We start from the raw sequence: 72,089 nt of genomic DNA on the forward strand, positions 1-72,089 counted from the left end.
CAAAGCAAACCTGTCAACCAAATCCCTTAACATTTATTGATTGATTGGATATGTACACAGTAAACTGTCTTAACTTCTACGTCCTTGTTCCAGGCGTCGTCGTCGTAGCATGCCAATTGAATGTGAACTTATTTCAATACAACCGCCTTAAGCAAAAATACATGCATGTTCAAAAAGTAGACTCGACCCACATTTCCACATGCATCCAGAACAATGGGACAGGACATTATCGATCGGTTGTTTACTTGGAATTCACCTCCTACTAAACCACTTGATTTCCTCAATAAATTAAGTCTAAAGCTTTGCTTCCTGTACAATGTACATAGAGAGGGGTTTAATTCGTCTATAAGGAATACGAGATTGTACCTATTCAACGGTGTCACGTGCTCAAGGATGACATTACATTTCGGAATATTGTGCAAGTATGAAGGCGACACCACTTCCTGTTTCCATTAGCGGCAGCAAGAAACGACTTTAGGGATATAAGATATCTACTCAAATACATGTACCCAACAAAATTTAAAGACGATATATAAACTTAGGTGATGATGAAGAAGACGTCATTGCTTATCCTATTCGCTGGTGATTAATGATTTTGGCTGCTGTGCATATTAAATGCATAACTCTGTTATCCTTTATTCCCTCGTCCTGCAGTTTCCACGGCCACAGCCACACAAACTCTCCAATTTTACTATATATCTTCTTCTTCTTCGAGGAACTCAATTATTTATTTTGTTTCTGTCATGGAAATTTATTGCATGCAATTTTTCATTTCGCAGTACGAGAACAGAAAAGTACCGCGCGCCACCACAACAATTGTAGTTCAGGGGCTATTTGAGTGTCGTTGCAATGTTTTTGCTCATTTAATCCTTATTCTATGTTGGATTAAGTATCTACATGCACAACTACAGGAATACTTTGATGCTACTATGGAGCAAGAAAGCACAATGAAAACTTAGTTTTTGTGGTGTAAATATTTGTGCCATATTTAGGGGAGTCTCGGAGTCAACTCCTCATAGCAGGCAACAGGCTTTTTGAGCGGTAAAATTCAAAATAAAATAAAAAACTGGTTCACGATCTTAAAAAAAATTTGGAATTTCTGAGCACGAAAAGTTTGTGTGTTCTTAGTTGCACTTTCGAAAATTCTGCTCATTTTAATATTTAGGACACTTTACAAAAATTAGCAATTTTAAAAGTGGGTTAATTATGCAATTGTTAAGTATCTAACACTAAAAATCATTATAATAAACTAAACAGATTTAGTTTGGGAGTGAACATTCTTTGCGTTGCTTGTTAGGATCAAAGGCGAAACTGACAAATCCCCCAAAGTAATACGCCCATCGCTGTCAACACTTACGCAGGAGATTTGTAAGTTACTAGGCTCTGGTTCAATATTTATATAGGCAAATAAAAGAAGTATTTGTTCTTATAACAAGTACAGTTGAGTGGCTCAGCAGATGTGTTTGTGTTCGTTCACTCAATTAGATCTTCTAGATGCTTTGATTATTAGGAATGGACCAATTTAACGTCACTACTAAAGGCATAACACTGGTAGTTAGGTTTTATTGTAAAGACCTTTTAAATAATTGTGGGGACTCATTTCGAGTCAACCCACCTGATTTATTTAATATTTAATCATGTACACCCTAAACCTACATTATCATTATCAACCATGTATTCATTCTGTTAATTTATGTATACTAAATGTCATTAAAACTTAAAATGAATTGTTAGATATGGGAAGAATAGCTCAGAATAAAAGTAGACATTAAGACGGTCTCGGCTTTGTACCTACGCAGCTACAATCTGGTGACTCCGTTGGAAATAACTAAAAAAGCAGTTTTATTTGTTTTAATTTAACGTTTTTTATCACATTCATTAGAAGTCGTACCAAAATTAACGAAGTAAAACCAACCACCTAGTAGTCCTCTTCACGCTAAAGGCAACAATAATACAAATTTCGGAGGGGCCATAGCAATGGAAGCCATACATATGGAACAACCGTTGGCAACGAGAACGAAGTATTGCGGTTTTCGACGAAGTTTTCCCCTTTCTCGACTGAAATTCTCGAAATCTGGTTAGCCAGCATGGAGGCTCAAATCGAATCATGTCGAATAACCACAAGTTTTTCTCGATTTAATGCCGTTGTTGGTTCGGTGGACGGAAAAGTTCTTGCAAGTGAGAGACGCTGTGTTATACAACCATCTGCATCTGGAAAATATGAAAATCATAAAAAAACTCTAATAGATTGCTTTTCCGACTCCGAGCATAAAAAGTCAACGAAACTTTTATCAGATGTTGACTAGATGGAAATTCGGTCGGAGAAGAATAAAAAAATAAATAAATAATCATCTACCCATAGAAGTACAAGCCATTTTAGCAGCCTTCAAAAGTGAAAACGGCAGACTCATTTCTTGAAACGACATCGAATGTAAGTCATATATCCAGAATTGACCATCGTGATGGCACTTCTCTTCATGAAGAAAGTCTCATACATAAAATTGAAGCACTCAGCCGCCGAATCGACAAGTTTGAAAACTCATATCATTGCCATCGAAACCGCACACCATCACGCGCACACCATCAAAGATCAAAACCATCACACTACCGAGACTCAACATAATCAAACGGAAAACGTCCCGAAATATATTGGTACCATTTCATATACAAAGACAATGCAATACATTGGAAGCAATAATGCATATATAAAAGTTCAGCCGGTTCAAAAAACTATTAGGGTTGACACCGGTGCTGACGTCTCTGTCTTGCCCCCAAAGGCCCAAGAAACATTAGAAGTCCCTTCATTGCAACACGACACTCTTTTCTGCCAGCGGAACAAAAATATAACCTTCTAAAGCCAACGCTGTCAAGTTAACCTTGGACTACGCAGAGCACAACCCATTATAGGATCCGATTTCTTCTTGTTGATGTCAAGAATAATCGTCTCATTGATGAAACCACCATGTGTGCGACTAGGGAGTCAACCTCAGGTAAATGCAAAATTACAACTTTTGATACTAAACACCCGTTTGCAGATTTGCTCACAAAATTCAAAGAATTCGCTACGCTCAACACCGCTGGAATTCAAAGGAAATCTCTCACGGAACACTGCATTGTCACTGCAATTGGGGCTGTTGTTAACCAAGTAACAAACAACACTTCCCAACCACTAGGATTTTTTTCGAAAAAAACACACTGAATCCCAGAAGACACGTAGAACATACGACCCTGAGCTCTTGGACATGTACGAACTACGAGGGCATGAATCATTTTTGACACATATTGGAAGGAAGATAATTCTCCATCTACACCGACCACAAGCCGCTAATTTATGCGTTACAGCAAAACTTAAGTAAAGCATCACCAAGACGTGTGCGGCAACTCGACTTCATCAGACAGTTCACAACATCGATTTTGCAAGGATAAACGCAGTTTACCTTTCTCATCCAATCGATTTAGATTCGTAAAGAACTGCTTACAATACCAAAAACCAAAAATCAGTCGACACAACAAAGCACCAATCGGCCGATTAAGTTTGACATCCCAGCGTATTCATTCTGTGCATTGTATACCTACTAAATGCCATTAAAACTTAAAATGAATTGTTAGATATAAGAAGAAAAGTAACGGTCTCGGGTTTGTACATACGCATCTACATAATCTTTTATTTTATATTTCCGACTCCATCCAAAAAATACTGCAATGTCCCAAGAATTGTTGGTCATTCGTAAAAGGAATTATTTCTCTTCCTTGGTTCCTATGCTTGTTGTCAAAGATCTTAACATTCATAAATGTGGTGGTTCGGATGACAACGCCGCTATTATCCTAAAGAGGTGTTCTTCCACACAACAAAACCGCTGCGTTAGCTTTTCCATCTATACGTTCCGAGTAGTTGGTAAACAACATTTGTTCAGCCAATCCCAAAAAAAGCTAATATTCTTCTCCCGCAAATTATGGACCGATATAACTAATGAACAGAAGCTCCTTAATGAAGAGCAGTATGGCTTACATAGCAATAGGTTCACTGGTTATCTAATGGTTCATTTCACCGAAGAGTGGAACAAATCTTTACATCATCTTGGAGAAAGTAAGATCAAAAACATTTGCTAAAGTCTGACATCTTGCTGTCTTATCAAAAATGTGGGCTTTTGGTAACGACGAACCCCTTCTTCGTTGGATTAGAAATTCTTTCGAACCGTTCAATATAAGTTGTTGTGGACGGATTCAAGTCTGGAACCCATAATATAAATGCTGTTGCGCCCCAGGGCTCCGTTTTGTCTTCGACCCTTGCAACTTATAATTCAATTAATTGTTTCGCAGACGATAGCATTCTTAGCTTTTTATATTCGTTTCCACACTCACAACCAAAAATACTCCATTTACCAAAATCGGAATCTTTCATACGTTTCACTCTCCCAAACCCTTTCGTTTACATTGTTGTATTTGTAATTTTGACAATTAGTCCATGAATAGATGTGAAAACAAAAAGTAAAAAAACGATGCCGTGGGCTAGCTTTACTTTGCAAAGCAAAAACAAAATGGGTAGGTTAATATGTTTTTTTCAGGTTTTTCTTTTTACTTTTTCGATGAAAAAGTCAGTTTTAACCTTTAATTTTGCAGTCATTTTGTTGATAGCGAACCAATGTACATTTTTGTTTTGAAAAAAGCATGGTCAACATCATTTTATTGTAATTAATTCACTAATTTAGAGTAATCACTACGAAATTCTTTAAATTTCATAATTAACTTCAAATTATTGTATCAAAGATGCGTTCGAAAACCATCAAATTAAGGGTGCGAGCGCAATTTTTTTCTATAGAATTTTAATAAATTTTCGTTAATGAACGGCCCAAATATTTTTTTTGTGAGTAATCAAAATCTCTATTAATTTAACTAATCCAAGTATATTTATAGTTTGTTTTTAATGATTTAAGCTTGCAACTATTCTTCAATTCCATTTTCATTAATAAATATTAAGTTTTAAAAAAGAGTTATAATCGAAAAATACCTTATCCATAACATTCTTGATTGATGGATGCATACATGTGTTTGCTATAAAAAAAAAAAACTTTGCATCAAAGGAACACCAATGTTTTAAAAAGCTAATCAGAACGATTATAGCGAACCTGTTGAATAAATGCAGAACAAATAAAATGAAAAACGTGAAAAAAAACGTTCTTAATTCATGTACAACTCATTTAATAGATCAAATAATCGACATTAATGTTTATTGTGGACGTAAAGAAGTTTTTTTTTAGTGAATTCCCACAGTTTCACGCAAAATATAATTTTCATTAATTCCGTAAAAATGTTTAGTTACCAAAGTTCAAGTTAACTTATTATTGTTTAAAGGGTATGTTTAATAAAAGTGCTGCTAATTATAACAAAATTAATGAGTTACGTATATATTAAAAATGCTTTACACAAAACAACTTATCTTTAAAACATGGTTACCTCAAATTTGTATTTCAAAACCTAACTACAAACGAAATTCTAACTTTAACATAGTCCCTCAAAAAGAAATCATCAGGAATATTCCTGCAACAAACAAAACTATAATTTGGTATTGCAATTATCGAACTGCTTATATGATGAAAATACTACTTTTATTGAGGAATCTAAACTAGCTAAAGTTGGCAATGGATCTTCACAAGTATGCTTCTCATAGCATTGTCTGTTCAGAGAAATATGGAGGTATCCCCCTATTGTTTTCACCTGAACTTCTAACGTCGCCAAAAAAATGCTCTAAGCCAACTACACCTGAAAAAATTGTCTGTTTTGTCGTTTTACAAAGTATTGTGTTACACTTTTATCCATTTCAAATTATACTTAACCAGTTGCAGCTCATATTGCGTTGGCAAATAATAAGCAATAATAAATCATTAAATATGTATTTGGTCAATCTTATTTTATATACATTAACATTTATTTGGAATGAAATTAAAAAGCTATACAAATCTTCCATTTTATAAGACCATGTCAGCACTTCAGATTCTGTTGGTTAGGATTGTTAAGTTTTTGAACGAGGCCATAAAACATTCAAAAAAAAGCATTTAGACGTGCCTGCAGACTATAATGATAATGGAGTATTTTTGCTCACAACCCTCCTGTGGAGCGATTGGACAGTATTCAAAGAGCCAAATCATACCTTGAAAACAGATCCTATGAGTATAAATTTAGAAATTGTCATTCTAAACCTTTTGTTGCTCAAGCTGATGTTCCCCAGTGTTTTATTCATCCTGTCTATTTACGACGTATCGTCATGTCTACGCTCAAGTAAAGTTCTTATTTTTTGCTAATGTAATGAAAATTTTTAAGATATTAAAAGTCCACCCAAGATCGTATCGTTTTACAAGCTGACAATGATAGTTTCACATTTTGGTGTGGCAAAAATAGCCTTACCCTCAACCCATTAAAATACCAGACGATAACTTTTACTAAAAAAAGAATCGTTAGTGTAAAGTGTCTCCACTTTTAAAGATTTAGGTGTTCATTTCAGTTCCAACTCAGAATTTACACATGTCATTAATTTTATTGTTAATAAAGCAAGTTCTATGCTTGGTTTTATAAAATGCTGGGCAAAGGAGTTCGATGATCCCTATGTTACTCTTTCCTTGTACAATTGTCATGTTCGTCCTCATCTTGAATATGCTTCGCAAGTATGGACTCCCTATAACGAAATTCATAAAAAACATTTTGAATCAATTCAATATTATTTTATTCACTTTGCCCTAAAGATCTTCCTTGGGATGATCGTTATGATCTGCCTCCCTATGAAAATCGCATTCAGCTTCTTCAATTGCAATCTCTCCATCAAAGGCGTGTTAATAATGACTTCATTTTTTTCATCAACTCATCAATGGTGAAATTGATTCTCCTTATTTGCTATCTTGTGTACATTTGAATTACCGAGGCAGAACTTATGGACTTCCACTGAACTAACAATGGAAAGAATGAAGCTTTAAGTCGAATGAGCATTTTACATAACTTAAACTGTTCATCGATTGATTTAAATTTATATAAGGTGGGATTAAAATCATTGTTTAGAACCACTGTTCCACTATCGTAAACGTCTTTATTTTATTTTTTGTACTGCAAAAATTCATGTTAAATTTTAATAGTTATTATGTTTTGAATTTTGTGCATGTGTTCGGCTATTACTGTTTTTCTTACTAGCATTTAACAACTAACACATGCACTTATAATGAACCTCTGATCATAGTTTGACGCTTACTATGAGCTAACTACTTTCTGAAAATTCTGAAGTATAAAAAGAAACATTAATCATTATACATTATGGTGGAACTATGTAGTTAAATAGAACTGTTAGAATATGAGTGTAATGCAAAATGACCATCCCCTTCGCAACAGAAATATAATCATAGCATTAATAAGTAGACTCAGGGGATATTCTCATAACCTGAGAATTAACCTACAAAAATTGTTTTTTCCTAAATCCACGAATGGCAGTGGAATGTAATTTTAAGTGTTATAGGCTATTACACAACTTAATTACGCTTAATGTATGTAATTCAATCAATGAAAATATATATTATAATCTTGAAGTTTAATGCATACCTTATAAGAAAAGAAATATTAGTCTTGAAACAAAGATGTTTAAAAAAATACACAAACGATTGTATCGGGTGAGTAAACGAAAGTACCCGCTAGAACTTATTTTGAATTTCAAATATTAAGATGTTTTTCTGTCGAATAAACAATTTGTAACACAAGAGCTTTAAAGTAGCAAGTGTATGTTTTGAAATAGAAAAACCGGGTTTCTGAATAGAAAATGGCATCAGCTATCTATACAACAAAACCTAGGTTAAGGAGGGTTTTGAGCATTTTTCTATATATTCTGAATATATACAAAATCTTAAAAAAAAGTGGCTGAGGTGCGATCCGCACTGATATTTTGTATGAGATAAATAATTTAGAATCTTCAAGATGATTTCCCTCTGCGCTAAATTTTCTTAAGAAATAAGAAATAAAAACTTTTAATAAATGCAGCATTTGTTAAAAATTGGTAACAATTTAGTTTCGACTTAAAATCACGTTAACAAAAATAGATTTTGAAATCAAACTAGTAAGTAAGTAAGTCATTCATTTATTTAGATTAATTTACAAAATTGTATACAATATTTTGAATTAAGGTGCTATGGCTAATATGAATATTTAAATTTATGTATGTTTTGAATTTAATAGAATTCTGTTATTAATAACAATATATACTTGTAAATATCTTTCAAAAATGTACTTAATGTTTTCCAATCATGCTCGTTAAGGATGTTTATAGTCTCTTGTAGGGTAATAGTATTTTTCCCGAAAAAGTAGCGTTTTTTTTTAAATATTTGACAGATACCAATGAAATGTAGACAATCTTCTTTTGATTTTAAGTTGCACAACGTACAGAAACTATAAGAACATCCATTTAAGTTGAGAACTTCACATCTTGCTTTAACGATAAGGGATATCTCTTCATAACTCAGTGAATCCTTGAAATAATTTCTGGAACCAATATTATAGCTGAGCTGACTGTAGATTAATCTACTGAATGAGCCTTGAGCTTCTTCTATCAGTGAATGCCTCATTATGTCCTCATTTTTCTCTATGACGCGGTATACATTATTTCTTTCACATGGTTTACATTGTTGAAATCATCGTCCAATCTCACTCACTCATTGCCAATTGCCATCTTGCAAGCCACCAGTCCTTGTTTCTCAGCTCATATAAATGAAGTTTTTTGGATTTTGTTGTGTTAAAAGAAAGTTCCCATCTGTTACAATATACAGATAACCGATTGATCATCAATTGTAAATCTTTGGGTGATTCTGAAAGTATCCGATGACCTCGTTTGGCGTATAGTAACACATTCACGGTGTAGCTAACTATTCTTAATCCCCCTGGAAGTTCATCTGCAACATCATTTATAAATAACGAGAACAAAAGAGCGCTAAGTGGGCATCCTTGTTTGACTCCTGTTCTGGTGCTAAACCATTCTGAAAAGCTCACTTCATCCCAAACAGCTTTAAAGTCAACTAAAAATGCGAAGACCTTTTTGTTACGTGCTTGAAACGCTATGACTATAGATGATAGTGTAACAATGTGATCGATCGTTGAAAAGTTTTTTCTGAAACCGGCCTGTAGATCAGATAAAATATTGTTCTGTTCGATCAAACTATTTCATCATATGCAAAATATTGATGGTAATTTTTAGTTAATCATAAAAACAAACAAAAAACTGTTAAGAAATGTTTTTCGACTCAAGTATCAGGAGAGCGAAGAGATATTGATTTTTAAATTATTTATGTATATGTACATATATCACACAAAATATTGCTATGAATATTTTGCTAAAATTTTAAGCAAAACAAATCGACAGAAGGGATGGGAAGTTATCAGTGTAGGTCGCATCTCAGTTTCCTTTTTTATTTTTCTATGCCACCTAAGAGTTTGTCAGAAGAAGAACAAGCTGCAACCTTCAAGAAATAGAGAAATAGATAGATTTTTGTTTGGAGCGGTTCTATAATCTTCATTCCAAATCCGCAGGGCATTTTCGAGAATCATTTTTTCATGACAACTACTCCTACATGATTTTTCAATTCCTCACAAGAGATAGAAGGTTAAACACAACCCAATTGCATGACAGCCGTAATCGCAATAACCATGACGACAACACCAAGGCTGTCTATCCATTTAACCTATTTACAAACCCTTATATCTTAATTCTTACACTTGCCAAAAAATTCCTATTTAAAATTGTACCTAATCTTTTATATTAAAACTCAACTCATAACATGTACATACATATGCAATGTACATATGTATACATACATTTTTAATCGTGGATGTAATATTCTTAAATTACTTACATTTATAAGAGTTATTGAAGGCATCCATCTCTTTTTTGAATAAAATCTTATATAAAACTTATTAAAAATGAAACAAAATGTAATGCGATACATTATGCATCTTTTTATTAAATGTGAACAAAACAATATCACATATAGTATACTCACCTACTACAAATCAACAAAAAAGAATCACATTCAAAAGAGACTTAATTCCTGTTTCACATATTTTTTTAATTACAAACACTTTTGTCATTATGAAGACGTGAAGTGTAACCACACACCTTAATTCCTTATGTTTTAACTTGATCTGAAGGTAAATTATTGGTACCACCAACCACGCTAAAACAATCGATTGTGTAAGGATTGTAAGGAGTTTGTTAAAAAATTCCTTTTTTATATACATTAGGAGTGTTTGCATGTGTCCGTAGAGAGGTATCCGAAATTATAAAAAAAAAAGAAGAATTCTGATATTTCTACAGTATTTCATTTCAATTTATACCAAGTAACAATTAACAATTTTTGTATAGCATTACAAAATTTTGTAGCAACTCTGTATCATCTGTGGTAGGTACGACTACCTTTCAGTCTTCAAAAAAAGGTAGAGATAAGACAATTAAAATCTTACTCATTCTGGTTCTCAACGTTGTAAGTATAAAATCGACCTTTAAATTCTCTGCGCATCGTTATATGTGTGTATATAATTAAATCTAAAACTATATTAAATATTATTATGTAACTCTTACCTTCAGTTATTATTTCATTCAATTTCAATTTAAAAAATGAAAAAAAAAATTAAAACTATTTCCTATATTTTTTTAAAATATACCTACTTTTAAAAATTGTACATTTTTTCATTCTGGTTTGAATTTTGATACAGTTTTAAAATTTGTTTGATAAATGTTCAACTTTAAAATATAAATTTTGATTGACAATTTCTCACTTAACTTTACAATGAAAACCCAAATCACAGCTATTTATGCTTAACATTTATTTTGACACAAAAACCAACGGTGGCCACAAAACGAATTATTGTAAACATTGATTTTCACAGAAAGACGATAGTTAGGGTTAGAGTTAAATGTTCGACAATTTCCAATTTAATTTCAGCATGGAAAAGAAAAAAAGCAAAAATAAGTTTTAACTTTGAATAGAATGTTATTTTAATTGGTACGATTTGTCGAATTGAACATTTTTACATTTCTCGACGTTTTAAGGTTTCTAGAATCTAATACGTAACTTACGTAAGCTTTTCGTCGCCCATATCTCAAGAACCAGTAAAGCAATCGACTTCAAATAAATTTTAGTATACAGATAATAATGCAGAAAGATGCACAAAGATGCACAAAGGACTCTCAAAAATACTGAGTATTTGATTTTTTTACCAAAGCAATTAACAAAAAAAAAAACATTTTGAGAATAACGTTTTCAACATCTGATTAACTTTTGGGAAAAATCGAATTGACATTTTTTTACAAAAAATAAAAAACCTAACAAAAACATTTCTAAATTTTTTTAATAAATGATTTCGATTCTAATATCTTTTCAAAAATTTTAGATTCTGGCTTCAAACTTATTTCATCTTATAGAAAATATTGTATTCGACATTTAAAAATTTTGTATCAAAATCCGACACTCATAAGACTAAGATCTACAAAAAAAAGGCAAAATGGATAAATTGATGTTCGTTTCTCGATAACTCGTGAATAAATTAGAGTACCTATTGACTCCAAAATGATTTCGTTTTGCGCTAAGTTTTGTTAATGTCGTAAGTAATTGGTTTTTCACTAAAAATCTCGTTGGTAAAAATAGATTTTGAAATCAAACTATTTTATCATATGCAAAACAATATTGGTAAATTGTAGGTAATGGCTTAGAAAAATTCAAAGGACAACTTTTTAACAAAACACGAAAACCTGCCAACTGCCAACACAACATAAACTGATAAGAAATCGTTTTCGACTCAAGTATTAAGAGTAAAAAGAGAAATATTATGAATAAATTTGGTTGCGCAAAAGTCCGTTGAAAACTAGGGCCTTGTGACTTACGACTCTCAACCATTCTTGTGTGTGATAATGTTGTCATGAATGGAGGGACCTTTACAGTTTAAAGCCGAATCCGAATACCTTATTTGAGAAAACACTTTTCATGAAAAGAATTACATTTGGAGAATTTGTGAATTCCTCGCAAGAAGCAGAACCAGTAGATAAAACTTAAGGTGACAAAGGTAGGGATCGAACCCAAGTACTCTGACATGACAGTCTAATGCAAGGGTACTACAGTTTAGGCACGTTTGGTTACTTTAAATTACTGATAATGAAACTAAGACCCCAGCCTCTATTTTTCGATATTTCATACAAAATATTTTCATTTAGATTTTTTTAAATTTATAAATCACGTTTCTTTTGACACTTGACTTTAGACTTTACAAAAATTCGTTTTCGACATAGGCTCTGCTGTCGAAAAAGATTTCATTTTAAAACATTTCTGTGCAGTAACATAATTCTTCATGTCAACTACAAGAGCAAGTACATGCAACCTTGACCTATATTTTTGTTCACTTCTGAAAGAAAAAATATGAAACCGAGGAACGAATTTTATTACTAACTATACAAAATATAAAATTCAACATGCCTATGTTTAATTAATGTGTTTAAAGATATTAAATTTCACGGTTGTGGTAGCGGAGCGGCGGAGCGGCTTTGATAGCTGATGGCAACACAGACAAGACATGGAGCAGAAAACAAAGGATTTTTAACAAAAACAAAAGCAATTACTTTTTGTCTATTCAAAATATTTCAATGGATTATTAGTGAAACAAAGAAGAATTCCTATAAAGGATAAAAAGACGAAATCTGAACAGAATGGCTGAATGGTGGAAAATTGAAGCCAGTAGCTATTTTTTGTTCATGGAAATAAAGAATATAAGATGCATCTGATGGCAAATCTTTTATGATGATGCGAACCATGTTCTTCTGGAGAATATACAAAGTATAGATAATACTGGAATAAGTTGCATTAAGCTCGAAGGTATAAGTGGAATAAGTGCGGAAACTTGTTAGTAGAATAAAAAAAGATTATCCTTTTTTTGTCACTTTGGATTGTCAATGGCATAATGTTTGTTTTAATTATACCTACATCTTTATAGGAAGTATAGTTTATTATCACTTTCTGTATTCAGAAAAAACAATGAAAATATTTTAAAAATTTTATAAAAACAATTATTTTTGTGTGATATTTTGTAAAAAAAAAGTGTCTATAAAGAAAATGTCTTAAAGGCAACGAACTTCAAACATAGCATGTTAATAAAAAATATTTTTTTTTGAAGTTACATTTCGCAAAACAACTTGTAGTCAATACAATTTTGGCCATACATATCTTTTTAGTGTTCCTAATAACGTTAAAGCTACTTAAAGGGAGTACAATTTTAGCAATGTTCTAAGTCCATTGCTTCCTAGTGCTAGTGCTAAAATGAGCCATGTATTATTAATCTACGACAAATAAGTATCGTAAACTCTTGGCCTGTTAGGCGCTCAAATTTCTTTGAACAAAAGCAAACACTTACACATTTGTAGAAAATATACATGTTCTTTTCCTGTTATTAATATGAATAATATCCTTACTCCTTCTGTTTATAAATTAAGTATACTTGGTATTGTATTTGATTGTAAACTTAGCTTTAAGGATATCATAATATATTTAACATACGAAATAGTTTGACCCATACGAATTCATTGATCAACGTTACAAAAGCCATAATATTATCAAAATTTATTATTGTCTTGTTATATACCTATACTTGGCAAACGTGGCAAATATGGAAAGTCATTCAAACAACCTGTTTAATAATCATATCACGCCGCAATCAGAGCCAGCCTCAAAGCTATTACGACAAGTCCCATACAAAATATCTTAGCTGAGGAAAGTTTTTCGTCGATGGTAGAAATAAAAGAAGTCCTTATATGGAGACTTGTAGGGAAAATACTTGAATCCTATGACTCTCCAATTTTTGTTGGACTCTACGAAAATCAAAAACGCTTTAAGACCCTTACAAAAACTATCAGCTTCCTATATAACTTTAATGTTTGAGAGACAAATCAGCATTGAACCAATATTTAAAAAAAATATCGAGTGTAGCCGTCCTTAGCTATTCCCGAATGAATCCATCAAAACTGCATTCGCTTAATTTAAAAAGGAATCAATTTCGAAAAAAAATATATTTTCAGCATTTTCACGAATTAATTAATCCTTTTACCATTAACTTAAGCCCCCATCGAAAACGCCAAAATCGGTCATCCTACATTGGCAAAATCAGAGATGACGTTGCTAGCGATAAATATGTTGACGATCATCCTGCAACAGACCTGGTGTGGAATCGGGTAAGGTGATTGTTGACCATCGAAATGGATGATTTTGCTCCACTTTTTTGCTATGGTTTGTTAGTGACAGCTATTTAGGAGTCACTTTCATATATTTTGATTATTTTTTTGTAAGAAGATAATTTTTGTGAACTTCAGCTCCACTATAAATTTAACATTTAGTGAAAAAAGTGAAAAGATATACAAATAAAAATGGGTAGGTAAGTGAATAGTAATGTATACTTCAATGCAAATTTTCTATCAGAGCACCAGACCGAGAAATTACTACCAAAAATTTCAATTGATGAGAAACAACTTAAATACACAACATAAAAGAAAACAATAACTTAAAACTACTTCCAAAGTAGTTTTAAAGCTAAGAAGTTTTGTTCAGCTCTAACAGCTTGAAATCGTGGGCGATTCTTGCTCTTTCTAATTTCTAACTCTTTCTTCCTTATTTCAATTTCCTTTTTTTTAAGAAAATGAGATCTTTTCCCGGATATGTGGCAGTTGTATAATAACATCTCGTATTCACCAAGAGTTTTTGGCATGTTCGCCTAGAGCTTGACAAGGCATTGTAGGAGCACGCCAGTTCGGGATGTGCTTCCATGAAAAGGAAATCATTTTTATTTGATGTCGTGTGGCAGTCCTAAGCAAAAACAATTAAATGCATGCTAAATAATATTTTTCAACAACAGCTGATCGAAATGACATTTAATCCTGTTTGGCAGCTTGAAAATTTCACCAAGTTTCTCTATGGGTTTAGATATCATATTATTTAAATTTGCATTAAAATCGCACAAAATTTTATGTGACCGGATATACCAATTATAATATGAAGTGCTTCCAAGCAATCATAAACTTTTAGTGATCACCTTATGCAGTACAAAGAAGAGTTGATAATCAAAATTGACTATCAAAACAGTGACAGTCAACTCACACCTTACGCGATTCCACCCTTGGTTATCTTCACTCATCAGCTACCATAGCTTGCACATCCTTCTTGGTCGCAAGTACCGCTCATCGACTCGCTATGAAAAGGAGTGGGTCTTATGAGCATGCACTTTGAGTTGCTTGTCGTCGGCACCGGCGTACAATCTCGTTGATAGTTTGCTATCATTTTGTTATTGTGGTTGCTCCCAAAAAACATCTGTTGGTCCATGATTTACTTGGTGGCGACCGACGTTGGTATGCGTTGCACCTCGAACAATGGATGACATCGCTACTTTATTGTTTTGGCTGGTTTAACTGCTCATTAGTATCCTAAAGTTTGTGGTCGCATGCTCCTGCACACGACCGTGTTGCTTATTGCCATTAGGCATATCGCTGCCTATGTTTCTCTAACAAATATGTACGTAGGGAGCTGGCAACTATTTGTTCACAAGATTAAATTATTTGTTTAAGTCAACTTTGATTTATTGAATTAAGATACAGTTGCTTGACAATTCGTTTTATATTATTTACTGTAGGTTTTTGCATTTTCTGCAATTGTAGTTTTACCAATTGTCAATACGCAGCTAAATTTATACCTAAATAAAAACACATTCTACATACAGTCAGTCCCAAAAGTAAGTAGGTGCACAGGATCAATCATAAACAAAATTGCTAAAAAAAACTGTTATATTTGATCTCATATTCATAAAAATGTAAACAAACTCCCTTGTAAAGCATTGGTGTAATTTAACAACAAAAAAACTTTAAGTACGTTAAAGCTCGAATTTTGGTGTAAAATTTCACATCTCAAAAGTAAGTAAATGCACAGTCAACGCATGCTAACTGAAATCTTAAAAGAATAACTATTTGTCGCCCATAGTAAGTCTCTTTTTTGTTTAAATAATGTTTTATTAAATGCTTGTGTGTATTTTTCTATAAATTGTATCTTAATATAATTTTTCAATATGGCACCTCGAAGAAAACAACTTCCCGATGATTTCAAAAGTTCATTATAATGAACAAAAAAGTGTGAGAGAGATTGGAAAAATTATTGATAAGAGCCTCTTTATCATCCAAATAATTACAACAAAATATAAAACAACAGAAACTACAGAAAACAAGGCTCGTAGTAGACGTTTAAGAATTTTTATAACAAAAGAAATGCGCCAGATCATCCGAAAAATAAATCCAGATCCAAAACTAATCGCACGTTGAACCTAGAAAAGAATACTTATAACCCCCAAACTATTCGTTGTATCCCATAAAATGCTGGTTATCACGGTCGAGTATTCGAAAAAGCCCCATCGGATAAAACGAATAACATTTGCCAAAGAGCATATAAAAAAGACGCGTCTTTTTGGAATAACGTTATTTTTAGTGATGGAAGCAAATCTCTAACGAACGCGGCAAAGTATTCAGAAAGGCATATAAGGAGCTAGATCTGAAGAACATGGCTGGCACTGTTAAGCATATGGTGGAGGATCGGTAATGGTTGGGGGGTGTATAGCTTCCGGAGTTCGGAACTTAGTATTTTTTGATGAAATTATGGATGGATACGTTTATTTAAACATCTTTAAGAAGAATTCGAATCAGAGTGTAGAAAAGTTGGGCTTAACTGGATCGTTTATCTTCCAGCAAGATAACGATCCCAATCACAGTTCACTCTTGGCCACAGAGTGGTTACTGTATAATATGCCAAAACAGCTTCGAACACCTCCTAGTCTCTGAATTTTAATGCTATTGAGCATCTCTGGGATCATTTTGAGAGGAAAATTAGAAAGAGCCAAAAAAGACAAGCGCTGATCTCAAATGTGTTTTGCAGGAGTGGTCAAGATGTTACATCAAATCTTGTTAAATCAATGGGTTGGTGATAATTTCCCCTAAGTTATAATCTCCGAAGGAAAATCCCCAAATCTATAATCCCCAGCAGCACAATTCCCAAAGAGAGAATATCCAGGGCGAACATCCTCACGTGAATATCCCCAAAGAATTGGTTAAAGTTGGTTTTTGAATTAAAATCGTGTAAACTGAAAAAGATTTTGAAATTAAACTATTGCATCATATGCACAATATTGATGGTAATTTTTTTGGAAAAATTTACTGACAACTTCTTTACCAAAACAGGAAAAACTACATACAAATAAAACAAAAAAACTCATAAGAGATAAGAAATGGTTTTCGACAAGAGTAGTTACTAGGAGACAAAATATCGTTATGAATATATGAGAAGTTATTGTAATCGGTTAGATTTGTCAAATTGAAAAGTTTGACATTTCTCGACGTTTCAAGGTCCCTGCAGTCGAAATAAAACTTTCGGGAAGTTTTTTTCGTCCCATAGCTCAAGAACCAATAGAGATTTCTACTTCAAATAAATTTTGTAATACAGATATTAATGGAGACAGGTGCAGAAAGGACAAAATATATCACTAACCAATAACGCTAGCGAATTGAATTGAATTAAATATTATATAATGTAACGTGTTAGCAATAAGTATATTTTTGGAAAAAAAATTAATTAATTAAATTTTGAAAAAAACAAAAAAAATCTTATTGTCACCTCGAATATTTTACGCACAAAAGATGTACCTATCACCCTCTAAAACAATTTAATGCAACGAAGAAAAACTTTAAATTTTTGAAAAAAAAATCAAATTGACAGATTGATTTATAAAAAATAAAAATCTAAGAAAAACATTACTAAAAGTTGGTAAAAATTGATTTTTGACTCAAATATCTTTACAAAAATTTGAGATATTGACTTAAAACTACTTTTATCTTATAGAAATATTGTTTTAAACATTGGGTAAAACAGAGTAAAAATTTACTTTGCACTCAAATATCTTTTCGAAAAATAAAAATATTGGCTTCAAACTAATTTTACTAATTTTATCTCACAGACAATATTGGTTTTGATATTAAGTACATTTTTAACAAAAAACATAACAGTTTTTTTTTATAAAAACTTAAGGTCTACAAAAAAACAAATTGGTAAAACTTGGTTTTCGACTAAAATTTCATTAACAAAAATATAGGCAAAATATTGTTAGTTACTTTAAATTTGTTTAGATAAATTTAACTGACAACTTTTTTAACAAAACGGAAAAACCTGCAAACGTTTTAAGCAAGACAAATCGGCGGACGGGATGGGATTTGGGATGTTGTCAGTGTGGGTCACCTCCCAGCCCCTTTTCAAAATTTGAATGCATCTCAAAATTATTTGAATGGCAAGCCGTATAAAGTTATGAAATCTCTAAATAAACTTACAGTAAAACTTATTTTACTTATCAAACAAATAGTATACCTATGGCAAAACAAAAAGATTTACTAAATTTTTGTTTTAACTCCACAAAATGCTGACACTTATAACCACTTCAACTCATCCTTTCTAGGCACAAAAAAAGGAATAATTAAAACAAACACGCATCTTTGCCCACTTGTTAAAAAATTGATAACAAGGGTAAACATTCTTTCACAAATTAAAAGACTAGAACGCTATAGAACGATATCCTTAAATACGAGAATCAACACAATCTAACTTCATGACAAGAAAAACACTTAAACATTTTTACCACTTTTATCTTTTATTTCTTTAGCTTTAAGTTGTTGTTTTACTGCTGGAGGTTGTATTCTGTTGATTGTAGTGTATGGTGTTTGAGTTTGTCTCGTGCCATAGTGCCTGTTGTCCTCTCAATCATAATGAGCAAATGAGTGCTTGTTCTTGTAAGTAGTAATATTATGATGCTTTTAAAAGCACGTTGTTTGTGCATAAAGCATAATATTTTTTTTAGATAAACAACAAAGCTACTTGAAACTTTGTAATAGCATTACTAAAGCAGTAGAAAAAGTCGCATAATTTGGCTATCTTTTAATTCGAAAAGTATTGGAACCACAAAAAAAAGTCACATTTCATACTGATCTCATTAATAAAACATGAAAGAAAATTTAAATGAAATTTAGTATACTTATTTAAAAAACTTGAAACTTAAAAATTGCATTTCATATAAAATCGTAAGCTAGGCTTTCTTTTATTTTAACATTCCGATGGCAAGCGGACCCAATACTTGAGGAAAACCGTAATATCTTTTGTTTGTGTTGTTGTTTCTTCCTCTCGATCGATCTGTTCTCTAACTATATTGTACGTAGTTAGTTGCTTGTATTAACTTGTCGAGGTAAGTCATTATTTTTTATATTCACTTTTTAAGTTTTACGTGGAGTTACCAGTAACCCCCTTTTCTTTTTTTCCTACACTTTTTTGGGATAACCAACATGAAATTCAATTTCAAAGGATCGCTGAAATTTCTGGTGATGTTCGTTATTGATATGAAAGTTAGATATTTGACTAGAAGACAATTTATCAGTGCACATAGAAGAGGAAGACATTATTTCCAACAGCCGAAGCATTGACGATGATGATTATGTTCCGTTAGCTAGGGCATGTTTGGTACTCTGTTTCACGAACCTCGAGTCAAACATCATAGAAGATGTTACTATTCCGTCTAGGTGATAATCTGAACATTGAAATTAAAAAGGATGAATTCACATCACTATTCAAGCAAGCCAATAATTGTATTATATACTAATCAAGAAATTAAACGGTGTGCCCTAAATATAAAAAGGTCAATACCACGTTCTTCAGACTGGCAACATAAAACTTGAAGCCTTGATAGGGCTTTTATTTTTTTCGGCTATAAATAAATAAAATCGTAAAAGCATCAAAGATATGTGGTATCCATTTAAAGCAGCTATTATGAATCCCAATCTTTTTCGATTTCTACTTATTTGTCTAAGATTCGATGGTAAGGATAGCAGGAAGACACATTAGCCCCATTGGAGACACATGGATACTATTTATAATGAATTGTAGAAATTTAATTGACATTTTGTGACAATTGAAGAACAAGTTTTGAGTTTCCTATGAAAGTTGCCATTTCGTTATAAATAGCTTCAAAGACATATAAGTATGGACTAAAAATAGTTACCATTTGTGATGCTAAGACATTCTACATTTTTGGTGCTATTCCATATATTTAAAAAATAACTTAGTTCAAAAAATCTGACGATTACGAGAAAAAAATGTTCGAGAGTACCTATCAAAGGTCCCAGGCGCAATGTGCACTTGCTAATGATTTATTAACGGATTATCAACTTAGAAGCATCGGTACACTTCGTAAAAATAAGCAGGAAATTCTTCCATCTTTCTTGTCTAATAAAAAGCAACAATCTCCCATTTCTCAGATTCCTTTATCAGCAAAAGACACTCGTGTCTTTTACACCTTAGAAAAATAAGTCTACTTTGTTATTGTCAACGATGGACTTTATTGTCTAAATAAACCTACAAACCAGCAAACCAGTCATAGTACATGATTATAATTTGACCAAAGGCGGTGTCGACACTTTTGGCAAAATAATGCATTCGTGTAGTTCAGCTAGAGGATGAAGACGTTGGCTAGTTCGTTATTTCTACTTCATGATTGATCATGCTAAAATAAATTCGATAGTGCTTTATGTTGATGCTAAACACTCGAATGCCCCGATGAACAAATTTCGAAGTAATTATTTGAATAATTTGGCCTTACAACTGGCAGAGCCTGATATATAGCGTCAATTAACTACAAATATACACCCTTTACACGATATTCTAAATATGGCATATAGGACCTTCTGAAGATAATCCCCCGGCGAAATTACAGAACTAGGCAAATAAGATTAATTTTTAATAAAAATATTTTTTTTATTTACAATAAAAGGTCGTGGTGTTGCACAACCCCAATTACTGTTCACGTTTAAAAAAAGCCTTGCCTTCTGCAGACAAGCTTCGGCTACAAAGATACAAACCATATTTAGAAAAATAAAAGTAAAATTTAAGAAAATCAACAAATAAAATTATTTGAAAACCAAAAAAAGCTTATATTCTAGGTATTATGAGTCAACGTCATATCCTTGTACTTTATTTCATTGCATAAACCTTAGTAGAAATATGAGCAAAACTAAGCATAAGCTTTAAGGTAAATTAAGTATTGTACTAAAATCACATATCATTATATATAAAATTGAATTTTTTCATTTATTGTATTTAAATGAAAGGATTATGATTTTCTTATCCTTTGTGTCATATTTTAAGAAATATCCATATATAGCTTTAACATTTTAAAACACCCACCCAATAGGTAGGAAGGAAAAGGTTTGTATATTCCGTGTTGGCTTTTATCTTAAAAGACAAAGCCATCCAACTAATCTGTTCATCACATCCCCAAAGAGAATTCAATTTTAATCAAAAGCAATTCGGGTAAGCCCGACAAAACAACGACGATAACAAACTCTGGAAACATCACCCTCTCGTTCTTCTGCACTAATATATGGAGATCAAATAATCCCAATGAAATTGGGTCAACAGCAACGGCAAGAGCAATACTCTCTGTTAGTTTATACCAAAGCTAACACAACATGACTTCAACTATAGGAGAAATGCTGAGCCAATGCTATCCGCCCACTTTGAAGCTTTTAAACTTTTCTCTGTTCTAACGAAATCCTTTATATCTGACAGCTAGCAGCAGAAGCGGTGTTCATAACTTTCCAAGTTTATATTATGTATAAAGAACGAGAAGGAAATCGTCAAAGAAGAAGCCACCCGCCTAATCCCCATTTATAATGAGTGTAACCAATCTAAATATATCAAACCCAACTTAAGTCAATATTTTATTATAACCTGACCTAATGCAACAAAACAAATGTTTTTTGACACTCATAAAGGTGTGATTTTTTCAAACATGCATATTGTATACATGTAACTATAAGCCTACTTAGTATGCATTCTGTATTTCCTCACAAAGAGAATTGGAGTTGAATGCAATAGTAAGGACCAGTTATAGCTATCATTGTTTCATCATTGAAACCAATCATAGATTTTTTTAAAGGTTGTTTATAGTTTGCAATGGATCGAAGGGACATTACTACCAATATTATAGAAATACATAGTATGAGCACTAGGAAAGGGAGAAAGTGGTTAAAAGGAGGTGCATGCCGGTGCACATTGGTTTTGAATTACTGAATATTGCAATGACTGGGAAAGACAGAGTGTGGTAAGGCATTCCACATTCGCGTAGTACGGCTAAAGAACGAATCTCTGTACTTGAAAAATAAATAATCGCTGAATTGGATTGGATACAAAATAAAAATAAGGATTTGCGGTTGGAGTTGATTATTGAAAAGAAAATTGACAGGTGGTAAGACAAAGAAGTGGAGCAATTTCGTTTGAAATTATGAACAAAAAAAATCAGCTATTCATTGAAAACGATTTCATTATTGAATCAAATAATATAGGACTGAATAAATATTAGTATTCGTAACAAATATCTACAGCTCATTAAATATTTTCATTTTTCTACCAAATATATCAAAATTGAATCTCTTAATGTTAAATCTCGTAACAAAAAGTTCAATGATAAAAATCCATGATAGCTCTAACTGGTATCTAAACATTTAAATTTTTTTTGGAAAATATTATATATTGGTCATTTAAGTAAATGTATTAACATCCTATTTTTATATTATTGAAACAAAAAGATCATAATCTTTTTCTTTTTTTAATTAAACATTATCATCATTAAACATCACCTTAAAAGAACATCACAGAACATTCAGGCAATTGTAGCTGTTTGAATTCCGTCTACATTTGGTATTTTATTAAAGATGACATTCAATTTCGAGTAAATCACCATTTTAATCACACTTCAACCCTTTTTCCCATCCCTTGAAATTATATTTCCCGTTTTTAATTTTTACTGAAGACTCTTAAGTGCTATAAGAGCAGAAAAGGTAGAAATGTGCAAAAAAATAGCTTTTGGATAGAAATGTTGTTTTAAACAAGTCTACCTAATTTAATTTATATGATTTTCAATAAATTGTTATACACATTTATGTATGCATGTGTCTAATAAATAATAAGTTTGCTGATAACTAGAAAAATATACTTACAATTTTGTTTCTAGCCTCGGTTATAATATAAAAATTATCGAAATATTAAAGTTCGATTTTGTGGGACAGTGTGAGGCATCTTTAGATGGTGGAAAATTTGTGTGAAACTCTTAAATTTGGAACCATATTTTCCATAGTATAAAATAAGTTTGATTTTAATAGATACCTGTTTTTGTTTTTGTAAGCAACAGTTTGTATAACATGAAATTGGTTTGAAGGTAGTATCATAAATATTTCAGAAGATATTCGAGTCGAAAATCAATTTTTACAAACTTTTATCAATTGGTGGGTTTAATTTTTGTAAAAAAACGTTTTTTTCTTCTTTCTTTCTTTTACTTAGTTTGATATTTAACTACGATGTTTTGAAACTTTGAGGGTAAATGCAATTTCGGATATACAGTGGTGATAGAAAAATTCCGGATTTTTGTTGGTCAAGTTTATTAATCCATATTTTGCTACCCAAGAATGTACACATTTTTTTTTATATTTTATATATTTTCTATAATGTAATTAGATCATACAAAAATTAAAACAAGTTAAAATTATCCACACAATAAATGATGGTAACAAAAAATTAAATACATTCAGAAATTCGTCTGCTAAAAACTAAACGGATTATTGTTACTTAATCTTAAAAATTAATATTTTGTCCAGTAAAATTTATTTTTAATAACTCCAGGCATTGACATTATTAAATTGTCGATTATAGAGGCAGAAATATTCTCCCACTCATTATTCAAAGCTGCAAAAAGAGAGCTAGTTGAAGGGTGCGTTCTTTTTCCAACCCTTCTTTTTTAAACTGCCCACAAGCTCTCGATGGGGTTTAAATCGGGATATCGGGACGGCCACTCTTAGACACAAATATTTTTTGTTGCAAACCACTCTTTTAGCAGCTTTGAAGAATGTTTGGGATCATAATGCTGCTGAAAAACTCCAAAATATCCATAATTCCTGCGATTTAATGTATCGGACCAACGCCTGCACCGGAAAAGCAACCCCAGACCATCACCGAGGCACCACAGTGCTTAACCGTAGGGAGTAAATTTGCTGCCTTTAAACGTGTTCCTTTCGAGCGCTTTACTGCCATTCTGCAATCGGAGTACAATAAGTTGAATGATGATTTTTTGCGAATTCAACCCTGACGCGTACATGATATCGAGTTCGAATTTTTGCACATTGTTAACAACAATTTAAAAAAGATGTGTACCAAAATTCAGCTAGGTGGGTGAAAACCTAATTTGACCAGTCAGTTAGTGTAATGTGGCAGGTATACGTAATTCTGATTCTATTGACTTTGACAATGTGGAAATGTATAAACATTATGAAGCACTAGTCCCAGTCCTTTACGTTTTAAATGTATGGAGATGGTACAAAGTTTGTAATTCTATATAGCTATGGACAACATAATACTTATACTTACCGTTAATAAGTATTCAGTAAAGTGCATTTCGTTTACAGAAATGTACAATTTACCTGGTCTAAGTATTATAATACTTAAAGAAACAAATTACCATAGTCTTGTTTGGTTCAAGTTTTAGTATTGTTTTAAATATTACTACACCCAGGAACATCCCATTAAGTCAGATTTCAAAGCTGACAACCAACATTCAACTATCGAATCAAATAAAGTTGCAAGTCTTTTTTTTTTTGTGTGCTGCTCTAAGGGTCAAGTTTTTCTGATGTTTTATTTTAACCGGATTTCATTGAAGGAATCCTGGAAATTTTTCAACAACTGGAGTCAGAAGCGGGATCTTTGCAAAATGTCTTTCGCAAGAGATCAAAAAAAAATTTTGTAAAATTATTGAACGATTAGAATCGTTTGGGGTAAGTGTGCGCAGCGGGGAAGTGTACGCACAGTTAATTTCTCGAAAATTACAGTAAATATTAAGTATCTGTAAAAGCACAATTCAGTAGATATCTTTCCTTTGCCTGGGTCAGCTGTTGCTGCACTTTAGATTCGTTTGTATTGTGACGGGAAAAAAAGGTTAGTTTTACTAAAATATCTCTCCATTTTAAAAACGTGTTAGTGATCAGTGATTTTATTATAACACATTGATTGCTAATTATTTATTGAATATATTATATATACATTGTATTTGATTGAAAATTTTTGAATTTGTTGTTAATTTGTTCAAAATAAACAAAATATTGAAAAAAGTGCAGTGGGGTTAAGTGTGCGCAAAACTTTTGGGGCAAGTGTGCGCGGGCGTACACGACATTTTCTCTTGATCAAGAAAGAGAAATAGTAGAGTATTGTGAAAAAATGGACAATATATATTATGGAATGACAATTTCAGCAATACGGAAGTTAGTTTTCCAATACGCCACGGTAAACAATATCCCAAATCGCTTCAACAAGGAATTGCAAATGTCTGGAAGTGATTGGGTTGAATCCTTTTTTAAGCGACATAAAACAGTTTGCTTGCGACAATCCATTGCAACAAGTCTTGCCAGGGCAAAAGGGTTCAATAAGGTGCAAGTAGATAGATTCTACGCAACTCGTATTTATAGTATGGATGAAACAGGAATGAGTACTGTGCCAAAAAAAAACTCCAAGAGTAATTTCAACTCGTGGAAAAAAAGTAGTGGGCAAAATTGTGTTCGCAGAAAGAGGTATAACAGTGACTGTAGTATGCTGCATGAATGCCACAGGACATTAATCAAACCGGTTTTCATTTTTTCAAGGAAAAGAATGAAAGACGATTTGCTTGATGGTGGACCTAGTCATTGTATCGGAATGGTATCGGACTCAGGGTTCATTAACAGTGGGCAAGAGATCGAAGAAAAATTTTGTAAAATTATTGAACGATTATTATTATTGAGTCAAATCTTAACCCAGCAGAACGAGTAATTCACTCAATTAGAACTGACCGAGCAGACACGAAAGTCTGAGGAATTGAAGACTTTGTGGGGACAAACTTTTGCTGCAGGCTGCAAGTGTTTTTGATTGTTCAACTTCTGGCAGATAAAACTAATTACACAAAGTTAACTCATGCTGTTTGAGATTTCTTTGACGAAATAGGTATGTGTTGCACACAATGTTGCGAACGAGGCACCACGGCAATAAGGAAGACTTTGGTGCATTTGGCAAAGATCTTTTACGCCTAACACGTATCGTTTTCCATGACTGTCCGGCTGGTGTGCAGGAGCAGTTATGCAGTTAATTGATGGTTCGTGTGAACGAAAAATTAAAAGCGGCCGACCTTTCAAATATGGTTGATGGGGTGAGAAAATCCTTTTCATTTGAGTCCTCCTTATTGCAGCACATGATCAACCATCGATCCAACAACGTCGTAAAAGGCCAAGCGTTGACGGTTCTAAATAGCCCACACGCTTCAAACGTCTGTACAGAGAGCTTACAACGAGGCTTTCTTGTAAGCCTTACGGTGGGACGATGCAGTCCATTCAGATCGCAAACACGACTTTTCAATGATAACAGAATATACCTTTTAAGTAATGACATTATCGAACAGGTGCTCACTATATTTCTTTCTACGACGGAAAAAATTATTATTCGGATGGATTTATTGTGATCGAGGTAATGTTAAATCCAGTACTAGTGAATTTACCGCAAGAAGTGATCATTGGTAACAAATCACCAAATTTGCTTGGTCAAAACGATGCTAAAACAGTTCTCTGAAGTGTTTTTTTTTTCTAGGCCTTAGGATTTGGGTAGAGCAAATGTGACAAAACATCGAATTAACATAGGTAGCGCAAACCCCATCAAACAACCACCACGTCGATTGCTTTTGGAAAAGCAAGCAAAGTCGCAGAAAATCATAATAGACCTTCTTGAACGCGATATCACCGAGCCGTCCGAAAGCCCATGGGCCACACCCATAACCATGGTAAAAAAGCGTGGATTATGACAATTAAAAGTCATTTCAGTTTTTCAGTCAGTCAGTTTTTTTCGATTGGAATACAAATACGAGCTCTAGGTCTGCTAGGAATGTCTCCCTAAGCAAAAACCCCTAGTTTCGCACCTGGCCAAAGTTCAACTAACCGGCCTACAGCAAGTTGTACCTCTGATCGACACAAACCATGAGTTTGATATGACATTGATGCCAACCCCCATCGCTTATAGAAGGAAGCGGTCCTTGAAGCTCTCTCAAAATGGTAAGAAACCCACCCGAGAGCTTAATTTTGACCAACTGCCAACCATCAGCCGAATTGTGCCAACTTTGCCCTTCGTGGCAAGATCTTAAAAAAAATAAATATCTCAAAAACGACAAAAGTGAAATTTTCCTTAAACTAATGGCTAATTAAAAAACAAAATGAACGTTTCATATCTATTAATTTAATAAACTTTTGAATCTCCAGAGAACTGAATTGAAATGAGATTCTGCAACGTGTTATTTGTAAGTGCCACTTTAAAGTTTCTTCCCAACTTATCGGCTTTTTTTATTTAAATTTAAACTCCAATCTGTACGAGTAAGGAGACTTTTTGAGAATGATAGTATATAACAAATGCCAACAGGAAAATAACATATTATTTTTGGGAAAAAGCTTCGTTTCAATACAATTTCTATCTGCATGTAATGCTCCAAAAACCCTTTAAACTATTGTATTTTATCTCTTAAACATACCATATTTAGAAAACTGTCGGAATCTTGAAATTCTTTCATATGCAGGGATTTGTCTAAATTATATAGTTAAACCATATCTTGCGAGGCAACAGTGTTCTAAAATAATCTAATAACTAAAGTTGTCACTTTACCCCTTGAAATATGTAAATGTTGGGTTAAGATGAACATTATGTTATTTAGAACATTAAAGAACATTTTTAAGCGATGCTCGAAAACTCATCTTTATGTCAAGGGTGTGACTCCTCACCCAGTCTGGATCCGCCCTTGGGTCCTGTATCGTGAATAGCAAACGATTATCAGAGTATCTTTTTACTTAACAAAATAAATAGCGAATTGATGAATCCAAAAATATCAAGTTTTTATGTCCATTCCTAAAATTTGGTTTGGAAAATATTATGAAATATTATAAACTTGAATATGTAAGTGCTAGCGGATTTTCAACTTACTCTTTAGGTTCTTTACTAATATTTACATAATCCTTAGGATATATTCTGTGCACATAATATCGGTGGAATGAGGACTTCACAATATAAAACCTTTCCTTTTGTCCTTTTTGCAATTCGATTGTAGATTTTTGTGTGAATTATTGTAGGGTTAAAGCTAACTACGATATTTATCTTTTCTAAGGAATAAAATTATTTGTTTGGTGAAATAAAAATGTGTGATAGACGTAAATTATACATAAATACACTAATTGGAGTTAGTTAGGTATGCATAATAAGCAAATTACCTTTAATATTGGGATGTGAAATATCATTTCGGCATCGTTGTCTTTGGTAACACGCATCTTGTTAAGCAACATCTTGGTTTAATAGTGTTCGTATATTTGAGTGTTATTAGTATCAGTGGAAGGCAGGACATGGCAAATAGATTGAAGATGTATTCATTTAAATGCCAACCGGATTTGTTGAATAGTGATGCTGGGATCGTTTGTTGTTTCAAAAAAAATATATTTATATGTATTTATGCATACATTTGTACACAGTTATGTAGGAACAAAAGATAACAAGTGTATCACCACGCCAATCTTAATTGAACAACATGTTCCAAAATAACCTTATTAGTTAGAAAATAAAAATAATAGAATTTCATGACAAAGCAATGTTTGGAACGAATTCGGAATAAATTTGATCTGGAGTTTGAATAGGTTTTTGATAATAGTTGCAGCTTCTAAAGCTTTTCATTGCTTTTTAAGATAAAGTCAGTCATGGAATGGTTTGTAGTACTAAAAATATTTTACCCATTTATTCTTTGGGTATATTTAAGGTTGATGTGTTTACAATTTAAGCTTCTAGCAGACGGCATATAAAAGCTCCAAACCTTTGCCGTTTTTGAGCTCCACTTAAAAATGCTCTTTAAAATTCGCTAGAGGAGGCTGACAAAATTACAGCAACATAATGTTTATACATCTTAACTTTATATTTACTATTTAAAGGCTAAAGTCAAAATTTGAATTATTAGATTTATTGAGAACACTGCTGTTCATCAAGGTATGGTAGTTCCTTATTAAGACGACTGTCTACATATGCTCCAACTCATCTGCAAAATATAGTCGGAAGAAAGCATGTCCGATGAGTAGAATCTCAGCATAGTATGACCGATACATAAGAAAGGAATATCCTCTAAATTCATCCAACTACAGAGGCATCAGTCTCCTTAACATTGCGTATAAGATCCTCTCTGCCATATTATGTGAACGTCTGAAGCCGTTCGTCAACAACCTGATTGGCCCTTATCAGTGTGGCTTCAGACCAGGAACGTCCACTATCGACCAAATATGCACACTACGGCAGATCTTGGAAAAAACCCAGGAACTTCAAATCGATACCCACCACCTCTTTATCGATTTTAAAGCCTCGTATGACAGCATCTATAGGGAAGAGCTCTCCAGTACAATGTCTAGTTTTGGCATCCCTGTCAAACTTATCCGTTTGTGCAGAATAACGATGGAGAATGCACGCTGCTCTATCAAGGTCGGAAAAGATCTCACCGATGCATTTGATGTCAAAAAAGGTTTCAGACAAGGCGATGCACTGTCATGCGACTTCTTCAACATCGTTCTGGAATTAATTGTGCAAAACTCAACCGTCAACAGTAGAGGCACAATCTTCCAAAGGTCAGCTATTAACACAAACAACGACACCAGCGCTGAAATCAAACGAAGAATAACTCTTGCAAATCGCTGCTTCTTTGGACTTAGATGGTAATTGAGAAGTAAAGTCCTCTCTCGAGCATCTAAAATCACCATCTATAAGACACTCATCATCCGGGTTCTCATTTATGGCGCTGAGGCCTGGACCTTGTCAAAGAAAGATGAGAGCGTCTTAGGATGCTTCGAGAGAAAAATTCTTCGGGTGATTTTCGATATTTTGATATAACGACGAACTGTACGGGTTGTACAGCGACACTGACCTAGTTCATATAGAGCGGATGCACATCAACGCTCCAGCCCGGAAGGTCTTCGAATCCAATTCCGAGGGACGGCGCAGTAGAGGAAGACCGCTACTCAAATGGCGCACCCAGGTAGGAGAGGACCTCAACCAACTTGGCGTGCGAAACTGGAGACAGCTGGCTGGACACGCATGTTGGTTGAGACCCAGGTCCGCCCCGGACTGTAGCGCCACCTTAAGTAAGTAAGAGCAGCCGAAGCAAATTCACCTAAAAAAACTAGAATTTTTTTTAATTTTTCAAGACCATTAAAACTTTAATCTTTCATAGAAAATTAATTTAAAAAAAAAAAAAACAAATTTAAAAAACTTTTTATGTGCGTCAAAAAAAAATTGCACGCTTGGTTCGTGCAAAAAATGCTCATTGTATCCAAAGTTTCTGTTTCAAAATAATTCCTATATTTTAAGATTTAAAATTGTAAACAAATTTGTTTTTTTTTTATTTAAACGCCACTTGATTTCTCAAAATATCCCTTAATTTTTCAAAATGTTTATTTGCAAATCTTTAGAGCGCTTTTTTATATAAATTTTGTATATATGTATAAAATTTTCAAAAATAGTTTGAAAGTGTTTTGATATGCAGTTATTTAGAACTTATTAATAAACGTTTTACTTTTCAAAAATTTAATATCTTTTTAAAAAAATCTAAAATAAAGACCATAATATTTTTGATTATCAAAAAAAATAAGAGCTTGTGCAGAAAAAAATATTGAAATCGGTTCAATAGTTATTGAGAAAACGTAAACACAAGATAACGGTTCTATACGAACCCCTCTGGACCAATACACAAATATTTGTTTTAATTCTGAAAGAGGGCAAAATTAGGAAAATAGATTATAGCGAAAATTTAAACAAATCGATCGGTTTGTTTCTGAGAAAATTCGAATCTTCTATTTTTTAACAAAAAGAAACTGTTGTTTTTAGTTTTAACAAAAATAACTTACGCCAATCGGCTAAAAACGTTAAACAAAATTTGAAGTCGATCGATGCAATCGATCCACTTTTTCGACTTTTCTAATATCGTAATTTCATGTTCGATTAAAATCTCAAAGTTCAACAAACGCAAAGCTTGCCATATAGTTGCTATAGGTCGCAAGTAATAAGATAGCATTGAAGACAAGTTTCAGGAATTCAAAGGCAACTTTATATCAAACTGGAGATCTATTATTCAAGGTTTCTTATTAAATACTTAAATATTTGCTCTTTCTCTCAAAAAAAAATTTATGAAAATAATTTAAAGCAAAGCTAAAGTTTTTCCGAATTCTAAAAATAGTAAATCGCTTTTTGGTGAATATCGTTAAACTACTAGCAAATGCTTAGATCAAATGTTTACTTATACAACGCAGCAGTATAAGCTTTACCAGATACTGCCCTTAACCAGGAAAATTTGCTAACTATCAAGCACAGTTTGCTGTTAATTCAACGCTATCGGAAAGTGTCATGAGTCTTTCTGTTCTTGAGAGCGTAAATGATTCAATGGGACGAATTTTCTTTCACACTCGTGCAGGTGCAAGAATACTGAAAGACCTTGACATACACAAATCCGCTGGCCCGGATAGTATCTCCCCAATTGTTACGGTGGCAAAACCCCTGCGAAAACTTTTCCATCTTTCCTACTCAAAGGTCTCTTTCCGAGCGTATGGAAAACGGCATTTGTCTAGCCTGTCCCTAAAAGGACAAATTCTCCTCTCCCTCTAACTATCGTCCAATAGCATTCGCGTCCCTTCTTTCCAAGGTCATGGAAACGCTGATTAATTATCAGGTCAAGAAATATCTTGAAGAACGGAAGCTTCTTAATGACCGACAGTATGGCTTTCGTAGCAATAGTCCCTCTGGTGATCTCATGGTTTATCTCACCGAACAGTGGAACAAATCTTTACATCGTTTTGGAGAAAGAAAGATTATTGCACTGGATATTACAAAAGCATTTGATAAAGTTTGGCACCAAGCTCTCTTATCGTAAATGCGTGCTTTTGGTATTGATAAATCTCTTCTTTGTTGGATTAGAAATTACCTTTTTTACCGTTCAATACAAGTTGTATTGGATGGTTTCAATTCTGAAATTCATAAAATAAATGCGAAAACTCAATGCTGTCTCCTGTATATAAAGCGTAACTCACCCCCGATGCCACTATCTATTTGTGGCACTTGCATCTAGGAAACTAATCAGTACTCGGTATGTGTATCATATAATAAACTTTTATGGAATGGTCACATATTTAATATTGCCAAAAATGCTGCCAGGTGCTTAGGATTTCTCCGACGGTGCAAGAAATTTTTCATCCCATCTGATCTGTCTGTAATTTACAAAGCCTTCATCCGTCCTTTGCTTGAATATAATTCGCATATCTGGGCAGGTTCCCCTAAAACAAGTTTAACTTTAAGATAGGATCCAAAACAGAATTTTGAAAATGTAGGCGATAGTACTATTACAGAAACATTTACATCACTCGTACACCGCCGCAATGTTTCTTGCCTTTCGTTGTTTTAGAGATATGTTTACAAACGATGTTCTGTCGAAAGAGCCAGTTTCATTCCACCTTTTAAACGAATCAGCCGTAATACCCGCACTTCCAGGAAACTCATCACTTTCGGACGTATTGTCAAGTAAAAAGATTCTTTCTTTTCCTAATTAAGAATAAACTTAATAAAAGTGTGGAGAAATTTTGTCTCGCTGAGAAATCCTATTTTCAGCAAGACAATAATCCGAAACATTCTGCTCAAGTAGTCAATGAATTGATCCTCTAGAATACTCCTCATATACCAATAGTTTCCTGACATTAATCTCATGAAACATCTTTGGAATGTGTTAGATAAAAGAATCAGAAAATACGATATTACCAGCAAATACTATTTAAAAACAGTGCTTTCGGATGAATGGTCCAAAATTGGTCAGGAAACAACATAAAAAAAAACTCATTAATATTGATATGCTCGTAAAAGGGTAATATGCTGATTTTTCTGCATGACGTGTGGCAACGTCACACATTACCTGAAAAATGAGCGCACTCATTTGAGAGTAAATCGCAAACAAATGTACGGATTTTAGGACAGATCCCGCTCCGCACATCGTCTGAAAGAGTTTGCTTGCAGTGATTTATGTGCATTTGCTCTGCTTTTTAATAATTGCACGTGACGTCAGAACCGCAAACTTTGGAATAGCCCATTTATTCAAAATAAAAGAAGCACTCAAACTTTATAAAAAAATAGTTTTTATTCAAAAGTACTGATAATATGATATAAAAATATTATATTTTTTTTGTTATTATTAATTTCCACTTAACTAAAAAACATTTAATTTCAAATACATTTTCAACAAAAAATGTGTAATATCGAATTTCAAAACAATATTAAGTAAGAGCTAAGGATTATGTACAATTATGAATTTAATAGAATCAAAACATCAGGCACCCAAAAGTTTTTTTGGTAGTTTTTCCGTTCCGGTTCGTTTCATGACTTCTCGAAGAGCATCACTTGATTGCATGCCCCATACATCAAGGAATGACCGATTAAATAATCCAACTCTTTAAAAGAAAAACATATAAAAACGGGTAACAAAAAATAAAAAATAGCTTACCGTCCTCCAGATAGTGAATGCAGAAATTTATAATAACTGGGACGCAGATTTAGAGGCTCAATAATTGCGGCATGGAAAAGTGTTGCTGTACAGAAACAGTAGAGGAATACCAAGAATCCTTGGACTTTTGGTAACATTTTTTTGCTTTCGCCATAGTTGTAGACAATTTGCAGAGTTTTCCACATTACATATAAGGCAACAGTGATATCAGGATACTGCGTAAATGCAATGCTTCCAATCATCCCAGCTGGAATAGCGTATCGGGGATCATCTTTGCCCGTAGTATTTCGAAGAGTACATGATACACCCTAAATCAGAAAAAACTTATTAACATTCATTTAAGTTTTAAATGCATTTTTTACCTTGTATAAGAATGAAAAGCTTCCTAAAAACATTCCCAAAGCTAGGGTTTTTGGATCTAATATATCCTTCTGAAAATTCATTCTGCCAGTGAGAATTTTTCTAATATTCAAGACAATCTTCAGGACAACTTGCAGTCCAACGCCACCAACAAATGGCTTCAATCCTCCCATTAACGCATACTGCAAGCATCCTTCGCTATGTGGACAACAGTCATGTTTACCTTTTATCCATCGAATACATCTGGAATAAGCCTGAAATGCTCCATTAATTTCAGGTTGCACAGAAGAAGAAGGCACCACTGGACGCTCTATTCTACTCATACATTCCTCATTCTTTCCTACAAATATGCGTAAAATATCAAATATCGAATCTTTACAAGGGTCACTTTTATGGAGGCCTAAACGATAGATATACAACAAAGCTGATACACTAACGCCAAAAATAAGGGCTTGGCCTTTTGGAATAGATTTTACATAGCCACGCGATTCAGCCATGCGCCATAAGGTTTCTGTTGCAACATTTGCCACATAGAGTGCAAGCAGTGGCCTTCGAACAGGTCGTTCGATGTATATAGCAGTCAGGCTAGCCATATATGCTGGCAAGAATGTATTTGACAAGAAGTAAAATTTTCCAAGGACGTTTCGCAGCAGACAAACGTAAAGAACAAATGTAAAGCTATTAGTGGAGAGAAATGCGGTGGATTGTATGATGCCGATCAGTGTACGTTTGAGGTCGAGCAGTGTAGGTATTCGATGTCGCATTATAAGGGAAAGCTGTGAAAAAGCAGTTGGATTTATTCATGCAGACTATGTAGAATACAAAAAAACTATAACTTACTAGATAAACAACCGCATAAATTCGCATACTTTGTGGAACTGTATTAATAAGAATGTCAGCTATGGAAATGGTGCAACTATCTGTCCAGGGGTGTAAGAACTCCCTGCAAGTGCAAAAGATAGGCGAAAATTTGCTTTGGACGTTTGTCATGACTTTATGTTTTCTGAAATTAAAAAATTATAATTTAAATGTGAGTATGTGTATGCATGTAACATAGTTTGATAAAAATCTTAGATAGTTACAAATAATAATTTCTATTTAAATGATCTTAAGAGAACATGGAACACCTAATTGAAACTGAAAGGATTAAGACAAAATTGTGGTATGAATTCGTTCTGGAAGAAATACTTACATGTACAAAAGATGATAAGATAAGATAAGATAAGATAAGATAAGATAAGATAAGATAAGATAAGATAAGATAAGATAAGATAAGATAAGATAAGATAAGATAAGATAAGATAAGATAAGATAAGATAAGATAAGATAAGATAAGATAAGATAAGATAAGATAAGATAAGATAAGATAAGATAAGATAAGATAAGATAAGATAAGATAAGATAAGATAAGATAAGATAAGATAAGATAAGATAAGATAAGATAAGATAAGATAAGATAAGATAAGATAAGATAAGATAAGATAAGATAAGATAAGATAAGATAAGATAAGATAAGATAAGATAAAGATAAGATAAGATAAGATAAGATAAGATAAGATAAGATAAGATAAGATAAGATAAGATAAGATAAGATAAGATAAGATAAGATAAGATAAGATAAGATAAGATAAGATAAGATAAGATAAGATAAGATAAGATAAGATAAGATAAGATAAGATAAGATAAGATAAGATAAGATAAGATAAGATAAGATAAGATAAGATAAGATAAGATAAGATAAGATAAGATAAGATAAGATAAGATAAGATAAGATAAGATAAGATAAGATAAGATAAGATAAGATAAGATAAGATAAGATAAGATAAGATAAGATAAGATAAGATAAGATAAGATAAGATAAGATAAGATAAGATAAGATAAGATAAGATAAGATAAGATAAGATAAGATAAGATAAGATAAGATAAGATAAGATAAGATAAGATAAGATAAGATAAGATAAGATAAGATAAGATAAGATAAGATAAGATAAGATAAGATAAGATAAGATAAGATAAGATAAGATAAGATAAGATAAGATAAGATAAGATAAGATAAGATAAGATAAGATAAGATAAGATAAGATAAGATAAGATAAGATAAGATAAGATAAGATAAGATAAGATAAGATAAGATAAGATAAGATAAGATAAGATAAGATAAGATAAGATAAGATAAGATAAGATAAGATAAGATAAGATAAGATAAAATAAGATAAGATAAGATAAGATAAGATAAGATAAGATAAGATAAGATAAGATAAGATAAGATAAGATAAGATAAGATAAGATAAGATAAGATAAGATAAGATAAGATAAGATAAGATAAGATAAGATAAGATAAGATAAGATAAGATAAGATAAGATAAGATAAGATAAGATAAGATAAGATAAGATAAGATAAGATAAGATAAGATAAGATAAGATAAGATAAGATAAGATAAGATAAGATAAGATAAGATAAGATAAGATAAGATAAGATAAGATAAGATAAGATAAGATAAGATAAGATAAGATAAGATAAGATAAGATAAGATAAGATAAGATAAGATAAGATAAGATAAGATAAGATAGATAAGATAAGATAAGATAAGATAAGATAAGATAAGATAAGATAAGATAAGATAAGATAAGATAAGATAAGATAAGATAAGATAAGATAAGATAAGATAAGATAAGATAAGGTATTCTTTGATTATGATAATAAAAACTTTTTTTCCGTTTATAATTAATTTACGATTTTTTTATTTTTTCTGATATTTAGAATACAAAAGGCTATAACCTACAAACAATTATAACAGTAAAAACAGAGTTCCCTCTCTCGAACTGAACATAACAATAGGGATATTTACGACCCCACACAACTTAGGTTTTTTCTTTTTTTAACGATTGCTAACAATCTTCAACTATCGTTGTTCCTAAACGCTAAGATTGTTGTTAAAATTTGTAAAACTACGAGCGGACGGCATTTAAAGACCCACACATTTTTTGCGCTTCCAACATCACGTGTACATTTTAAAAGCAACGTATGAGGGATAAATAGATGGATAGATTCATTTATTAAGCAGTTTTTAAATATTTTACATGATCGTCTTTCAAAGACAAGAGATGACAATGGCTAAAATAGCCGTCTGTGATTTAATTCAATTCTGAAGTAATTAGTTTTCGGTAGTGCAAAGCTGCTTCGCAGTATTTATAAATAACGTCCCAATTCGGACCACTAAGTAATTTTTTAAGTTCTTCTAAGGTTAATGTTGGTTTTTCAAAATACTGGATCCTCCAGTTTCTTAATATTTGGCAAATACCTATGAAATGGAACGTGTCCTCTCTAGCATGTTGGTTACAAAGTGAGCAGTAGTTGGTTTCGGCGCTGTTGAAAGATGTTCCATTCATGTTAAGGAGTTCTCCTCTTGATCGAAATAACAAAGATATTTTTTTGCAACTATTTGTATCGGTGAAATAATTATTTTCGTTGAGATTATAGACTAATGTCGGGTATTTTCTTATTCATTTGCTTTTTTTCATATAGTTTTCTCTGCGTTTTATATCTATTTCTCTTATTATTCCATACATTTGATTTTTTAGTTCTAAAGGTCTTTTTTGTGTGACAAGTTTAGATGCAAGAAGTTGTTTCATATTGAAGGATGGAATTACATCTATTCCAAGGTATTTGTAACTTTTGACGACTTCATTATTTTCTCTCCCTTTGTGAACAACTTCCTCTCGTATATCCCGATAGATAACTTTAGATTTAGCTATGTTGATAATAAGATTCCAAAAATTACAATATTCCGTCAACTTATTAATCATCAATATGTAAGCTTTCAGGTGATTCGGCAAGTAGTATCAAATCATCAGCATAAAGAAGAGATTTTATTACTGTACTAGCTATGTTGATTCCGGCAGGTAAATAAGATGTCACAACATCTATGAAAAGGACGAACAACATGGCGCTCAATAAACATAATTGTTTTAATCCAGTTTTAGTTTTAAACCATTCTGATGCTTTTGTTCCATCCCATACTGCTGACTTAGATCCGTTGTAAAGTTCTTTAATTATTCTTAACATTTTTGTCGAAATTAACAGTCGGTTTAATTTAAAGTAAAGAGCTATTCTATCTATAGTATCGAAAGCGGCCTTGAAATCAATGAAGAAAATGTATAATTTGCGTTGACGGAGTCGGAAGTCCTGGATAATTGTATTTATCACGAAGATATTATCTGTTGTCGAGAAACCTGAGCGGAAACCCGATTGGTATTTACTGAGGAGGTTATTTCCGTCTACCCATTTTGTTATACGTGAAAGTAACACTATGTTTGAAAAAGAAATACCTCTATAATTTGTTGGAACATTTAAGTCTCCTTTCTTATGTATGGGAAAAACTAAAGCTTCTTTGAAAGAGTCAGGTACTTGGGCCGTGTTAAAAATAAAGTTAAAACTTTCGCATATTTTTCGAAGAATTGGTTTGTTGCGTTTTTGTAAATTTGTGTTGGGACGCGATCTGGTCCTGCAGCTTTCCCTGTTCTTGCTTGTTGAACTATCTTCATCAAGAATTTGGTTTTCTACAAATGGTTCTGCATATTGTATAGACATATTTAATGTATTTTTTGAAGTGGTATCCCTGTCCTTTTAGGATTTGTAATTGCCTCCAATACTCCTTTCGATTTCTTTCGGTTGCGAGGTTTCGTGTAGTTTGTTGTATATATTCCTTTTTCTTTTTCCTAAACAGTTTTTTTAAACTTGCCTTTGCTTGGCTGTAACTCGAAAGAAGTCTTCCATCACCATTAGCTGAATCCCTTATTTTGTTCAATAAATTGAAAGATGGTTTTCTCGCCTCTCTGCATTTTTTATTGAACCATTTTTGTTTCCCTACTTGTTTAGCGTTTTTGTCAGGGGTCGGATAAGATTTTACGATGCATTTTATAAGTTTTTCCAACGATTTGTGGTCTGTTTGGGTTTCTATCTTAGCAAGGTTTTGGTCAAGTCTGTTCTCAAAACTGCTACTCTCCTTCCATATGGGTTTTCAAGGAAGATGAATTGATTTAGTTTTATTTGTATCTGTTTTTTAAGGGTGTTCAGACGATGTGCTTAATCTCGCTCAAAAGCCGCACAAATGTCTTGCTCATGTTTACACGATATACGAAAAATTGCACATTTGTATGATTGCTGACAAAGCTTAAAACGTACAAACATACATTTAATTAATAAATTGCTAAAATGAATTGAAAATGTCGAAAAGAAAGTGGGCTGCTTTAGTTTTAGCACTGGATTCGATTGAAGAAGATGAAGAACATAAAATTCGCCAAGAATCTGGGAAATTATAGGTGCGTAATGTGTGAACAAAGGACTGGCCTCTGGATTGTCAAAAGAAGGATTTTGCGCTAAGAAGGCGATATTGAATGACAATATTCCCACATTTAAACATAACATATTAAAACCATCAGTCAACGTTGATCAGTTCCACCTCAACTTCTTCGTTCCAATCACATGCTTTGTAATCAGGTACAATCAAAGCATTCCTTATTTCCCCTCTGGTGTGCACATTTGAGTTATCTTGTTTTTGTATCACCGCAAATGAATTAAAGATCGTACATGCTCGAGTATATCTAATAATATATTATATATTATTAGATATACTCTGGTGCACGGAAACTGTCGAAAAAAATGCCAAGGTGTTCAGACGATATGCACAAAATTCGCACACTTATATGCGGTCTCGCCGTCGCATATCGTCGGCAAACCATTTGCGTATGTATGGAGACTGTCCAAAAAAGGTGTTTAGATGATATGCGTCGACAGTCGGAAATGATGACGTAAAAATGACGTCGGAACCGCAAATATTTGCGGCTCTTATATGCCGCATATGTGGTATCACAATGGGCCATTAAACTAGCCTAAGTGCGTCCGTTTCCATCTTGGATAGCCACTTTATCCTAATCTTAACCTTACCTATGCCGTATGCTCATAGCCTAAGACATACAAATTTGGCAAAAGAAGCCTTTTAAACAAATTTGCATCGGTTTTTGTTACTATTAAAATTAAATTTATTAATTTGCAATAATATCAGACATAACAGTAATCACCAATTCAATCAATTTTTTATCAAAATTCTCAAGGAAGTTGAGCACATTCTATTTTTTTCGCTATTAATTTTGCGATTTAAGGCGTTAAAACTATTGTTTTATATTGGTAGTTTGACAGATCAACAATTTTAAACAAATGTCATATCTTAATGATTGAAACAAATTCGTAATACTGACGTCAACAATTTTTTTTTTACATAACAAGAATAGTTAAAATTTGTTCAGAAAAGAACAAACTTCAGATCTACTTTCAAACAAAAATCATCGTGTTATTTAAATGCTTAAATATTCAAATCTGTAAAAATGCACAAGCAGTTTTGAGAAACTAAACACGATTACTGTTATCTACTATTATTATATCCAAGTGTCCGGAATCGGGGAAAACTTAATTGAAATTAAGAAAACCAATTTTAGTGCAAGAACTAGTTAAAAAGGAGTGTTACATATGTATATAATTTTGTTTTCTCCTTGGAGAACCGTAAAATAAAGTCATAATAGCAGGTCGTTGTTATTTTTGCAAATCTTCTATTTGAAGCACCGATCATGCGATCTTTGAGTTGATTTTCAGTGTAATATTTCTTCTTGTTGTTGTTTGCTTTCCTAAAAAAAATTATACAAACAAATTAACACAAGTTCAATAAGTATCACAACCACCACACCAATTAAACTCATTTGAAGCAAGTTGTCTTTAAATTTAATTAAATTATTTTTACTAGCAGCACTAAGACTGAATTCTTAAATGCTTAATTAGCCGTTCATAAATAAAATACACAATAAGTGGAAGCTTACAAAAAAATCAATTCTAAATTTATTCAAATAAAGGTTTAATTTTATTTCTAGCACTAAAACTTAGACTCAATTAAAAGCAGTTGTTTTATTGTTTAAAAAATTCGAACGGTGACGGTTTCAATAAAAGATAATTTTAAAATGCTATAGCTTAAACATCTAAACTGAACCTTTGAAGCATACAATGAGCTGCATTAAATAATATTTTACTTTCGTTTCCATGATATTATGATTCCACTGATTTAATTCTTTGAAATGCACACTTTAGCTTGATTGGTGACTAAATCATAAATAAACTTAACAAACATTTTCTGATATTATGAGCATTTATCAAAATTTATATCACTAATGGTAATTAATGCTAAAACAAATTTTAAATATTAAATTTCATCTTTTTTTAAAATTCTACAAATGTGGCAATGAGCAAACTTATAACAAAACATTTGTTCTACACATAATTTGAAAATAAATTGTAAACAAATATTGTATTTCATACAAGAAGAAAATATCAAGTTTGCTTTTCTTAAAAAAAAAATAAATTAGGCACAAAATAAAAATAAAATTTTATAGGCATTTTAAACAAAAAATTGGTTCGATAACAAATTATATTGACACCTTTATCCACATTCAAACAAGTTCGAAAAAAGAAAACTCCAATATGTTTTTGTTTGGAAAAATAAAAAAAAAACAAAATCAAAATTAAGGATCGGTTAAGATTTGGCAAAGTTAGTGCCAACTTTATAAAGGATTCAAAAAATCATACAAACCTTTTATATTCTTTGGCTTAAAATGCCTTTTGGAACTCATGGCTGTTTTTTTGTGGCAAGCACTGTGGAACAACTTTCATATCGCAAGTAAATTATTTGTAGGTATAAATGGGTATGGCAACAAATTTGTTACCAGTAGTAACAAAATCAAATTTAATCAGTGGAACATACTTAAGTCTTCAATGCCATCGAATGTTTTTTTTTTTTTTGTTGAAAAAATCAAGTTTTCAATTTGACATTTTTTTTGTATTCAAATTATTAAATAGAAGTTGGTATATAAAACCAAATATCCTTCATGTTAATATTACCACTTTAAAATTTATTGAAACTAATAATTGGAATGATTTTCGTGAAAATTGATACTTTAATGCATTTCATTAAAGAACGAACATGATCATTTCATAACCTTTGATGAGTTTAAAATGATTTTTGAGGATAGCTTAATTGATATAATTTGCGTATCTGAGACTTGGTTCAACCCAAATTTAAATAGTAATCTGTTTTCTCTGAAAGGTTTTAAGAAACCATATCGAGCTGACCGAATTCGCCCAATGGGAGGAGGAGTCACTATCTTTGTTAAAAGTTATATTCGATCTTGTCATGTCAAATGTTCAGATGGTACCGACTCATGTGACTATTACTTCATATATATATTTGAGGGTGATAATAAGAGTAGCGTTGGTACTATTTAATTGTTACCACGCATGGTTAGTTCTCGGATGATTACACCGATTGTTGAAGGAATGTGTTCTCGCGTACCAAACCTCTTCATTTGTGGTAATTTAAATATTAATCTTTTTCAACCAATATCAAATTGTTTTAAAACATCAATAAATTCCCTAGGACTCTCCTTTACTGAACAAACTTACTTCTTCCCTAAATGTGCACCATCGTTGAATGATGTTTTCCTTACTAGTGATGAATTTTAACGAATGTATGACGATGGATTTTCATTCAATCTTCACCAAATCTAACGTAAACTAAAAAATTGAATACTTTACATCAGTTACATTAAAGACGTGTCATATAAAATCTCGGAGTTTCCCTTGGCTCTCTACGGATATACTTAATGCTATTAAGGCTAGAGATGTCTTATACCGACGTTAGAGATGTTTTGGTTGTCCGGAAATGCTCCTCGACTTTAAACGGTTACGTAATTCTGTAACGAATCTGATAATTAAATTTGCGAAATACGAATTTTATAACAACAAGTTTAACTCAGATCGGTCGTCAAATGTTTTTTGGAAGGAAGTTATGAATATTGGTTTGAGAAAAGATGTTCAATCTTGTGATGATAATATTGCTTTGGAAGGTTTGAATGTTAAATTCTATAAAACACAAACCCAATTCTGTGAAATGTCTTCTAGACGTGCAGATACTTCTAACGCCTTTTCGGTAAGTGCCGTAGATGATTATCAGGTAGGTAAAGCAATTTTCTCCATAAAATCTAAATGCACCGGACTTGACAATATTCATCCTGACTTTATTTAAAATCCTCCTACTCTTCCTACTTTCCCACATCACGCATATATTCAACACCATTATAATGACATCTACATATCCCATCCTATGAAAGACATCGAAAATTATCCCTATCCTAAAACAAGGAAAGAAGAAGGAATATAGACCGATAGCTGTCCTATCTTTTCTATCTAAAGTTTTTGAAAGTCTGATAAGTAACCAGATAAAATATTATATTAAGGAAAAGAGGCTGCGATGCGACCCACACTGATAACTTCCCATCGCGTCTATCAATTTGTCTTACTTAAAAGTTTGTCTATATGTACCAAATTTGCGTACTATATTTTGTAGATTTTATTTTTTATGAAAAAACAGACGGTTGGATTTTTATATAAAAATTACAGAATATTGAAAACAATATTTTCTGTGAAATAAAATAAGTTGAAGCCAATATTTTTAATTTTTTAAGAGCTGTTTGAGTCGAAAATAAATTTTCACCAAGTTTTAGTATTGTTTTTTTTTTAGAGTTTTATTTTTTGTAAAAAAAAATGTCAATTCGATTTTTCTCAACATTTTTCAGAATGTTGAAAACAATATTTCTTATAAGATAAAATACTTTTAAAGCCTACATTTCAAGTTTTTGAAAAGATATTTGAATCGATATTCAATTTTTACCAACTTTGAGTAATGTTTTTTTTGTAGATTTTTATTTATTATAAAAAAAAATGTCAATTCGATTTTTCTCAAAATTTTATCAGATGTCAAAAACATTATTCTTCGTTGTACAAAATTGTTTTGGAGATGAAATCATATTTTAGTCGTAAAATTTTTGGAGGTGACAAATTTTTTTTTCTGTTTTTTTGATTTATAAAAAAACCGTTTTCACCTTTTTTTCAAACTGCTATGGTAAAAAAAAACCATCCACGCAATTTTTTTGAGAGCCCTTTCTGCATCTTTCTGCTTTATTATCTGTATAACAAAATTTATTTGAAATCGACATCCCTTCTGGTTCTTGAGCTATGGACGACGAAAAAAAACGTCGCGAACATACGGACGTACGAACGTACGTACACACGCACGCACAGACATCTTTCTAAAAATCTTTTATTTCGACTCCAGGGGACTTGAAATCGGACCCATTACAATAACTTCTTATGGGAAGTTAAAAAGCAATTATTGAATCCTTTGCAATCTGGATTTCGGTCTGGACATAGTTGTGTTTCAGCTTTACTCAACGTATCTGATGAAATAAGACAATAAATTTACAGCTGTGATAACCTTTGTTAACTTTTCAAAGGCATTTTACTGTGTAAACCATAATCTTCTCTGTGATAAATTGACGACCCTATTTAGCTTCTCTGACAACAGGAAAACTTATTTACTCATATTTGATCAATCGTATGCAAGTCATGTCTTGTAATGGTAGAATATCTTCGTTCCTCCCTGTTAATAAGGATGTTCCCCAAGGATCAATCCTTGGACCTTTGATGTTTTCATTGTTCATTAATGATCCGCCCCCTGTTTTGTTTTACTGTCAGTTTCATATCTTTGCAGATGATATCAATTATATATTAGTTTTCCTGAGATGATGCTTAAGGATGCAATACCTAAAATGAACATTGATTTACAGGCAATATATGATTGGTCGACACGGAACGGACTTAAACTCAATCCTGAAAAAACGAAAGCCTTCCAATTTCAATAAACAAACCAAACCCAGATAATTTCCATCGCGTTATGTTGAATAATTGCATTATTGAATATTTTGCCCAAGTTAGAAATTTAGTTTTGGTCTTTAACAACAGGTTAACTTGGAATAACCATGTCGATACAGTTGTGTCAAAAATTAATGTTTCACTTAGAGGACTATCTGTTACTAGATCCGTACTACCTACAAATATTAAATTAAAGCTGGTAAAAGCACTTGTCCTACCTATAATAACATACGTATGGTGGCATTTAATGCAATTACTCGATTTGTTTTTAACCTACGTAGTTTCGATCGTGTCTCTTTTCAAGCTCGTCAACATTTAAATTGCGATCTGGTAGCTTTCTTCAAATATCGTTGTTGTATTTTAATCTTCAAATTGATTGTTAAAAAGTTATCTATGCAACAGACTTAATTTTTGTGTTTCTAGCCCTTCCATTTTATTGCGGTCGTCCACCTTTACGTGTTTGACATCGCCCAGGGAATTTTTCGTTCATTCTGTTAAGAGTGTGGAATTACCTTCCCAGTCATATGAGGTCTAGAATCGAAAACAGAAAGTTTCAAGCAATTTGTTTTGAATATTTCTCAGACTTGAACTGAACATACTTTTAAATTAATCATTTTCATTTTGTTTCAATTTTTTCGGATAACATTTTTGTCTTTGATTTTTTTTTTGTTCTGAATTCTTTAATTCTTAATTTTAGTCCATATTTAATGTATAATTAATTTTTCTTAATTTTTTGTGAATTTTGTTCTCACACGTTTGTAAATATTTCTTTTGTTAATTTATTTTGTTGATTGTATCTTAAATCAATGTTTTATATCCTGTACTATTTCTAAGTTTAACTTGATATACAGCTGACATATACAGCTGTGTTCAAAAAATAGGTGGAATATCGAATATCTAAGCAAGTTTGGTTAGCACTGCACCGACGAAAAACGGGATATCATAAAAAAGTTGCGAAATGAAGGAAAAACTTATAAGGATATAAAGTTGATGTTGGGGTGCTCTGACCAAATGATCGCCAATCCTGTTAAATATGAAAAAAAAAGTCGAAAACCGGGGACGGAAACGAGAAACGAGTGAAAATGACGATCGTCTTATTGTTCGCTACAGCCAAAAGGATCATTTTGCGTCCTCTAAGATGATCCAGGAAGATCTAGGACTGGCATTAAGTAGCGTGACAATAAGAAGGCGATTGTTGGAACACAATCATTCCGCTCGCAGTCCACGAAAAGTGCCGATGCTTACAAAAAAACATATAGCCGCTCGTTTGAAATTTGCAAGAAGCCATACTAATTGTCCTGCAGAGAAATGGCGAAACCATTTTGAGGACTGACGAGACCAAAATTGTTTTATTCGGTGGAACTGGCTCTAGGCAATACGTCCGACGTCCAGAAAATTCCGAGTTTAAGCCTCGGTACACCAATAAAGCATGGAGGTGCTAAAGAGATGGCATGGGGCAGTTTCTCATATGCTGGTGTTGGCCTCATCAAATCATTGGCACGATGGACCAGCGCAATTATGTGGATATAATGTCCAGTGTGATGCTGCCTTATGCCAGTTGGAATATGCCGGTTAAATGGGTATTTAAACAAGACAACGACCCGAAACACACCAGTAAGTCTGCCAAGGAATGGTTTCAGGTCCATGAGGTTGAGGTCATGGACTGGTCAGCTCAGTCACTTGACCTCAATCCCATAGAAAATTAATGGGCAGATGTGAATAAGGATGTTTTTCGACGAAGACTTTTGAATTCGAGGCAGTTATGGGACGCAGTCTAGGAAACATGGAACCAAATTCCAGTTGAGCGTTGTCAGGCCCTTGTGAACTCTATGCCCCGCAGATGTGCAGCAATTGTAAAAAACAAAGGATTTCCCACAAAATACTGACAAAAAAATCTTAATATTGAATATTTTTTTTAGTTTTTTAAACTTTATTTTGTTTACTCCTATTATTTTGAACAATTCGTTTTGGCTTTATTTTGATAAAATTCATGTTTTTACTACCTTATTTGTTTTAAACAAAGTAGTCTTTAAGCATAATAATAAAAGACTGGACTACCTATTTTGTACAAAAGAAAAAATAAATTTAAAAAAATTATACAACTTTTGAGTCACAATTTATTCTAAAAAGAACAGGCACTCCTATTTTTTTTAACACAACTGTAAATAAATAAATATCAAATAACTTAATAATGGTCAAATAAGTAGGATAGTTTGGGTTTCCTTGAAAATAGTAAGTTTTGGGAAAGCGACAAAATAAATTACACGTATATCCCATCTTTTTATGACGAGTCACAACAGTTTAATACTTTATGTTTGCCGTTTTGTTGTCAAGTAAGCAGTACCAGGGGTAAATTTTCAAAAAAAAAAGTGCCAAACTTTTTTCTTTCATGACAAAATCACAATACTTAATTCAATTTTAAGTTCTCTAATTCTAAACCAGTCATGCTAACTTGAGGTATAGAAAAAAAATTAATTAAATAGTAACAATAATAAAAATAAATTAAATACATGGAAATTCAGCCTTCAATAGAATGAAACAATATTGTCGGCTGACGTTATAACACAAATAGACTTAAAAACAAATCAGATACGAAGTCCATACCACGATTAAGATATAATTGTAGGTTATTAAAAACTATAAACGAAATTATGTTTTTGTTAAGTGTATCAATTCTAATTAATCGATATGAAAAACTTCTTATATTTAAAGTTTAAACCGAAAGGAACTACATAATTGGTTCCCAACTAAATTTGTTAAACTGTGTACTGGCTTTCAAGAGTTCATTTACATTTTATATAGACGAGCAAATATCAAAAAAGTTGAGGAATTTTAAAGATTATACTATTATATAAGGTGCAGTCAATATTTCCAAAAAAACACAATAATTTCTCAAGTCTCGTCATATCAATAAGTTCTTGTCTGTCCTGATGAGTTGGAAGATTGTAGAAGTTACCCATCCTAACGTCTTCAGCGCAAATAAATAAAAATAAATATGAGCTAGCAGTTCAATTGTGCAATTCAAAAAAGAAAAAAACAATTTAAAATATATCAAATATGACTCTAATTCGAGTGCTGAAAAATAGTTTTAACTGGTCAAAATTAAAACCGTCCGAATGGATGTAAACACCGACTCGAGTTTAAAAAAATTGTCGCAGCGTTTGAGAGAAAAAGATTTATAGAGAATTATTGGTTTCGTTAACTAATAAGGACGATGTATGCAATCGACCCCGATATTTGGTGCACAATAAGCAAACAAAATTAAACTATACAGTATACATACAGGTTACCTACAATTGCCTACTCTAAAGCGCCCAATACACGATACAATTATTGTACCGATTATCGTACAAAAGTTGAATCGCATGCGATGATTGTATTGTGTGTGTAAAACAAAGTATCCGCTGTACTGAAATCGCATAGTCGAATGCTATCGAGCGAAAACGAGAGGTTGCATACGACTGGTTTGATGAGAATCGTACCGTTTGTAACGTATGTGACGACCGTGAAACCGATGTTTTTGTTTTAACTGGCAGCAAGTTAGTAGGAGAATAGAAGATGAAAATGAGGAACTATGTTGACAGTTGATTAAATCGTGAGCTAGTCGTATGTGTGTGTGCTCACTTTCGATATCGCTACCGATATCGGTACAACTCAAGTCGGTACGATAGATTGTATAGTGTATTGGGCGCTTAAAACCAAGTGTTTTCTACTTATGTTTTACAAACTAAAATATAAGTAGTTGAATTAAAGAAAAGGTTTTCAAAGCAGATTAATTAAACATTTAATAAAGTAAAACCTATTGCAAACAATAATTTCCATAGCTTATAAAATTAAAAACGTAATACTTACCTTCACAGATTTAAAAGGGAGAATATAGAGATAATAGGTTTTAGATTATATTTAATAAATTGATAACTTATTTTCTAGATTAGACATCGTTCCTAATATCAAAAACTTACAGAATTTAAAGGCTTATTCGAACTTGATTATCTTTGCACTTGGTTTAAAAATAATATCTATAGTTATTAAGAAATGAACATTTATCTCTTTTCAATGTTCGAAGTCTAACAAAACAAAACAAAACACAGCTTTTTGTTAAGGTCTCAGTTGTTTCACAATCACATGCGGAGTTCTTGATAAAATAATTAATTAATCAATTATTTATTGGTATAATGCACTACATACAATTTATTTCAAAAAAAGCTGTAAACTATGATTAGGTTTTGACAAAACTTCGTATGTTTTTAATTAAATTTTGTTCTGTTGAAATGGTTAGTCTTCAGTGTTTCTGTTTGAGTTTTGACAATTGATATTGACGTACTTGTACTTCAATTGTGTAATCAGCTGTTTCGATTTGTTCATACATGAGCTTCTACAGCTAACTATTGAACACTAGGTGCCGCTGTATGTGCATAACTAAAAGTAGGGTGTTTGATGAATGCTTCTCGTAATTGGTATAAACTTTGTTAGTACTATCATGAAACACAAAATTTTGTTGCAGAAGGCGGACTATGGGGCGCTACCTGTACGAAAATTAAGTTTGGAATCTAATGGCGACTGGAAGTATAAAAGTATTGAAATAAATAAATAAAATAAATTACTCAAATGTAAACAAAAATCAGTCGTTGCCAACGTTACCTGAGACTTTTTTTTATTCATACCTATCAATGTTTGCAATGCATATCAAAATTGTATTCATTTCATTTTAGATTTTCTATTTTTGTGAAATATGAAAATTTAAAAGCAACGTTTTCAAATTTAGGTTTGTAGGTATATTTTTAAATTTGTATTTTGTATTGTAATGTGGGTAGTGGGTGGGTAGATATCTAGAAAAGTAAGTATAAAGGAGGGTAGATTGGTGTGTATTAACTTTGTATATACATACAATATTTGAATAGTACTATCGAACGATAGACCTGACATATTTTTACCACTTCCTAAACAATTCGTTCCACATGTTTTGCATGTGGAATGTATTGAGGTGGGGGCGAAAATGAGCTAGAATTCCAATATAAAATAATAAATTTTCATATTATTAAACAAACAGAAGATAGAGAAGAATGTATACAAATTCAGTGAAAGTTAGAGAGAGTCAATAAAAATACTTTTTGTTATAATTTATTATTTATATTTTGTATAATTTGTTTTTTTTGATTGGTTGATTGGCAATGAAATCATTTAAAACAAACACACAGGACAAAAAATAGAAGAAAAATTAGAATATAAACTTTTTGTGGTTGCCAATTAGAAAAATTAGGGTTTCCCCTATTTTTTTGGAATCATTTTCAAATGAGACAAATATTTTTAAACCATGCTACTTATGGTGCGAACATTTTTAACATTTTTAATAGGAAGTTATTGTAATGGGTCCGATTTGTTAAATTGAAAATGTTGACATTTCTCGACGTTTCAAGGTCCCTAGAGTCGAAATAAAAGAATTTTAGAGAGTTGTCTGTGCTTGCGTGTGTACGTTCGCTACGTTTTTCGTCGTCCATAGCTCAAGAACAAGTAGAAATATGGACTTGAAATACATTTTTTATACAGATAATAATGCAGAAAGATGCACAAAGGGCTCTCAAGAAAATTGTGTGGGTGTTTTTTTTTTTGACAAAGCAATTTGAAAAAAAGGTAAATATTCTGTTAAACCCTAAATATCTCACTAACGATACCAAACAAAACCATATATTTTTTGGAAAAATTCCAATTAACGTTTTTTTATAAATCAAAAAAACTGAAAAACAATGTATTTTTCACCTCGAAAATTTTACGAACAAAACATTATTTTATCTCCAAAACAATTTTATGTAACGAAAAACAACGTGTTTGACATCTGGGAAAATTATGAGAAAAATTGGATTGACAATTGTACAAAATATATAAAAAAAAACAATATTAGAACTTGGTAAAAATGTACTTTTAACTCAAACGCCTTTTCAAAAATTAAAAACATTGGCTTCAAACTAATTGTATCTAACAGAAAAAATTATTTTCGACATTCAGCTGAGATTTATAAAAATCCAACGGTTAATTAATCGGAATTTGAAGTTATCAGTGTGGGTTGCTTCCCAGCCGCTATATTCAAAATATATTCATGTTCAAATAACAGCTTTAATGGTCACTTATTTAAAAACTCTTTTTAGTTGATTTGATGTTAGCACCATAGAAATAAATCAATAGTAATTGAGGTATATGCATATTTTCTACACATTGATAGGTATGAATTAAACAAATCTCAGGTAACGTTGACAACGACTGGTTTTTGTTTACATTTGAGTAATTTATTTATTTCAATATTTTTATACTTCCAGTCGCTCTTAGATTCCACACTTAATTTTCGTACAGGCAGCGCCCCCACGGTCCGCCTTTCGTACCAAAATTTTGTGTTTCATGATAATACTATTCAAATTAATATACATACAAAGCAGCCGAGCGTTCCTCTTCATGATAGTATAAGACAAATAGTACCTACTATCATGAAACACAAAATTTTGCTATGGAAGGCGGATCATGGGGGTGCTGCCTCGTGCGTCGTCTCGAGATTGGAGTTAAGCCATGACTCAAGCTAGAATTAAACAATCAACTTAAAGGGCCAACGCGTTGCCTCTCTGACGTCATAAAAACATTTAAATTTTCTGTGTTAAGCCAACGTTATTTTTATACTTTTTCCATATTAGGGTATGAAAGAATATAAAGTTGGTACAATGTAAGCATTTACCATAATTATTGTGTAGTTTTTAATTGTGGGTCTACAAAAGACGTTATTTTTACATCAAAGAGTCAACGCGTTGATCGTTTTCGTTAAACTTCTAATAGTAGCTTCATACTTGCTATTTAAAGCCCTCCTTTAATTTTTTAGACCATCCTTGATATTTGCCTCCCTTAATTTTTTTAAACCTCCCTTGAAATTTGAAGACCTCCCTGACTTCTACAGACCTCCGTATCTCCAGATCTCCTTTGCAATGTTCACACAACCCTTGAAATCTCCAGATCTCCCTTGATATTTCCAGCCCTCCCTTTATTTTTCTAGACCTTCATTGAAATCTCCAGAACTCCCTTGAAATATCCGGACCTATCTTAATTATTCTAGCCCTAACTATTTCCAGACCTCCCTCGATATTTTCTGACCTCCCTTGATATTTCCAAACCTCTCTTGATATTTAAAGAATTTCCTTAATTTTCTTAGACCTCACTTTAAATATTTCTAGACCTCCCATGAAATCACCAGACCGCCCTTGATATTTGCAAACCACAATATCTATTTCCAGACCTCCCTTAATATTTCCAGACAACTCTTGAAATCTACAGACCTCCCTTTACCTTTAAAGACCTCCCTTAATATTTCCAGGCGTCCCTAGACATCTCAAGACATCAGTTGAAATCTCCAGACCTCCCTTGATATTCCCAGACCTCACTTGAAATCTTCAGGCCTCCCATGATATCTCAAGACCTCCCTTGAAATCTTTAGACCTCCCTTTATATGATCCGGACCTCACTTGATATGTCCAGACCTCCCTTGATATTTCAAGACCTCCCTTGCTATTTCCAGACCTCCCTTGAAATCCCCGGACCTCCCATAATATCTCCAGACCACCCTTGAAATCTCCAGACCTCCCTTGCAATCTCCAGACCTCCCTTGATATTTCCAGACCTCCCTTGCTATTTCCAGACCTTCCTTAATTCTTCTTCACCTCACATGATATTTCCAGACCCACTTGATATCTCAAGACCTCCCTTGATTTTGACAGACCTTCCTTGATATTTCCAGACCTAACTTGATATTTCCAGACTTCAAATATCAAGACCTCAATTGAAATTTCTAGACCTCCCTTGAATTCTCCAGACCATCCTTGAAATCTCCAGACCTCTCTTGAAATCAACAGACTTCCTTTGAAATCTCCAGACCTCCCTTGATTTTTCTAGACTATACTTGAAATGTTCAGCCCTCTATTAGTTTTTCTAGACCTTAATTGAAATCTCCAGACCTCCCTTGGTATTTTCAGAACTCCCTTGAAATTTCCATACCTCCTTTGAAATCTCCAGATATTTCTTAATTATTTTAGACCTTCCTTGAAATCTCCAGATTATTTAAGACCTCCTTTGAAATCTCCAGACCGCCCTTGATTTTTCTAAACCACAATTGATTTTTCTTGACCTCCCTTGACATCTCAAGACCTCCCTTGAAATCTCAAGACCTCCCTTAATACTTTTTGCTTGAAATATACATACAGATTTCCTTTGACATCTCAAGACCTTTCTTGATATTTCCAGATCTCCCTTGCTTTTTCCAAACCTCCCTTAGTTCTTCTACACCTCACATCATATTTCCAGATCTCACTTGACATCTCCATTGATTTTGACCGACCTCCCTTGATATTTCCAGGCCCCCCTCAATTTTTTTAAACTTCCCTTAATATTTTTATACCTCCCTTGAAGTCTCCAGACCTCCCTTGAAATGTGTGAACTCCCTTGAAGTTTCAAGACCTCCCTTGACTTTTCCAGGAATCCCTTTATTTCTTCCGACCTCCCTTAAAATCTCCAGACCTCCCTTTATATGGTCCGGACCTCACTTGATATGTCCAGACTTCCCTTTCCATCTCTAAACCTCCCTTGATATTTCCAGACCTCCCTTAAAATCTCCACACCTCCCTTGATATGTCCAGACTTCCCTTGAAATGTGTGAATTCCCTTGAAGTCTCAAGACCTCCCTTGATATTTCCAGACCTCCCTTAAAATCTCCACACCTCCCTTGATATGTCCAGACCTATCTGGATTTTTCTGGACCTCTCTTGAAATCTCTAGACCTCCCTTGATATTTCCAGACTTCCCTTAAAATCCCCAAACTTCACTTGATACTTTCAGACCTACGTTGACATCTCAAATATCAAGACCTCAATTGAAATTTCTAGACCTCCCTTGAATTCTCCAGACCATCCTTGAAATCTCCAGACCTCTCTTGAAATCAACAGACTTCCTTTGAAATCTCCAGACCTCCCTTGATTTTTCTAGACTATACTTGAAATGTTCAGCCCTCTATTAGTTTTTCTAGACCTTAATTGAAATCTCCAGACCTCCCTTGGTATTTTCAGAACTCCCTTGAAATTTCCATACCTCCTTTGAAATCTCCAGATATTTCTTAATTACTTTAGACCTTCCTTGAAATCTCCAGATTATTTAAGACCTCCTTTGAAATCTCCAGACCGCCCTTGATTTTTCTAAACCACAATTGATTTTTCTTGACCTCCCTTGACATCTCAAGACCTTCCTTGAAATCTCAAGACCTCCCTTAATACTTTTTGCTTGAAATATACATACAGATTTCCTTTGACATCTCAAGACCTTTCTTGATATTTCCAGATCTCCCTTGCTTTTTCCAAACCTCCCTTAGTTCTTCTACACCTCACATTGATTTTGACCGACCTCCCTTGATATTTCCAGGCCCCCCTCAATTTTTTTAAACTTCCCTTAATATTTTTATACCTCCCTTGAAGTCTCCAGACCTCCCTTGAAATGTGTGAACTCCCTTGAAGTTTCAAGACCTCCCTTGACTTTTCCAGGAATCCCTTTATTTCTTCCGACCTCCCTTAAAATCTCCAGACCTCCCTTTATATGGTCCGGACCTCACTTGATATGTCCAGACTTCCCTTTCCATCTCTAAACCTCCCTTGATATTTCCAGACCTCCCTTAAAATCTCCACACCTCCCTTGATATGTCCAGACTTCCCTTGAAATGTGTGAATTCCCTTGAAGTCTCAAGACCTCCCTTGATATTTCCAGACCTCCCTTAAAATCTCCACACCTCCCTTGATATGTCCAGACCTATCTGGATTTTTCTGGACCTCTCTTGAAATCTCTAGACCTCCCTTGATATTTCCAGACTTCCCTTAAAATCCCCAAACTTCACTTGATACTTTCAGACCTACGTTGACATCTCAAGACCTCCCCTGATATTTCCTGACCTCCTTTGATTTTTCTGGACCTCGCTTGAAATATTCAGACCTCCCTTGAAATCTTCAGACCTCCCTTGATATTTCCAGACCTCACTTGCTATTTCCAGACCTTCCTTTATTCTTCTACACCTCACATGATATTTCCAGGCCTCACTTGACATCTCAAGACCTCCCTTGATTTTGACAGACCTTCCTTGATATTTCCAGACCTACCTTGATATTTCCAGACCTCCCTTCACATATCAAGACCTCATTTAAAATTTCTAGACCTTTCTTGAAATCTCCAGACTTTCCTTGAAATCTCCAGACTTTCCTTGAAATCTCCAGACCTCCCTTGAAATCTCCAGACCCTCCTTGAAATTTCGTGCCCCACTTGAAATCTCTAGACCAACATTGATATTTCCAGACTTCCCTTGACATCTCCAGACCTAAATTGATATTACCAGACCTCCCTTGCTTTTTACAGACCTCCCTTAGTTCTTCTACACCTCACTTCACATCTCCCTTGACTTTGACTGACCTCCCTTGAAGTCTCCAGGCCTCTTTTGAAATTTCCAGACCCTCCTTTAAATCTCCAGACCCTCCTTGAAATCTACAGACCTCCCTTGATTTTTCAAGACCTCCGTTGAAATCTTTAGATTTCCATTTATTACTGTAGACCTCCCTTAAAATCTCCAGAACTACCCTGATATGTCCAGACCTTCCTAGATATTTCACCTCACATGATAATTCCAGACCTCACTTGACATCTCAAGACCTCCCTTGATTTTTACAGACCTCCCTTGATATTTCCTGACCTCCCTTTATTTTTATAGACCTCACTTGATATCTCAAGATCTTGCTTGATTTTGACAGATCTCCCTTGATCAGACATCCCTTGAAGTCTCCAGACCTACCTTGAATTTTTTTTATTACTGCAGTCCTAACTTAAAATTTATATTCTCAGACCTCCCTTGAAACCTCCAGACCTCCCTTAATAATTCCAAACCTCACTTGATATATCCAGACCTCCCTTGACATCTCAAGACCTCCCATGAAACGTCCAGACCTCACTTGATGTTTTCAGACGTCCTTTGACTTCTCAAGACCTCCATTGGAATCTCCAGAGCTCCCTTGATATTTCCAGACCTCTTTGAAATCTCAAGACCTCCTTGATTTTTCTACACCTCCTTTGAAATCTCCAGACTTCCATTTATTACTGTAGACTTCCCTTTAAATGTCCAGACCTTCCCTGAAATTTCTAGACTTCCCTTGATATTTACAGACCTTCCTTGAAATCTCCAGACATCAATTGGTTTTTCTAAACCTTCCTCGAAATCTCCAGACCTCCCTTGATATTTCCAGAACTTCCTTGGTTTTTCTAAACCTCCCTCGAAATCTCCAGACCTCCCTTGATATTTCCAGAACTCCCTTGAAATCAGACCTTCCTTGATATTCTTGATATTTCCAGGCTACCCTTAATTTTGTTTAGACATTCTTTAAAATGTTGAGACCTTATGATATTTAAAGACCTCCAAACAATTTTTTCCAATTTAAGTACTATTTGCGTACTATTTTTTGTAGATTTTATTTTTTATAAGAAAATTGACTGTTAGATTTTTATATAAATTACCTGAATGCTGAACACAATATTTTCTATGAGATAAAATTAGTTTGTAGCCGAATTTTTTCCCAAAAATATATTACTAGTTTGGTATCACGTTACAATATGTAATATGAAATTTAATTTAAATTGCTAGCGTGATTGGTTCACCTTTTTAAATTGCTTTTGTAAAAAAATCACCCACTCAATTTGTTTGAGAGTCCTTTTTGCATGATTCTGCATTATTATCTGTATAACAAAATTTATTTGAAGTCATTATCCATTGGTTCTTTAACTATGGACGACGAAAAAAAGTCCCATATCACGGACGTACGTACGTACACACACGCACAGACATCTCTCTAAAAATCTTTTATTTAGACTTAGGGATCTTGAAACGTCGAGACATGTCAAAATTTTCAATTAGACAATTAACCAATCAATAAACCACATCATACAAAATATAAATTACAAGGAAAATGTCTTTTCATTGCCTCCCTTTTTATTCTTCTTTTCTATCTTCTGTTTTTTAATAGTCTGGAAATTTTATATTGGAATTCTCGCACTTTTTTACCCGCACCCCAATACGTTCCATATGCAAAATATGTGCAACGAACTGTTTAGGAAGTCGATGAAAAGATGTCAGGCCGAGCATCCCTCTTCATGATAATACATAGACATTATTTCTGCATATATTTGAGTAGTATTATCATTAAGAGAAACGTTCGTTATGATATCTTTTGATGGACTTCCTAAACAGTTCTTCCACATGTTCGACATGTGGAATGTTTTGTGGCGGGGGTAAAAATGAGCGAGAATTCCAATATAGAAAAAGAGGCTGGGATGCGACCCACGCTGATAACTTCTCATCTCGTCTGTCGATTTGTCTTGCTTAAAACTTTAACAAAATATTTATAACAATATTTTGGGTGAAATAAATAACTTGGAGTAAATATCTTTCTTTGTTCTTCTATTACATAATTTAGTCGAAATCCATTTCTTAACAGTTTTTGTTGCCCGTTGAATTACCAATTATAGTAGCACTACCTTAAATTTATTGTTTATATAAACATATTTTTCATATAAAGAAATACAAATTGGATGAATCAAATTAATTTGAAGTAAATACCTTCATTTATTCACGAGATATCGTAATTTTGTACCAACTTTTAGGATTGTTTCTTTTCGTTTTTTTTGTTTTGTAAAAAAACTGTCAATTTACTTTTTCTCAAAATTTTACCAGTTGTCCAAAACGTCATTTTTCGTTGCATACAATTATTTTGGAGATAAAATCATTTTTTGCGAAAATATTCGAGGTGACAATTTTTTTTTATTATTAAAAAAAAACCGTTAATTGGATTTTTTCCACTAATATATATGTTTGGTATCACGTTAAAATATATAATTTTAAATTCAATTTTTGTATAACAACATTTATTTGAAGCCGGTATCTTTAGTGGTTCTTGCCGAAAAAAAACGGAGGGACGTATGGACGTACACACGTACGCACGAACGCACAGATATCTCTTTAAAAAAAATTTTACTAACAGAAATGCCACAATTTTGAGTTCGATAAATCGGGTCGATTATAATAACTTTATATAAATATTGAAATATTGATTTCAAATTATTCATCTTACACAAAATATTGTTATGAATATTTTGTCAAAGTTTTAAGCATGGAAAATTATCCTTGTGGGTCGTACCCAGCCTCTCACTAAACATACTTTTCAATCAAAAAATTATAGTACTTCCAAAATAATTGTATATTTTGAATAATGTTTCGAATTAACAGTTTTTTTTGCAAAAAAATAAGCACCTACAGAAATTGATTTTCTACTCGAATATCTTGGCAAAAAAAAGAAGATATTGGCTTTGAAATAGTCTTATCTTTTAAAGAGATTTTTTGCTACATTTGAAAACTGGTCAAAGTTAATTTTTGAACCTAATATTTCGGAAATAAACAATTTAGCTGGTTTCAAAACCACTTTAAAATAATATAAATAAATATAAATTTATGTGACGGATACAAAACACAATTTCATTCAAACCTTGTTATTTTACATTGCTTAGTTTTCTGCAAAACATTTTTCAGCACTCTTGGTCTGAGGTTTTTAGAACAGAGAATTCTGAGAACTCGGATACGCAGATGATATTGACATAATTGGAAGATCAAAGCGTGATGTCAGTGGAGCGTTTTATAGCATTGCGACGGAAGCGAAGAAGATGGGTTAAGTGGTCAATGAGGGCAAGATCAAGTATATGCTGCCATCAAAAAAGGACACTGAACGACGACGTCTTGGACAAAACGTCACCATGGACAGCTATAACTTTGAGGTAGTTAAGGACTTTGTCTACCTAGGCACCGCTATTAATACAGACAACGACACCAGCGCTGAAATCAAACGAAGAATAACTCTTGCAAATCGCAGCTTCTTTGGACTTAGAAGGCAATTGAGAAGTAAAGTCCTCTCTCGAGCATGTAAAATCACCATCTCATCATCCCGGTTCTCATTTATGGAGCTGAGGCCTGGACCCTGTCAAAGAAAGATGAGAGCGTCTTAGGATGCTTCGAGAGAAAAATTCTTCGGGTGATTTTTGGTCCCGTACGCATTGATGGAGAATGGAGGAGAATATATAATGACGAACTGTACGGGCTGTACAGCGACACTGACCTAGTTAGCAGAATTAAAGTCCAACGGCTTAGATGGCTTGGTCATGTAGAGCGGATGGACATCAACGCTCCAGCCCGGAAAGTCTTCGAATCCAATCCCGAGGGACGGCGCAGTAGAGGAAGACAGCGACTTAGGTGGCGCACTCAGGTGGGTGAAGACCTCAACCAACTTGGCGTGCGAAGCTGGAGACAGCTAGCTAGGGACCGAGCTGCCTGGAGACGCTTGTTGGTTGAGGCCCAGGTCCACCCCGGACTGTAGCGCCACCTTAAGTAAGTAAGTAAGTAATTCTGAGAACGTTCTGTTGTTTTGACTGGCCCAATCGATCACTTTATCATTTTATTCGATAACTTCGAATAACTTCACGCAAGCCAGATACAATTTTTGAATCGATGTCTTCATATTCAACTAATCGTATGCTTCTTTTTCGCTGTAATGCTTTTGGATTCAAAATTAAAAGTTTGTTCATTGATGTTTTGTACTTAGACTTAAGAAATGTGGGAGTTATTGTTTTTCACAATTCTTTACTTGATGTGACATTGAAATAACTTTTGTATTCTATAGGCATTTTAGAATTTTTAGGACACCGCTGATGTGTTTGACTTCTCAATGAACAAGCTTATGTGTACCTGTGGAATTAGAACCCAGCAAAAATGTCACTGTTTGCTTTGGAATTTTAAATCCAAAAATACTAAATTTTGTTAATATTTCCTGTTTTTATTTGTTCAGTAATTGCTGACTTTTATTTAAGTGTATTTTAATTTTCTGAATATTTTTGAAACCAATTTTGAACTTTAAAGAAACTTTTATCTTAAACTTAACTTCACACACAAAAGCTTGGAAAAACTTTCGAGAGTCCGCTTGACTTCATATTTTTGTAAACCGAGTTTTTGGATACAGGAGCAAATTTCTGCGATTTGGCCGTGCTTTTATTTCATATATGTTTGTATTTTTAAAATACACACCATATATATTCGAAAATAATTAAAAAGACACAAAATACAAACCTCTGGGATTTTAATGACACTGATTGAGTCTTGGGAATTAACACAGTTTCAAGCAAAAAAAATACTTAGAGATAACAAAGATCGACTAACCGTTTTAGAGCCATTTTCATCCCACTACCTTAAAATCAACAAACCATACCAGTCTTCTTCGAAAGCATTTAAATTGTAGTGTTAAACGGGTTATCTAACCTCAATTTCTGCGAACGTTTGATCTGAAAAAAGGAAAACGTCAAAAAACATTATATAAGTACGAATACAAATATAGACAAGTGGATAGTTGGAAACCGTACATAAAAAACATCCCTGTTCAAATGGGCGCCTTAATCCAAAACAAACGAGCAAACTGGCAAAAAGGAATAAACTTGCATTCAACTCTGATGGCGAAACAATTATACCTACCGATTGTCCAGACGTTGTCCAGGGTGTTGTGGGTTGCTGTTGTTATGTTATCCAGTTTGATAGACGTTGGACGATTGGGAACAGGGGAGTTTTTGTATCGTCCTTTTCCAGAATTCCGGATGCCTTGGGGTACGACAGCTAAACAGTAGATTGGTAAAATCACGAATAAAGCAATGAGCCAGCTGAGGAAAATGTTGGATTATGTGTTTCAGAACGTAGAAGGTTCTCACTCATTGTCAATGACAAATTTTCAATTTCCTTGTGAAAGATTTTTACGTACAAGTTACTAGGTTCTCGTCGGTCATTGGTGTCAGGCAAATACATAAGAGAGACTGACCGAATAGACTCGGAACTAAAAATGTTTGGGGTTGGATTCCGGTTTCGTTTGGTATATGTATAGTTTTTGTTTGGATCGCTTTTGAACATTTGATTTTCACATACGGCTATCCGTCAGTTGGTTTGTATGGCATTTGGCAATTGATGGTTTTAATTGGATTGACCGGTGCAGAATAAAATGTTTACTGAACTGGGGTAGACTGGGCTAACAAGAATGTGATTGTGTGCATGATCTAAATTAATCGGGCCTTGGTATTTATATTGTTTACTTCGTGACTTAAAGTCGCCAGCACCATCTTATTAACTGACAAAATAGTTTTTCGAAAAATCCTCACATACATTTTAGAGTTTAAGCTTATTAAATGGAATAAAAGCTTCTTTTTATTTGTAAAATATAAAGTAGGTGCTCTTTATCGGTATTATACAGGGTGTCTAATAATGCTTGAACTAATTATGATGGTTAAGATTCAGGTAATGAAGAAACAATTTGGTAACTTATTAAGACTGATCTCAACGATTTTCGGTCGCTCCATGTAACGTTCTATTGTACTTGCTTGCCGACATAATGTTTAGTATCTCTCAAAAAGTTTTTCAACATAAAATGTAACACCTGATTAAATTGAAAATTTTAACATTTCTCGACGTTTCAAGGTTTGAGCTTATATAAAAAATTTTTAGGGAGAAGTCTGTGCGTACGTGTGCACGTACGTCCGTACATTCGGTAAGATTTTTTTTGACATCGTATCAAGAACCAGTGGAGATATTGTCTTAAAAAAATATTGTTACACAGATAATAATACAGAAAGATGAAAAACGACTATCAAAAAAATTTAGTGCTTGTTTTTTTTTACAATATCTCACGAAGCAGTAATGCTAGTGACTTGAAATAATTTATATATTTTATTTTGCGACGTTATACCAAACTAATAATATAACGATTTTTTCATAAATCAAAACAAAAAACTGAATAACAAATCATTTTCACCTCGATTTTTATGAACAAAAACCAATTTTATCTCCAAAATAATTTTATGCAAAGAGAAAAACTTTTTTGACATCTAATAATTTTAAGAAAAAAACCTAAACAAATAATATTAGGTACTAAAAGTTGGTAAAAAATTATTTTCGACGTAAATATCGTTCCAAAAATTTTAAATATTGTCTTCAAACTAGTTTCTAATATAAAATATTGACATTCAGAAATTTTTTATAAAAATCCGACAGTCACTTTTTTTCATAAAAAAAATTGGTAAAAATTGATGTTCGATTCTCGATATCCCGTGAATAAATGAAGGTGTTGACTTCAAAATAATTGCATTCGGTGCTAAATTTTCTAGGAAAAATCCAATCTGAATTTGCTTACATAAGAAAAAAAACTTTTAAGGAATTCAACTAAAGATTTCGAAATCAAACTGTTTCATTAATTTTTAGTTAAAAAAAAAAATACGAAAACCTAAAAAACAGTAACAAATTGATAAGAAATGGTTTCCAACTCAAGTGTTAAGAAAACAAAGAAAATTATTTATTTCACTCAAAATATTGTTATGAACATTTTTGTTAAAGACGGGTGGAAAGTTATCATGCATTTCACACCAGAAGTTAAAAGATAGGTTTTAATGGCAATCTGATCAGTTTTGTCGAGTCCAGTCAACACGACTTTGAATGACAGTTCAAATTTCAGGCTGTGTGTATAGTATTCACATTTCTCAGGTGTCAAAATTGTTCATATTTTTGTTATAAGTGTCTATGTTCGGTGATAAGATTTTAATCTCAATTTTTACTTATACTTCTTTTTATACTTATTTTCTACGGAATAGTACTTGTAGTAGGCGCGACAAAAAATCTTTGTTTCTTTTGATTGTGGAAAGCTTTATAACTTACTTATGTATATTTGCCCCAGGAATGTCTCTAGGCAAGTATATACATAAGTAAGTTATTAGCTTTTCTAGGTTCACCTCTTATAAATGTCACAGCGAAACTTTGAACCCTCTTTAAATGGAATGGCAAAGCTGTAGGAATTATTGAGATTGGAAAAATAATTACATTTTTACCCTTTCCAACGCCACCGACCGTTAAGTTATTAACACTAATAATATTTAGCACAAATTATGTGAAACGAAGTCATGTACCGTTACAGAATTGAGCGGCATACTAATTTCGTATAACACTGGGCATCTCAAGTGAGCTAAGAAACTCTATTGGGTATGAAGTGTCCTGTTCTGAGTCCATGACGGACAAATTCTCCCTCATGTTTAAATTTATTTTAAAACTAAAACAATATCGTTTCTTGGTGCAAGAATCGTCCTCTGACAAGGAAATTGATGGTCATATATACTCGTATATGTCATTTGCCCTTTTATCAAAAACTTTATGGACGTATCGTAATATTTAAACGCCAAACAAGTTAAATTGTATTAAAAAAAGGAAAGGTGCGATAGAACTTAATTACATACATCCCATACAATTGTGAAGTATGTACTTTCCAAGCCCTTTTAAAGGTGCACTACAAGACATTTAAAGGAGCAACAAACTAACGAAAGAAGCGCAGTCATGGCAACTCCTTTGTTGCGTCAGTTGAATCTTGCTGGTCCTGTAAAGGATGGTTTATATTGCATATGCAGCCATAGCTGTTCTCTTTAGCAACAAATTACAACACAGTTTTAATTCACTATGAAGCATCACCACAAAATCTAAGACAAAAAGGATTTCCATCCGTTCGGTTTGTTCCAACAAACAATTAATGTACGTAGATTTATCTAACTGAACAAGCAATTCATTTTGGTTAAATTAACATTTAACTAAACATGGTAGGTATATACGGCAGGACCTGATGGTAGAGGTAGAAATATAGATATAGCAAGCTTCCGATGCTTTGCGATCCATATTTTACTTTAGAGTTTGGATAATCACCATTCGGAGTTTAGTTGGAAAACATTGACAAATAAAGCATCTGTGTATCTATCCATCGCATCAATTCAATGGTTACACAATCAACCTAAAATATTTGCACAAGCCCATCAGCATCCCGTTTAAAATACTCTAGGCAGTTGTTCCATTAGACATCATCATCAAAAAATTGCTGATCGAGGGATTATGTGTGGATACATTTTGGTGCAGTAGTAAAACACAAGTCGAGAGAGAGAGAGAGAGAGAGAGAGAGAGAGAGAGAGAGGGGAAGTAAGAGGCGACGAATGAATGCTTGAGAATCTTTGTTAGAACTTACATAAAGCATAAAGTACCTATGTGTTTGCTGGTAACAATGTTCAATTAAAGTTCATAGAAGTCTTGTTTGATTAAATTGTATTAGTTAATTGAGTGTAGGTAAATGTATTAAGGATGGACTTTTCTTACTTTAGTGTTCAGTTGACACTCATCTACCCTTAAAATCGAAGCTCATGTTCACTATTCGTAATGTCCATTAGAAGGTACGAAAGTATTATTATATTTTGTTTTTTATTTACAACAATAATTTGATAACACCAAGGATATGTTCTTCAAATTCACAAGAACATAAACCTCGAACCGAAGTCTGCAAAGACGAAATTAGACACATCATAGTGAAACCCGTCAATGCTGAAGATATGGAAGAAAAGACCACTTCTGCAGACTCTATAACGGACACGACGAACCGTACTCCGCTCTCAGGCAGGATGATGCATTTAATATAGACGACGAAAGCCAACAATCCCGTCTTTCCTAACAAAGCCGCTTTAGCAGAATCAGAATGCTTAACATCGCTTTAAAAATCTTCTCTGCTGTGATATGTGAACGTCTAAGGCCTATCATCAACAATCTAATATCTTATCAGTGTCACTTTAGACCAGGAAAGTCCACAGTCGGCCAAGTACATCAAATTGACACCCGCCATTTTTTCATCGATTTTATGGCAGCATATGACAACATCTGCAAGGATGAGCTGGAGCTGTATAGAAACATGTTTAGTTTTGGCATACATGCTCGCTGATGACCATAAAGGTTGGAAGCAACTTTACAAAACCTTTCGATGTCAAGGTGATGAACTGATCCTTAACATCGTTCTTTAAAGAATAGTGGAGAGATCCCACATCAACTCCAGAGGCGCTTTGATGACATTGACATAATCGAAAGAAGAATTTAATAAGGGCAAACCCAAGTATAATCAAGAAAGGACCTACAACACCGTTAGTTATTCGCTTGATCTACTGTACCGTATACATAGGAGGTGTGTGGAGGAGAAGATGGAACCACGAGCTGTACCTGCTGTATTAGCCAGGATGGTAGAAGTCCAACGACTGAGATGGCTGAGTCACGTAGAATGCATGTAAACCAATGATCTGGGCGGAAAGGCTTGGAATGCACACCCACAGTACAGTAAGTAAGTAATTTTATATTAAGTTGCCATAACATAACTATTGTAAGGCTATCTTAAACGTTTTTAAGCTATTGTAATATCTGTCAACGTTGGCGTTATAAGGTCCCTAGAATGTAAATAAAAGATTTTTTAGAGAAATGTATGTGTGTGTGTACGCATGTCCGTACGTTTGGATTATTTTAGAACAAGAAAAAATGGTTTTATTTCCAAAATTTTTTTATAGCAGAGAATAACGTTTTTGACATTTGGTTAAATTTTAAGGAGAAAACGCTAACAATTTTTTTTCTATTCTTAACTTGGCAAAATATAAGGGTAATGCCTTTAAAATTGTTTACCTTATTAAGGATATCATTGCTTTTATTTGATAAGGCAAACAAATCAAAACAATTGAAAGTTTTATTCTTTTTCGAATCGAATATTTAGAGAAAAAATTAAAGTATTTAATTCAAAATTATTTTTTTTTGCCAATGAATTGTTTTTGATATTTATTTAATTTTCGATTGACATTTTTCAATCATAAAACGAAAAATTGTCTTGTAACAAAACGGGTAGTAAGCCGTTAGATGGAACTAACGGGAAGTTTTCAGAATGGGTCTCATCCCAAACTTTTTTTTTCAAAATTGATTTTCTGTTAAATACAAAAGCTTTTAAGACCTTAAAAAAATTAAAGTGAATGTGCATTCGATTGCCCAAAAATCTATTGATTTAATATAAAATCTTTGAATCTCAACGTATAATTTGTGGGTGTCACACTAAGGTTTCTTCTCAAACTATTTATTATATTTAAACAACTGTGTTCTAAAATTATCTTATAATTAGAGCAAGCTTCCCAATTTCGAGTAAAATCAAATCTAAATCTAAGTTGAAAATAAAAAGAAATTGTTTGTTTGGTGTTCTGTCATTCGATCGATTTCATAACTCCGAACACTTTTTGAAATCACTTCAAGTTAAAACAAAGCAGCGGACATATGTCCACTCAGCTTCACTTCAGCCAAATAATACCAATACGAAAAATCGTTTTAAATTCTTTATTCTTGCTTTAAAAAAAGTTCGAAAATGCATCTTCTCGCGAATCAAGTGCATTTTATACAAAACTGTAGGTTTATTTCCTTGAGTGAAAATATTACTGCTTTTTAAAAATGTCTTCTAGTCGAATAATTCAAATCACACCAACTTAATCTAGTCGAATTTAAATCACTTGAAAATCGCAAATCAGAATACGGAAATTCACTTCATTAAGATTTGAAAAAAAAATGAATCCGATATTGATAAAAGTGAATTTCATAAATATGGCGGAGCAAAATCGCATCGTCACCTCCAAGTGGTGCCCGCTGGATAACCGTAAGGTGAACTAACGACGAGCGTTGGATCTATTGAATCCAAGAGCTGAGACACCTGAGCTACCTTCTCAGGAATTAGGAGCAAAAGATAAGATAATCGCTCTGAAGAACCAGTTCTGCAAGAAACCTAAATAGAAGAGGTAACTGAGCTATTTATGGAACTAAACAAAAGTTACAAAAACAAAAACAAATATGGCAATGAGTAAAACAAATAGATATAATACCCCAGGTGGCAATCCAGATAAACTGGTAAATCCACTCTCTTCGGAGATCGGTCCTATGAATTCTGGGGAGGACCAATTATTGCTTCTAGGAAATAGACGGAGTTCAAAAACACTAAGAACTCCACCAAAAATATCACCAAGGGTTACTCCATCGAAACCCCCAACGCAAAAATCAAATGACATAGAAGTCATTAACGAAAAAGGAACCATCCATGAAAAGATAGAAACAAAAGATCAGCAGTGTTTCACAAAAAACAACGAGATCCACCAAGTTGAATCCGAAAATTATTTCGATAAATGGCAAATAGAAATCTTAGCCAGAAAACAACTTGAAGCCCTTGTTGAAAGTCTTCAGCAACAAGTGAAGAGACTCGAAGAAAAAGTCAGCTTGCTCGATAAAAAGTCCGTGAAAGACAATAGATCAAGTCAAAAGTCACCAGTAGTGAAAAGCCCACAAAAAACTGCTAATGAGTTTTATACTGATGAGGAAGAGCTCCTCCTTGAAACTGAAGGAAACCGAAATAAACGTAAGTCAAAGAAACGAAAAGCAGAGAGTAGCCCAGAGGCTGTTATAAAATGTCAGCAAACAGGTTCAAAATCAGATACTGCTACAAAAATGAGAGCATCCAATAAAGAAATAAGAGATTTACCCCAAAATAAGTCTCACGTTAAAGGTACCAGGCAAACTGCCCCACCCCCAATTATGATCTCCGGATTGGCAATGTTTGGCGAGCTAAAGAGCATAGTAGAAAAATGCACGAATAAGGCATGTAAATATACATCATACAATAAAGACAATTGGAAAGTCATTGTTGAAGACGCTGATGCGTATAGATCTGTCACTGAAGAATTGAACAAAAAGAAAATTCAGTGGCACTCGTACGAAAATAAAGCTACAAGATCGATAAAAGTAGTAGCAAGAGGCCTTCACTCTTCATGTGTTGCCAAAGAAATTGTCGAAGACCTTATACAAAAAGGCTTTCAAGCTCTCGATGCCAATAATCTTATTAAAAATGAGATAGTAAAAGACTCCACTGGGGTATCAACGACAAAAAAGAGATCTCTACCTTTATTTATGCTCACGTTTAAAAATAAAGAAAGTCTCGATAAGATTTACAGTATTAAATCAATTATGGGCATAGTTGTCAAAATTGAACCACTGCGAAAGTCGAAAAGTGTTCCACAATGTAAGCGCTGTCAAGCCTTTGGGCATACACAAAAATACTGCAATCGCGAATTCGCTTGTGTTAAATGTGAAGGCAGACATGCAACCAAAAACTGTCCCATGGGCAGAGAACAGAAAGCGAAATGTGTTAATTGTCAAGGCAATCATCCTGCAAGTTACAGAGGATGTCCAGTAGCAAAAAAGTTCCAAGACACAAAAAGAAAAAACAAAACTGGGAACAAGTTTAGAAACTCAACCAACACAAAACCAGTAGTTGAAAGCAAAAAAGTAACGGTCGATAACATTACTAAAAATCAACCGGGAAAAGCAATTGCACTAAGCAAAAGTGATGAAAATAAATCCTATTCCCAGATTGTAAAAAATGTGCGGAAGAATGAAGAAACTTCTATAAAAGAAATGCTGGAACTCATCCTGAAAAGGATTGACCAACAAGATTTAAACATAAAACAGCTAAGCGAAGAAGTCGCTCTTAAAAAACAATGATGGACAGAACACTCAAAATCGCAACATGGAATGCAAACGGTCTCTTACAGCATGTATCAGAACTAAACATCTTTTTAGACATAGAGCATATAGACATTTGTTTGGTGTCCGAAACCCACCTCGCTATTGAACAAAATCTTGATAATAAATTACCAAACTATACATGTTATCACGCTCCGCACCCAGCTGACAAAGCTAGGGGAGGATCAGCAATACTTATAAAAAAGTGCTTAACACACTTTGAAGAACCAAAGTTTACTAAAGAAAACATGCAAGTAACAACAATTAGAATTGGTATAAAAAAGAAAGAATTCAAAATAGCAGCTATATACTGCCCTCCGAGGCGCTCTCCAACTGAAGAAGACTATGCAGAACTCCTACATTTGTTAGGACATAACTTCCTTGTTGGTGGCGACTTCAATGCTAAACACACCCAATGGGGATCTAGGCTCATAACAACAAAAGGTAAACGGCTATACCAAGCAGGCCGAAAATACAACTGCGAATTTTATTCTTCTGGTTCGCCAACATATTGGCCATCTGATACTAACAAAATACCAGACCTTATAGACTTTTTCGTAGTTAAAGGTATTAAACGAAATCATATAAGTGTCGAAGGTAATTACGATTTATCATCAGATCATACTCCAGTAATTTTATCACTGAGCGAAACAGAAATAATAGAAAAAAGTAATCCCAAGCTCGTGAATAACAGAACAAACTGGAACGAATTCAGAGACAAACTTGAAAATTTTATAAACCTAAGATCCCCTATGCAAACAATTGAACAAATTGATCATGAAGTAGAACAATTTATTGCTGATGTGCAGCAGGCTGCAGAAGAAAGTACTCAAACTATTTCGAATGCGAGAGAAAAAGAAATAAAATATCCTATCGAAATAAAAGAGTTGATATTGGAAAAAAGAAGAACTAGAAGAAAATGGCAATCCACGAGATTCCCAGATGATAAGGTAGTTTTTAACCGTCTTAACAACGAATTAAAAAAAAGAATCTGTGAGTTTAAAAATGATTCACTAAGTAGATTCCTGAAAAGTCTGACGACGGATGCTTCTACAGAATACTCCTTATGGAAAGCAACTAAGCGCCTAAAAAGACCTCAGACACAAAACCCGCCGATAAAATCTCAAGATGGTAAATGGATCGGAAACCCGAAACAAAAGGCTGATCTCTTTGCTGAACATCTCGCGAATGTTTTCAAGCCATTCCCAGCAAGCACAGCTACAGATCCCTTACAGTTTGTTGACAGAAACGACGAATGTGAAATACCATTTGTCACGCTCAAAGAAGTAAGAAGCATGTGTCAACATAAGCTGTCAAACAAAAAATCACCAGGGTACGATCTTATAACTGCTCAGGTTCTGAAAGAAATGCCTCTTATAGCCTTCAAGAAACTCCAATTTATAATAAACGCATGCCTTAAACTAAGATATGTGCCACATCATTGGAAAATTGCGGAAGTCATTGTTATACCTAAACAAGGAAAGCCACCAACAGAAGTTACATCTTACAGACCAATATCGCTTATACCAATCATGGCAAAAGTTTTTGAAAAACTGCTACTTAAAAGGCTTAACAAAATAATTGAAGAAAGAAGACTAATTCCGAGCCATCAGTTTGGATTTAGAAATAAACATTCCACGATAGACCAAGTGCATCGAATTACGGATGTTGTGGAAAAGGCACTTGAAGAAAAACAAGTATGCTCGTCTGTATTCTTAGATGTTGCTCAAGCTTTTGACAAGGTTTGGCACTTGGGACTTGAGTACAAACTGCATAGGGACTTCCCCAGGCAGTACTACGAAATACTGAAATCCTACATTACGAACCGACTCTTTAGAGTACGGTACGACCAAAATTACTCGGAACTTAAGAAAATTGAAGCCGGTGTACCACAAGGAAGTGTCCTAGGACCAACCCTGTATCTGTTATATACAAGGGATATTCCAGTGGACATCAACGCTATCATGGCCACCTTTGCTGATGATACTGCAATATTGGTGCCAGATAAATCCGTTACGAAGGCTACACAAAAATTGCAAAATGCAGTCGATAAAGTTAGTGATTGGACGCACAAATGGCGTATCAAATTAAACGAAACAAAATCGACGCATATAAACTTTACAAACAAAAACATAAACAATGTTCCAATTTTTATAAACAGTACAGAAGTACCTTACTCCAATACCGCCAAATACCTTGGAATGAATTTGGATGCAAAGCTTAAATGGAAAGAACACATCAAAAAGAAAAGAGAAGAACTAAACTTGAAGTACAGAAAAATGTACTGGTTAATAGGAAAGAACTCTGACCTATCTATCCAGAACAAACTAATGTTATATAAGCAAGTATTGAAACCCGTTTGGACATATGGCATCCAACTATGGGGCTGTACAAAGAAAACAAATGCTGAACTCATCCAAAAATTCCAAAGCAAGGTCCTTCGTGGAATAATAAATGCCCCTTGGTATATAAGAAATAGCGATCTACATCGTGACCTTCAAATTGAAATGGTTACAGAAGTGGTTAAGAAACACGCTGTATCACACAATCAGCGACTGCAAAGTCATACTAACTCTGAAATGGAGACCGTATTAAATGTACGAGACAATGTTCGGAGATTAAGAAGAACCAAGCGGGAAAGTGTTATAACCTTAAACTTCCCCCAATGCGATTTTAAAAATTAAGAAATAAAAATCATTTGTCGATCTTTCATAGATTGGTCCTGATTCACCGGTGGTTTTAGTGCGGTAAGAGTCCCACACTACTCGGTACCGATTCTTACCGAGTGTCTTTTGAAGATTTCCATCGGATATAAAAAAAAAAAAAAAAAATAAATATGTTAATAAATATAAATTACGTGTCATGATGGTTGTCCGGGATAGACTCCTAAATTAAAACTACTTAACCGATTTCAATAAAATTTGTACATAGTGTGCAGTTTCACCTACGTTAAAAGATTGCATAGCTTACATCTCAGTTTATGAACCCCAGCCAACGCAAAATTATTTTACTGCAAATTATTTGTCCATTACCTGATAGTCACAATTATCTGTTATCTCCAAACGATTCTAGCATCTGTTGCCTGTATTGAGTAAGTATTCAATAGATGGCGTTATGTCAAACTTTCTGCACTGTTCTACAGAAAAGAAATAAATTGATTCAGTTATTACTTGAATCATAACTAGCTCAGTCATCGGGCTATTTTGGCAGCCAAAAATGTAGATGTTAACCAAATTAACTTGTATCAGACTCCAACATACCCTTCAGAAGGTAACAGCTTTTAATTCGGTTAACTCTTGCCATGTCTATAAATAAGTCTGAAGGCTAAACAATGTTCATTTGTGGTTTAAATTCGGAAATCCATGTTTTTTTTTTCAAGGGCAGCTATATGTTGCACTTTCACGTGTAGGAAAACCGTCGAACCTGTATATTTGTGCTAGCGAAAAACATGTTGCAATTTTATTTATTTATGAATTATAAAGAAACGAAAAATAAGAACACTTAAACAACATAACCGCGGTATAGAAGATGTGCACGAGTTATGCTGAAAGCCAAACTATCAAACAACAGCGGCGAAGAGGCGACGAGGCAAATTGATCCGAAATATCAACAAGCAGCAATTAAGTGCTGTCACCACGACGA

At 33.3% G+C, this 72,089-nt stretch overlaps 1 protein-coding gene across 2 annotated transcripts; it reads right to left on the reverse strand.

Annotated features, from left to right (window-relative positions):
- Positions 1 to 33,338: 33,338 nt before the first annotated feature.
- Positions 33,339 to 49,201, reverse strand: LOC129940307 (transmembrane protein 135-like). Of its 2 annotated transcripts, none has more exons than XM_056048607.1 (5): positions 48,749 to 49,201; positions 34,927 to 35,089; positions 34,089 to 34,862; positions 33,727 to 34,034; positions 33,339 to 33,673 (listed from the first exon to the last, which is right to left on the reverse strand). In XM_056048607.1, the coding sequence occupies exons 2-5, from the start codon at positions 35,074 to 35,076 to the stop codon at positions 33,553 to 33,555; spliced, it is 1,353 nt and encodes a 450-aa protein (XP_055904582.1). In that variant the 5' UTR covers positions 35,077 to 35,089; positions 48,749 to 49,201; the 3' UTR covers positions 33,339 to 33,552. The 2 variants fall into 2 exon arrangements, with proteins under 2 accessions (XP_055904582.1, XP_055904581.1); XM_056048606.1 differs by having other exon boundaries at positions 48,859 to 49,200.
- Positions 49,202 to 72,089: the final 22,888 nt, after the last annotated feature.

The sequence above is a fragment of the Eupeodes corollae genome, chromosome 1, assembly GCF_945859685.1.
Source record: "Eupeodes corollae chromosome 1, idEupCoro1.1, whole genome shotgun sequence".
Classification (NCBI taxonomy): Eukaryota; Metazoa; Arthropoda; class Insecta; order Diptera; family Syrphidae; genus Eupeodes; species Eupeodes corollae.

Excerpts from the sequence above, each read along its gene's own strand:
- LOC129940307 (XM_056048607.1), bottom strand. The coding sequence starts at position 35,076 with ATGACAAACGTCCAAAGCAAATTTTCGCCTATCTTTTGCACTTGCAGG. Across the intron at positions 34,863-34,926 it reads TTTATGCGGTTGTTTATCTA|CTTTCCCTTATAATGCGACA; the intron begins GTAAGTTATAGT and ends GCTTTTTCACAG. Across the intron at positions 33,674-33,726 it reads CATTCACTATCTGGAGGACG|AGTTGGATTATTTAATCGGT; the intron begins GTAAGCTATTTT and ends TTTCTTTTAAAG.